Source organism: Ambystoma mexicanum, chromosome 4q (assembly GCF_040938575.1).
Source record: "Ambystoma mexicanum isolate Mex_15411 chromosome 4q, UKY_AmexF1_1, whole genome shotgun sequence".
Classification (NCBI taxonomy): Eukaryota; Metazoa; Chordata; class Amphibia; order Caudata; family Ambystomatidae; genus Ambystoma; species Ambystoma mexicanum.
Genome location: NC_090928.1, coordinates 771,725,465 through 771,797,553, shown reverse-complemented (window position 1 = coordinate 771,797,553; position 72,089 = coordinate 771,725,465).

Sequence of the window (72,089 nt, the reverse complement as noted above, 5' to 3'; positions counted from 1 at the left end):
CTGAGCAATCTGGCGGAGGGATTCCAACTCCGAACTATATGTGGCAACCAATGGCACTCAATGTTGTGCCCCTTTTGCTCTCTATTCCAGGCGGTTGCTGTGGGGGATCACTGTTGCCCTGTGGATCTGGCTGTCCACAATTCTGTAGTTGCATCCCGGGTTTAGGAAGTCTGGTCTCAATGATTGTATGTTTTTATCCCAGTCCTTTGTGTTTGTCATGCACATTGTATATGAATGCCTGGCTGAATATGATGGCATGCTTTGTGTGCACTGGGTGGAAGCTGTCACTTTTCAAGTAGCTGGTATAGCCTGTTGGTTTGCAGTATACTGTGGTCTGTAGCAGGCCGTCTTTATTGTACTGGTGTTTCAACATTCGAGTCTGGTTTGGGGATCTGAGTGAGGCTCCTTGAATGCAGGAGTTTTCAGTGACTTTGTTGGGACCACTGCTGTCTTTCTTCCGTTCGCTGCGGTCTCTGGTGGTGGCTGGGCATGCTGGTATTAAAAGGAGACAAAAAGAACTTGCGCCAGCATCAGAACGGCAAGGTATTGAGTGAGTGGCAGCTACACCATATTCCTTCAACATGCACGGAGGTGGAGCAGGGACGGTGCTCTACCCAAATTCCTCAACCCACCACTGGGGCAGGACTGGTTCTGGTTAGAAACCTGGTAGGCCTTCTAACACAGGCGTTGAGGGGCCCCTGTTCCCCCAGACAGGGTCATGTCTTGGACCCTGTCACACTACCCATTGATTGTTTTTCCTTGGGAGGGGACACACAAAACAGTCAAACCACTGACCAAATCAGAAGAAGTAGCAAATGAAGCTGCAAACCCATAGGAGGAAGTTAATTGCCTCAACAAAATAATTTTCATCAAGATGATTCTGCCATTGTTCCCACAGCATCCTTGTCTGTTTCCAATTCCTGCTAGACACTTCCTAGAGCCACATAATTCCTGCTAGGGACTTCCTAGAGCCACATAATTCCTGCTAGGCACTTCCTAGAGCCACATCATTCCTGCTAGGCACTTCCTAGAGCCACATCATTCCTGCTAGGGACTTCCTAGAGCCACATAATTCCTGCAAGGGACTTCCTAGAGCCACATAATTCCTGCTAGGCACTTCCTAGAGCCACATAATTCCTGCTAGACACTTCCTAGAGCCACATAATTCCTGCTAGGCACTTCCTAGAGCCAAAGAAGCACATATTTAGGTTTTCCTAGCAAGTATTTGCTCTCTTTAAGAACGAATGCATAGCAATTTCTCATGGATTCTGGGGTCCATATATTTGGTCCATTGTATCTCTGAACTATTCTGTGATTGGAATGTCAGATTGAACAATGTGAGCCCCTCAAGTGCAGTATGTGCCTACAGTGAGGGAACTTAGTTACACAATACTATCTCTTTTTCATTCATCATCATCAGACGTGGATCATGGAAGTGTAGCGACGTTGGAAAGCAAAACATGTAATCTCGTGCCCAGAGAGGTAGCGAGGTTTAGGCCTTAGGCAGAGGGCAAGAGTATCCATTGATCTCTCGAAGGTCATTCTCACCCACTCTGGAATGTGCACGGTCAGCTAGGCTCCTGAGATCGCTGCGTTCCCTCTGCATTCCAGTGCTCGCACCTTCAGACATCTTTTTGACTTGTTGAGCCACATTAATTACCTGTTGCTTAATTCCCTATATACGTGAGCTAGGGTTCCACATCTGGGTCTACCCACCCCAAAGCATGTCTGTGGTTGATCGCTCACTGTATCTGACCTCGGATTGCTTGTCCTAATGTACAGAAGGGAGGCGCAATGGCACTTTTCCTGGGGTGCCTTTTATTGGGGGGTTTGACTGATTTGCATATGGTTGGTTCCTTTCTCTGTTGGCACAAAACACAATCAAATGTTGCCACGTGAAATTCCTATTAAGATTTCCATCCATTTTGGTGTTACATAACACATGCCTCAATAGGTATAAGATAGCCTAGTCATTCGAGGCATCTGCTGAAGAATTCTGTAGCCAGGGGGTCACATATTCCAATACAAGTGAGGTAGCTTAATATGCCAACAGGGATCTTTGTATAACCTACAGGTCACAGATCAGTATCCTACCAGGGCTTTCTTAAACTATGATCCCAAAATATTTAACCCTTGGAAAAATAGTCTTTCGGCTTCTCCACTTGACCCAACAGTGTGATACGGGGACATTATTCCATCTCAAAACCTCAGATGTCTTACCTCCTAAAATTGTAGGGACCCTTCATAAAGCAGGCATTAGGTTGGCAGTAAGGGCTATGAAAGAACACTGAACATGATCCTGAGCACGATGGACATTACCCGAGGCAGATAAGTCCAGAGTCTTCTGTCAACACCTTTCCCAGATATGATCCAGTGGTTACATTGCCAGCTTGCACACTTGGCCAAATTGTGTGATTTTGGTCAAAACACTACCTTCCATCTTTCTGATCTATCCAGATGTTATTTTCCTAGTACAATCACTTTGAATTGCAGGTACTTAGACTCAAGATATTTGCTGGTAAACAAAGTGAAACCGGAGACACTTAAGTGCCCAACCAGTCATCAACAAACATATGTCACGTAAGTAACTAGTGCATTACCTTTCAGCATACACACGCTTCTCAGTATGTAAAAGTCAGGGCTATTGCATGCTACTGGTATCGTCCTTCTCTTTATCAACTGCAGTTAGAATGCATGCAGCGATCATTTAGGTTTACCTCCAGGTTCGGAAAGAAAGTTGTAAATTCAGTATCTGTACACACTAGGGCATGCATTTGGGAATAACCCGGATGATGGAAAATGAGTGCGGCTGACAGTATCTGATGTTAACCTATTGCCAGATGAAACGTCCTAAGAAGAGGACTATGATGAAGTAGGAGAAGAGAACATTGCAAGAAGTACCATTGTCTTTAAAACTAAGAATCTCATGATTTACTGTGATTTTTAACATGTAATAAAATATTGCCAATTTATGTTCACAAATTGCTAGTTTACTTGCCATCAATTTCTGTCATATTATTGAAGCCTGGTCGCCATTCTATAGTTAAGGTGACATCTATGAACCATTGAATTTTTACAAACAATGCATTACTAATCCATTTGTACTTGGATTTATCTCGCATAAAAGTTCCAAATAAGTGCCTGGCATGTGCCCCCAAATTGGAAAATCTGGGGCAATATCATCCAACAGTTCCAAAGTTATTAAGTGTTTAACAAGCTGTTTTTGGACCGAATTCCTTCATTTTGTCATAGGAGAAAAGGTTCATCCTCTAAACGCGTGCACAGCGAAATACCGCTGGTCAGCTTTGCGCCAAATAAGAAACAAGTTGGGCACAAAAGAGTACAGATGTGTATTTTGGTGGTTTCGAGAAAAGCGTGCGCCTGTCCAAAAGATTTTTATACATCTCCAATTGTGTGCTGCAGTAACAGAGAGGCTTTTCAGAAATGAAAAGCAGACATCTTTTTTTGTCATCGATGCAAGCCGTTCCTGTGAAAATCTTGCAGGAATTTTGCAGTAAATGTGCAGTGAATTCATGCAAAAACAAAGGGAGGGTCCCAAAAAAACGTTTTGTTTTCTAAATGTATGCTAAAACATCTAAGAGGCCCTTTAAAAAAAAAAGGATACTTGAATGAAGAGGACCACCTGCTTTTAGGTCCCCTGCTTACAATTTTAAACATCTACGAAAAAGGGTTTAAAAGTGAAGAGTAAAACCAAGCGAAATTGCCTTTACTCTTTAGTTTTACTCTCTGCTTTGTAAAGAGTATACATTCCATCTGCAAACTATGCGCAGCAGACCGAACTGGTTTATATGGAATGTGTATGGTTTGCGTGCTTTTATCACGTGCTAAAAACAGGCATGAAAATCTCATGCGTGCATTAAACCATATGCTCTTTTAAGTTGGAGAAGAAAAGCATGACAAACTGTCTCCTCTTCTTGCTCCAAATGGCATTAAATTGCCCTGAAGTGTAAAAGTATGTGCTACATGGATAACACATTGCTTTTACGCTGGACTTTTGCACTGTACAGCTTGTAAAATGACCCCACAAACATCGCACCCCTTCCCTTCCCGATTCGTTTTTATCGCAAAGTGGCCACTGGACATGGCGACAGACATGTAATGGAGAAAATGTCTACGGTGCATACCGTAGAAAAATACTAATAATATTAAATATGACATCTCCGATGATTTGAAAAGAAAAGCTTTTGTACTACAGATAGTGTGAGGAAGTTAAGCTGAAACAGTTCAAAGCAACAAAACTCTTCAAATTCAGTAAAAAAAAAACTTTAGCTAACGTGATGTTTAGGTGGCGGTTTAACGCAACAAAAACCTTGACATTCTGCAAGTGTTGAAAGCTACGCAACCTTAACTATGATCTCCCCTTTGCGCTTCCCATGAGCACACTGATGACATCACTTATGGCATCATGTTTTACATCATTGATGACATCATTGGAAAATGGCATGGATTGAGGAGGGCCAATGGCGAGCATTTCCCTAGATTCTCAGAAGACATTGGCCTCTGTGGTAATGATTAAAACAACTTCCCAGTTCTCCACTAGGGGCCGTTTTGTATCTGATGTACAATGAGATCAGTTAATATGTAGTAGCCCAGAAGTCAGGCCAAACCAAATCCAAATCTTTAATACTATCCTGTGATTTAAGTCGTCATAACGCTCAAGTTCTAACAGGCACTATCGTGAACCCTTCTCCGAGTGGTTCAACAGAGATGAATAGTTGTTTACTGCTTTATTAGTGGGATTGAAGCAGACAGTTCATGTGCTCTATAAGCCATATCAGGCAACATGACAAAGCCACATGTGCGTCAACATCAAATCCTTGGCAGCACAATATTGCTCTCTCTTTGTCTACTGCTAATCAGTGCTTAGTAAAGGCCTACAAGAACCTTCTGGGAGTAAACATACACTACGACGAGTCACAGACTTTCCTAATACCTTTCCGCAGTCTGAGAACCACCTTAGCAGGCATCGCTTTCACAGCCCACCAAATGCCTATTGAAGAGAACCTTACCCCAGAACACCCCAGAAACATACAGCAGCAAAAGACAGCCAAAGGGCAATTGGTTAACAAATGCAAGGGATCAAGACGCTCCATTGTCTTAAGAGGTTAAGGTAGCAGAAAAGGAGGCTTTGGATTGTGATGTTTTAGAAGCGCACATGCCCGCCCACAGATACTCTCAAGAAAATCAAAATGGTATAGTCTGAATGCCAACCGGTGTGCAGAGACGTTTGAGGAAGGAAAGAACCAGAAGACAGGCCTTTTCTGTCTACGCTCCAAGACTCTAGAACCTCCTCCCTGTCGACATCAGACTTGCCCATCACTTCTACAATTCATGAAAGAGCTCAAGACCTTCCTCTTTAAGGAATGGCTCCTCCTTAACGCCTAGGTCCACACACAATGCACGGTCCACCTTACGTCTTCCCCCTGGTTGCTTGTAGATCCCTTGCTGCTAATTGCCCACTCTCGAACTCCCCTGTTAACTCCCTGCTTCATTTTGTCTCTGCTTCCCTCACTGTGTTCTTCCCCCTATGACTTTAAATTGCTCTGTTGCTTCCCGAAGCTTAATAATAATAATAATAATATGGAGAATAAAGCTTCCTCATGTACAGGGATTGCATTATGTGGGATGTTTTTACCCATGCATACAAGCCCTACCATAAAACTGTGCAGTACTGGCATGGAAAACATCATGATGGCCAGAACTCCCCAGAGAGTAACAGGGAAAACATGAAGAATAGGCTGCCACCCATTTTTGCCTATGTTGTGAGCACAGGAGGGCACTGCCTAAAACCACCATTGGGCTACACACACAGTAGCCTGAAACCATTGGGAATGGCAATGCTGATTGCAAAAAAAGCAACTCAGAACTGTGGGGAATTCATTTTCTTAATCCCAAAAATGGTTGCATTTCCAGTACTCACCACTATCAGAAAGCCGGCGTTTTAAAACCACCAGACTTTTGTGTAAAACTGCACAAATTAAACAAAACCAGACCAAGGAAAGACTTGCTAAGAGGTGGAAGAATGTAAAACCATATTCTGAAATGACTTGAAGGAAGTAATTATTTAATGTATAGGTACAAATTGTCAGTTTGATTTGAATGTAGAAAACTGGGAACAAAAAGTGACATTTAGCTGAAACCTGGCTTAGTGAAACTGGATTCTGCCTGACAACTACCCCCGACAGGAGAAACCTGTTCAGCCACTCTTCTCAGGCCTAGCTGCACCCTGCTGCCCCTTGCCAAAAGGAGTTGTCACCTCTCTGATTAGATATGGGGTGGAGCACCTGGAAACTGGAAGGAACAGAACAATGCAACTCCCTTGACTCAGGCAAATGTTATATTGGGGGCGTCGTAAAGTGGCTTCCTCTTAGGGGAAACTGGGAGGGGCAGTGCCTCTGCTAGCAGCTGAGCTTGGGGGAAGTGGATAAACCAGTTATTCCACCCTGTGATGTGGGAAGCCACACCCCTTTTTGACCAGGGCATAATTTTAAAAAGATAGATAACTCATATTGCGGACTTGTCAGAATTATATAAGTAATATCATTATTTTTGTGATTTTTCTGTGAACATTTTGAGAGGCGTTAGGACCCTGTGGTGTATTCTGGGGGGTTGCTAGCGGAAAATAGGGTCTCACTCCAAATGTCTGCATGTTAAAAATCTGACACTTCATCAATTAATGTCCATACTCCTTGCGCACATGTGTGTAATTTTGGGTAAATGTCCGATATTGCAAAACCAGTTAAAAAGCGCAAAATGTTGTCATTTTTGAATGCAAGCCCCTAGGAAGATCAGAGGCGGACAAGCATGGACCATAAGGAATATATAATGTGCACATGTAATTTCAACAAATTGTATATCTGGGAAAGATGTATTTGAATCAAATATAGATTTGTGGGCAAACTGACCAGGGTAGGATCCTCTGACCCATAAACAGACCTCATCATGATGACAATCCATTTCCTTCCCCCAATCATGGGAGAGGGGAGAATTGGGCCAATGACAAGTAGAGAGGGGCAAGCTTAGCTAGGCCCAGGCACAAACCCATTTTCAAAACACATAAAAAGAGACTGCTGGGACAGGTAGAGACATTCAATTCCATTTGCTGCGGAGCATGCTGACCGACGACTTCACATCTAGAGATCCAACACTTAGACTTCCAAGCTAAACAGAGACTACAGAACTTTGAACCAAGAAGGCCCACTGCAAGCAAAAGTATTTGTCAGCAGGCCTCAAAATCATTTGCAAACTATTCCACAGCCGGGCGAGCTGTCTGAATTCTTTTGCCAAGAACTCTAGCCTCTCTGGATTCAGCGGCCTCTGGTTCTGGATACTGCTCTGCTTTCCATTTTATTCCTCATTGCTTTTCCCTTGAAATCATAAAAGTATTTTTGTATTTTTGCTACTTTATCCATCCTATACTAACTCCTCATTGATTGTAAAGAAGTGTGCTAGTGCCAGATTACCCATTGTTGATCAACATCATATGTCTAAGTGTACTATCAGATATTAATTTATTATAAAAGTGTGATATATATATTGTTTAATTTTTCAAATAAACCTTTTAATTTGCAAAACAAACCTACTTCTTGGCTCAGTGGGGTCAGGGGGATTCTAAGAGGGGGGTGTTATACAAGGGTTGTCATCCAGAGTACTGAACTGAATATAAAAATACATCAATAAGGGTTTTCCTCAGCATCCCAGACTAGGCATTGACTTAGCTGTCGTGTTGATTGAATATCGCTTACAATTAACAGTGCTTGTGAAATCATGACTGGTTGTGCTTGTACTGCACTGTGAAGTACTGATTTTCAGTACCTCATGATGTAGCTACTTTGCAATAAGAATAAAGAGTAGGCAAGGTTTGGTGGCTACAAAATGGACACTAGTTTAGTAAAAGCTTGTGCAATTGAGTATAGGTCAGGCCGAAATATAGCCTGAGCCATGGATAACTCCAGACCACATTCTCGAAAACCAGTTGCTGTTTAATTCTGCACTTTTGTCTCAACACTATGAAATGAGAGATATCAGCACTTGACCACACCAAGTTCCTTGGGCTTATCAGGTCCTTCTTGTCCTGACAGAACCCTGCTGGATTATACATCAATACTAACAAATTGATGAAGAGAGAGTTACAGGTACTTGATCCGATTTGCAACCATAAGGTTTCATAGATGTATTTGTATTAGTTTATTTGTAGCGCGCTCCCTCCGGCCCGGAAGCATCAGGGCGCATCTTAGACAGGTTACATAGCAAGCATACATATATTCAAACTATAGGTACAGTGCAAAGTATTCAGATGCAAGGCAATTCCACGGCTCCTCCCTTGTGGAATTTTGAATGTTGGCTCTATGGTGGTATTGTTGTAGGTAGATCTGGTTAGTTGTTTCAGGAGTGTCATTTAAGTGCCATGGGAGTATCTGGGCCACTAAACAATATGGAAATATTCTTCCAACCAGTGTGTCAAACAATGTGGAAGAGGACTGTGACTAGCCAGGCAAACCTGGTAGATAAATGAAACGTTTTAGGAGAAACTACACATACCTGGCGCATTTGCAAGATGGGCAGCAGACCACCAATTACCAACTCAAACAACACAGAGCCTTTACGACATTCATACCTCAGATCATTACAAATATTCCAGCACACCAGGCCCAAAGACCACAACACATCTACCCCTTATAATACAAAACTATGCCCCCTCTTACAATAACACCAAAGAAATCCCCAAACTCTTTACAAATGTTGCATGGCATATCCACCCTCACGGTCAACTAAATCCCAGACCACTCAAAACATAGTGCCAGAAATAGCATGGACCTGTATTGTGATGAATTGAACTATCCGCAGGATGGGATTTCACTCGTCTGGCCTTTTTGAGCATTTTAATTAAATAGAATGATGGTAGAGCAACCTCAGGAAAACGTGTCGGGCTAATCCACGAACATTGTCCTATGCTCACACCACGACAAACGCATAGACCAGTGTACTTTGGGTGGACACAGCCTACAGGCACAGTCCACCCGGACATACTTAGAATGGAATATGACAGCCAGGAATGCACCATGTCATCTCCAGGAAATGTGAGGACCAAGCTTCCCTGCCATACCCAGCCTGATTAACTAACAGAGACTCCATGGATCTGCCCTGCAGCTGGTGACATACTAAAAGAGGGTACTTCAAACAAGCTGGTGACATACTAATAGAGGGTACATCAAACAGGCCCACACAGGGCCTGGCTGCAGAGGTTAAAGGAGAAAGGATACCCAAAAACCTTTCATGTGTAACTGTGTCAACCTGAAGCCAGCACCCGCCCTCAGTATCAATGACAGTGGCATGTCATGTCTGGGACTGCTGTTTACAGTAAGCCACCCCTCTAGGGGGACCCCATTTATAAGGTACAAGAATGTGGTTTGTAGGAGCCAGTGAGGCTGGTCTCGCTGCAGCTTCATGGAAGACCTGCTGCTTTAACATGGACCACATAGAGAGGAATAGTAACCAGAGAGACTCTTTGGTCAACATCAGACAGGAGGATGGTTAGGACTTAGAATCACAAGGGAGTATGGCCAGAGATCTTTCTGTTGAGAGAAGGTTCTGCCATTTTAGTTCTGGGGCACATCTTCTTCCTGTTTTCACCCCTTTTACCTTTCCTGTTGCAAAGCATTCTGGTTATGACCTCACAGTGCATACTGGAGATTGTTGGTAGGGACACCAGGATTGGTTCATTTAGGAAGGTTTAGCCCACACCAATCATTGTGGTCCACTGGGCTTTAAAAGAGGTACAAGCACCTCTTTTGGCAGATCATCGGAAGACTTCACTTAAACCAACAAAGACAAATTCAACCTTGGACCCTGGCTGAAGGTATAGTCTGTCTTACATCTTCAGCCAGTGAAGGAAGGCCAGTATATCCAAAGAGGGAAGCAATATCCCTCCTCTAAACTTCTCCCAGGGAATAGAGGGAGAAACAGAACTTAGCAGACCCTCCAGCCACTCCAGAACCGGTACCCAGCCAGCACACAGCATGCCCTGCTAGGCTCTGCAGCAAGCTCCCTGGACCGGGAGTGCCATAGGTCTCTAAACCTAAAACCCAGGACAAGGCAGCTGCCTGCAACAAACTCCACAGCTGTGGATCGTCTGCTTTAAAGGATGACACAAGCCCAGTGAAGAATCTGGGAGAAGTGCATCGATGAGCATCTACGGACATCCGCCTTAAAGGACATTTTCGAGCCAGTCAAGTTTCTTGAGCTGCAAGCAACTGCAACGCTGCCTGTTATCAAGCTGCAGTCGCTCAAAGACATTCGAGACATCTCGACCAGTGCTTCACAACCACTAAATCAGCACTGAGACAACAATTCCTTGCATCTGTTCGTCCAGCTTTGCTTGCTGAACCATCTTGCCACCTGATACCCGTAGTTGACTCCGTCTTGAACTCTGTCACAGAAGCCTGCAAAGCGCCCTGGAGCCGACTGGATCCTGTCGAGTACCTAGGACACCTAAAGCGCAAGGTACATTGCGGTTCTGTCCCCCTGGTCCTTCCCGGAAGGCCCTTAGAGACATATTAAGACCCATTGCTCCCTTTGTGCTGAAGCCAAGTAACTTTAAACTGTTGTGGTTACCAAGGCATCCCAACTACCCTCTTGTCAGAATCCATAGTGCTTCCTTTTTCCTTCTTGGAAACTGTCTGTCCTTTGCATTCCTTTACAGGGTGGATTGTATGTATGATACAGCCTTGACTGGAAAGGCCTTTTTATCATTGGGCAATAGCTGTATTTTTGCTGTGTAGCAACTAACCAACGACCCACAACCTTTTGGGCATTAGCCTGCCGTTCTATCCACATTACCAAAATTGGACAGAGGTTTATAATTTGCTTGATATTCCATTCTGTTTGGATACCTTGTGGTGTATTAGAGGTGTGGGGCTGATTGATAGTTTAGAAACCCATATTCACCCCTGGACCGCTGGTACCCCAGAATTTGATTGGTCACATGTATCATGTCATCCAACATGTTCCTTGAGGATATCCCATTATCCACTGGTTCATCCACACCATTCTAGCCACTTCCATCAAAATTATTTCTGTGGCAGGCCGCCTGTCTGGAAACAGTACATGCGCTTACTGTGCATATGCTAGGAAGGGACCAGGGATTGGTGGAAGACATGAATGCAAGGTAAGGCGGGGATTGTGTGTGCGTGTGTGTTTGTGTTGAGGTTGAGGATGTAGGGTGTGGGAGGGGGGTAACTGACCAGGAAGAGGGGAGCAGAGTGCTGTCCACCACAGAACACAGGGTAGGGGGTGCGGGGGGCATTGGAGAGAATAGTGGCTGTGGGGGTGTCCCACGCACAGGAGAAGATTAGGGAGGGGTTGCACAGAGAAAAATATGTATCCCTATAGTGCCGAGACTGAGCTCGGGGAAGCAGGCTTTGGTGAAAACAGCCTGAGGGAAATATCATAGATCCATCCACACCACCATCGGTATCCTTCACTAGGTGCTCTTCTCACAAAAGCACCCTTTCAAATCTACCACCCCGCCAGCTATTAGCATGCAACACAATATGTACATATGAGAGCTCCACACATATCAGCAACCCCATAAAGACTCCTTAAGCAACGTACACTTTAACCCTTTGAGTGCTCCAGGAGAGAGTGAGTGACTGTGAGTGTGTGTGTGTAAACATGTATATATGTCCTGCTTGGGAATATGGTGGTAACCCTAGTGCCGTCCGATATAAAATTAATAGTTCTCTGAGCCTTTTGGCCACTGAGGTGGCACTCAAAAGGTTAACAAGGTGGCCATATGGAGATGTGCCTCCAACATGAAACACACACACACACACAAATCCACCACTGATAATGTGCACACATGGTTGCTGGAGAAGGTCTCTAAAATCAGAACGCTGCCAATGTGGAGCGATCCTGGGGTAATCCAGAACGTGCTGATTATAATCAGCCATATAGTAAGACATGCCGAGCTTAACTCGGACGGGTGTCTACTCCAAGAAGCCATGCGAATGGCAGGCCTAGTACTTTATGAGTACACATATTACAGGAAAACATAATGAGGTGTGCAGCAAGCTTTCTGATGTGCTTTTGACTGAATAGGGAACCCTCTGGAAAAATGTTAATGTCATTTCAGTTCAATTTAATAATCAGGCTTTTTTTCTAAACTATGAAACAAAGCCTCCATAGAAATTGTAAGTCTGGAAATCGTATGGAACAGCTGATGAATGAAAAACAGGTCCAAAACTTCATGCATTCTGCACGGGAATGTGGCATCAAAAAATGCGGCACACCCGAAACCCTCCAAAGTGCACTCGAAGCAATACACTTTAGTTCATATGCCCAAACATTGTAAATATGAGTGAATGGTGTACTAAAATGAAGAACTTTCCCAGTTAGGTGTCACCCCTTCCTCTCTTCATCACATGCTGGCGCCCGTGATGGGTCTCCACCAGACACCACATGTCATATGCACAGCGCTTGCATGAGATTCCCCTGTTATGCATGTGTGTGGGATGTATAAAGTGCAGACCTAGATGGGGATCAAGGGGAGCAGATGGGATGGGTAGGGGGGCAGGGCTGTATGTGGGGGAGGACTCCAGAGGGGTGGAAATAGGGTTGAGTGGAGAGATCAGAGAGGGGTTCTTTGAAGAGTATTCTAAAAACACTTAACCGTGGAAGTGGGCAGAGGCTAATATGGCGCCGCATGAACCTTCAGGGCGCACTTCTGCAGCGGCAGCGGCGGCGGCCGTTTTGTGGTAACAGCCAGAGCCCCCAGCTGTGCATGCTGCTGAGTAAAGGCTAGCTGCCTGGCACCAATAGAACATACGCTGAACGGAAGCACCCCACTCTCAGAAAAGCTGCAGAAGTAGCAGGGCCAACATCGCGCGCACCTTTCCGAAAACTCACCCTCGAGTGTCTGCATAGAGTCTACTGGCAACATTACCCATGTTACTGTGTGGCATTAATGATACCATACATCACCGTGAGAGCAGTACATATGCCAAGAGCTTGGCAGATGGTAATAAGTCTATTATCATCCATCAGCAGCGAGGAGCAGGAGCAGCTCAGGAGTGTCTACTACTGCACATAACATATTAGAAGAGTGAGGAGTGGGCGAAAGACACCGTTCCCGGAAGCCCTTTACCTACCAATAACAACATAACAACATACATATATTTATGATAACGGGCAGACTTGTAGCTACGAGGAATAATGTAGTAGCGCAAAAGACTTGATTTTACGACGCACTCCCAAACTGCAACAAACGAAGACTGAAATTATGATGGCTTTTTGAAAGCTCCATCAGAAAAGGGCATGTATCAAGAGCACTGTGTCAGGGAATAAGGGGAAAGGGCGCAAGCAGAGCCGTCCTTAGGGGCGGGCGAGCAGGGCGACAGACCGCACGGGGCGCCACGCCCCCCAGGGCGCCATTAGCCCCTGCCACACCAGCTCGGGGGAGTCTTTCTTTTTTTTTTTTAAACTCTTTATTGTTCAACGGTGGTCTCAACAGTTACAGCAACCTTCTCCCATCAATTCACACAAGTCGCCAACCAGATAAAGCATTTACATTTAACGTTACATGGATGTTTCATCATCTAAGAGAAAATGACACAGATAGATGCGGGAGGGGCCCTATATGTCTTTAGGTCGGCTTGCCCCCAGGAGAGTCAAGACATATTGTTCCTCACATTCATTGACATATGTCAGTTCGCGGAGGAAAGTGGTCATGCTTGGCGGCGTGGGCATTTTCCAGACTTGTAGGATACATTTCTTCGCTACTGCGCATGCCACATTGAATAGTCTCCTGGTTTTCTCCGAGCACTTGCCAATGTCTCCGAATAAGTATTTATGGGGAGTTAGCTTTGGGGGCATCTGCGTGATTTCAGCCAACAGTTCAGCCACCTCTCCCCAGAATTTCAGAAGAGCAGGACACTTCCAGTACATGTGAAAAGAGCCCACGGACTGGGCCCCACACTCGGGGCACTCCCCCCCCATGCTCCGCAGCAAATTTTGCCAATTTAGCTGGCGCGTAGTGCAATCTATTTAGGAGTTTAAATTGTATCAAGCGTAGTCCCGCATTTAATTAAACCTTGTTCGTGAGTGCACAGTATCTGCTCCATTTGTCTTCCGGGATGGGCATTTGCAGGTCTGTTTCCCATTTGTCTTTGACCCGGTTTATTGTGGGGGTATGGGTTTGTACTGCTACATATAGTTTAGAGATACCCAGCCCAGCATTCATGGTAATGAGTTGTGTGCAGGGGTGTTGGGGGGGGGGGGTTCGTCTGGGAACATTGGCCATCTCTTCTGAAATGCGGCCCTTACTCTATATTATTGTAATATTTTGAGTGGCCCACTCCCCATTGCTCTTGTGAAGTCTTCCTTAGTTGCAAATTTGCGATCTATAAACATATCGCCCACCTTCATTTCCATGCAGGGGTCCCAGACCTCCTGAATACCCGCATCGAACGTGGGGGGGATACCCAGAAATTTCCACAAGGGGACCTCTGGGTTATATGGTGTCTCCAGCTTCAGTGTCTTAAATAATGTGCCCCAGGCCCGGACCGTGCAGCTGACCGGTTCATAATCACAGGTATCTTTGTGTCTTGGATTAAATATGATTGACCTAATGTCTGCTGGGGATATAGTTTGTGCTTCCACCCAGGTATGTGGTGTTTTCTCAGATTCCTTGTACCAATACTTCGCAAACTGTGCCTGGGCGACCAGATAGTAAAGCTCAAAGTCTGGGGCCGCTATACCCCCGGTGTTATAGGGCTCTGTCATTTTCTCCCACCCAATTCTAGCCGTCTTCCCGTTCCATATAAAGGTTACTACCAACAACCGTAATCTAGTAAAGAAGTCTCTGCCCGGCCATATGGGTATGTTTACAAAAATATAATAGTTTCGGGAGGGCTATCATCTTGAGTAGAGCTATTCTACCGTATATGGATAAGGGGAGGTGTCCCCAGATCTGTAGCTTAGTGCTCAATGTCTGCAGTGCCTTCTTGTAGTTGTCCACATAAAGGGTTTGTCTGGTTCTAGATACTAACACCCCAAGGTATCTGATGTGTTGTTCTGACCATTTAAGGCTGCAGGTAGTCGCAGGGCATTTAGTGGAAGGTGTGAGCGGAAACATTTCCGATTTAGCTAAATTGATGACGTACCCTGAATAGTCTGCAAACTCATATATATCAGTCATAATGGGTGCTATGTTTTTCTCTGGTTCGCGGACGTATAGAAGCGTGTCATCCGAATAAAGCGAATTAGCTGGATTGACCTTTTCATGTTTATTCCCTTGCCCCCATGTCTTAGCCAAACAGCTGCTGCCATTGGCTCAATGGTTAAGGCGAACAAGATGGGTGAGAAGGGGCATCCCTGCCTTGTGCCCCTACCTAATCGGAACAGCTCGGAGATGGTTCTGTTGGTGCATACTCTGGCTCCTGGAGCGGTGTAGAGCAGCCGCACAAATCCAATGAAAGCAGGTCCCACCCCAAATGTTTCCAACACAGTAAAGAGTTATACCCATGACACGGAGTCAAGCGCCTTTTGGGCCTAAAGGACCAAAGCAACTGCGCTCCTCCCGGGGTCAATCTGGGCCATTATACCAAATAGTCTACGGAGGTTCAATGCGGTGGATTGCAGGGGAATAAACCCATTCTGATCCGGGTGGACAAATGTGGAGACCAAGGGTAACATTCGGTTCACCAGCACCTTAGCAAATATTTTAGCATCAACATTGATAAGCGATAAGGGCCTATATGATGACATGTCGCTAGGTGGGCGTCAGGGCTTGGATAACACAGTTATGATGGCTTCCCTCATTGTTGGGGGCAGTATGCCTCCCTCTAGGGCTTCCTCCCAGGTCGCCAGCATTACGGGAATTAGTTCCATGCGGAACTCCTTATAGAATTCAGCCCCTAGCCCATCTGAGCCCGGTGCTTTGGCCGACGCTAGCCCACTAATTACCTCACATACTTCCTCCGCAGTGATCGGTTGATCTAGGGCCATTTTATTTTCGAGTGGGAGCCCCAACGACGCTAAGTATGTCTTAATCTCAGTGGTCGTTTTGCTATCTCTATTTGAATACAGTGTTTGATAAAATTTGGCAAATTCCCCATTTATACCCTCTTTGCTTGTCTTCACCTCGCCAGTCGCATCTTGTATGCTAGTAATTGAATATGGCTGTCTCTCATGCTTAATCAGGTTGGCCATTGGTCTACCCGCCTTATTGCCCTCGCCGTATCTGCGTGCTCTGGCAGGGGCTGCCATATATTGTGTTTCTCTGGTGGCCAGATCATTGAAGTTTCGAATACATTTATGAATCTCGGCCAGAATGGCCCTGTCATGTGTGAGGCTATAGGTTTCCTCAAGGTTGTTTAAGGCATTTTCTACCTCTTCCAACTCCCTTCTCACTCCCCTCAGGAGGCCAGTAGATTTCGAGATAAGTGCCCCCCTAGCCCAGACCTTGAAGGTTTCCCACACTGTTGAGACCCGTGCCACCGTCCCAATGTTGTTAGTAAAAAACTCCTGGGTCGCCAAGCATTCCACCCGGCATTCTCCATCTACTAGCAGGCCTGGGAACATCTCTCAGCCAAAGCTCCAGTACAACAGGGGAGCGGTCAGACAGTGTACGGGGCAGGATTTCGCAGCTGTGCAGCATCTCTGATAGGCCCTGGGATACAAAGAAATAGTCTATTCGTCACTCACTGTCATGGACGGATGAGTAGTAGGTGTAACGTCTAGCATCTGGGTGTAATGTGCGCCATGCATCTATCAGTGCCATTTGTGGAAGTAGTTGCCCCAGTGTCAGCGCAATTCTGGTTGGTGTCCTCATTTTGGCACTGGATCCATCTGTCGCCGGGTCTAGGGCCATGTTGAAGTCCCCACCCCATATTATAGAAGAAGCGTAGAGTTTATTAAGGGTTTCATATATATATTTAAGTAGAAGTCTGGATCATCGATGTAAGGGCCATATGTATTCACCAATGTAATTTGCTTTCCAGCTATTTACCCCCATACCAAAAGATATCTGCCCAGCGTGTCCACTTTGTGCCCCGCTGCCCGGAACCACAGCGAGGGATGTATGAGGATGATTACCCCCCTGGACTGGGACGAGTAGTTCGTATAATATCGTGTCTTCCCCCATTTGGGCACTATATTTACATTCACTGCACCCATTGCATGAGTTTCTTGTAGCATCACAATTTGAGGGCAATGTCTAGAAACATAATTGCTAACCTTCCTGGCTTTCATTGGGTTGTTCAATCCCCTTACATTCCAGGACAGAAATGGTATTCTCAGCCCCCCTGTACCGCCACTTCCATGTGTATTTGTGCCTGCCATACCATCAGCCGATCCCAGTATTTGCATGGCAGGAGCAGCAACCACGACTGCGAGACCACTTAACCTTCAAACCAACCTCAAAAACAAAGCAACTGTCCCCCCTCCTCCATTTCACCCGTAGCTCAACATAGCTAACTGTTACCTTGTATCCTGGCCCCCCACCCACATCATCTCCCCAAACTTGACGATGCTGCCCATTAACACTCAAAACTCGCCGGTGGGCTTTTCTACTGAGCTAGTGGACCTTTCCAGAGGGACAGCTAATGTCGCCATCTGGCCGCCCATGTTGGAGGCTCCACGGCTCGGTAAACAACAGATCTTGGTCCAGTTCAATTGTGTTGACTTTTAGAAGACATAGTACTATTCTTCGCCAGGGTTAGGTCTCGCATTTTGATCCCTCATTTGATCTCTGGGGGGCAGCGGAATGGAGGACTCCACATATGCCACGGCTTCGGCAGAAGTGGGCTCTTCCTCCGTGCTGAATTCTCATTTTCAGAGGGAAAATTAGAGCATAGGGAACATTACGGAGCTGTAGTTGTTTCTTGACCATCTCATAGGACCTACGTTGTGTTTGTATGTTCGCAGAGAAATCTGGATATATATGAATTTAGTTTTCTTCGTAGTGCAGCGTTCCTTTTTCTCTGGACAGTCGGAGTATTGTGTCACTATCTCTATAGTTTAGAAGGCGTGCACTGATGGTGCGGGCTGGAGCACACGGCTTTGGAGGTGGTGCAAGAGTACGATGAGCTCTTTCGACAAGGAAGTGGTTCGAAAGGGATACTGCCCCCAATCCAGACTTCAGCAGATCTTCCACCTGCCTTTCCATGGAGCATTTGCCAAACTTCTCTGAAACCCTGACAATGCGAATGTTATTTCTGCGGACCTAGATTCAAGATCCTCGCACTTGCTCTGGGTTTTGCGCAGTCTGGTCTGGAGTAGGGTTATGTCCCAGCCATGCTGCGTAATCACATCTTCGTTTGAGCTTATCCTGTTTTCTGCTTCCGAAATGCGTGCGCTTTCCTTTTACACTCGTGCTTTCAGGGATCCAATTGTCACCACTATGTCAGCCAACTTGACGTTGACAGCCAGGAACCCATTCTGCACAATTGCTGCCAGGCGATCTAAAGGGTCTGTGTCTCGGCTTTCGGATGTTTGTGCCGTCCCTCCTGTTGCCGCCTGCGGCTGGGAGCTGGCAAAGGAGTCCTTTGGGCCGGTCTTTTTTCCCCCTGCAGCCTTTTTCTCAGTACGGCCCATTAGACAAAACTACCACTTTTGGGGTGGATTGTGCTCTCCCACGTATATATTACTGCTGCCCTGGTGACCAGTGTCGAATTACAGCGGTTATAATGGAGGGTGGTGTTGCAGCCTTTGCCACGTTTCCCAGCTCGGGGTGTGTTGCAATGCAGGTGGGGGACTGGGTTCTGTCTCGTGCAGGTGTACACTCCTTTCCCCCCCGGGTTGTTATTATTGAACTCGCACAGTTCTCGCGTGAACACTGATTGAGGCCAAGGAGTATGCTGTTATATGTTTCCTGTGCGATTCCCTTCAACCCTTTAATGTTGTGGTGACCAGTTGTCCCTGCACCCGGGCCACTTCGGCCCGTTGTCTCGCTTCTCCCCACTCTCCCTGGGGTCCTGGAACCCTGCTCTCACACAGTTGCCAGCCTGCCCGCTATGTCCCTTTTCCAAATTGTGCCTCAGGGCTTCCGACACCTATATGCCGGACATTCTGGTGTCCAGTAAAGGAGTTCAATGGGTATGAAGGAAAGTGTTTTAGCAGCTTTTGTCTAGTCTCACAGTTAAGGGCGCGCCGCAGTACATATGAGGGGTTGGGTCCTGTCTCGCCTCGGGCGTATTCCCCTGTCGTGCGGGTTGTTGTATTTCAATTCTCCCTACCCTCAAGTGGGCATTGGGTGAGCCCAGAGGGTACACACTTCCTCTGACCTGCAGCGCACCCCTCTCCTCTTCGAAGCTGTGGCGACAAGCTGCCTTTATTTCTGGGAAGCACTGGCCGTGTTGTTATGTTTATCCCCACATACACGGGGGGCCCAGGTGTACCGTTTTCAAATGTTCGTCGGCCCCCGGCCGTGTCCTTTCCCGCAGCGTACCCCTCGCCTTTATAATGCTGTGGCGGCGAGCTGCCTTTATCTCGGGGCAGCACCAGCCATGCTGCTGCGTTTGTCCCCACTCTCACGAGGGCCCAGGTTCACCGTGTTCAAATGTGTGTCGGCCCCCCAGCCATGTTCTTCCCCAAGTGTAAGTCGGCCAGTATTTCAGGGCCTCAGGCGCACCCCTCCCCCCCAGCGGTCCACTTACTTCACCAGCGTTACCTCAGCTGGACTTCAGCCGCGGGGGGGGAATCGGGCCCCAAGGGGGTATGTGTTGTCGTCATGGGCATATAGGATTTTCCTCTAGGAACCTGGCATGGGGAGGTCTGCGTTCGTGTCTTCTCTCGGGCGGAGGGAAGAAAAGCGGAGTGTTGCCGCCTTCAGCAGCGCCTGTGTGTTGATGGGCTACCCCTCCCCCACCTGGCCGGCCCGCAGTTGCGAGCTCCGGGCTCGCGTAGAAGTTGCGTGGAGCCCTCGGGCGGCCGCGTCGCAGCTCTTCAGATGCTGCAGCTTCCCCCGCAGATATCTCCGTTGTCCCGGACACGACGTGTTCCGTTTTTTCAGGATCTCTTCCCCAGACCTTTCGTCGCAATATTCTGTAGATATTCGTCAAACAACTTGGAACTGGAAGGATATACTTGATACAAGGATTTTGAACCAGCCAGAGCTCTCCACCTAGGCGGCCATTTTAGACATGCGCAACAGCGCCCCCATCGGGGGAGTCTTTCAAGGGCTCCCCCAAGCTGGTGTAGTGGGAGAAGGTGTGGCAGGTGGGCTTTTGCTATTGAATGCGCCCGCGGCGGCAGGCGCATTTAACAACAATACAGTGCTGTTGTCAGCACACGATTGTTATTAAATGCAGCCCTCTGCCACAGGCACTTTTAATGACAAAAGGGCACCATTAGCCACCCACCACGCCAGCTGGGGGGAGTCTTTCAAGGGCTCTCCCAAGCTGGTGTAGTGGGAGAAGGTGTGGCGGGTGGGCTTTTGCTATTGAAGGCGCCCGTGGCGGCGGGCGCATTTAATAACAATACAGTGCTGTTGTCAGCACACTATTGTTATTAAATGCGCCCCTTCACCACCGGCGCTTTTAATGACAAAAGGGTGCCATTAGCCCCCCACTACACCAGCTGGGGGGAGTCTTTCGAGGGCTCCCCCAAGCTGGCATAGTGGCAGAAGGCGTGGCAGGCACCACATTGTTATTAAATGCACCTGTGGCGGCGTAGCGCATATAATAACAATAGGATGCGGATGCACCTTACTCATATCATTACCTCCTAACCTGAGTGAGGAGAAAAAAAAAAAAAAGAAATGGCACATCCTGGCCCCTCCCCCTGTTGACCAGGGGCGGAGCGGGGGTGCCAATTCGCCCAGGGTACTGCTGCCCCTATGGCCGGCCCTGGGTGCAAGGGAATATTATGAGTTGTGTAAGAGCAATTTTCACTAATCTGTGATCAAGTACTTATGTGCTGCGTGCATACAGCAGGTTTGGGCAAGAAATCGTACACCTCGATGCGGTAAAACAAGACTATGTGCTACTCTGGGCGCCACATGTCCACAACTGTAATGCAGGGTTTATGTATTTATTTATTCATTTTGACACTTATATGGCGCACCAAGCCCAGAGGCATCTAGGCGCTTGAGGTTCCAAATGAAGATTCGGTGAGCAGGAGATAAAAGGAGCTCCTGGGTCTCCCGTCATGGGTTTTGACCCATGTTGAATCCTTAGACTGGGTAGATGTGGGGATGAGCTGTCGCCGCCCATTATTCTATCCCAGAACAAACTAAATCAATAGACTGGGTGGATGTGGAGATGAGCTATCGCCACCCACATTCACGCCAGAATCCAGGAGAACTGCGCAGTTGGCACAAGACCACTCCAAAGATACAACCTTCTTGTGGGGGGTTCCACATCACCACTCTACTGTAAGGATGCCATCAAAACAATGTTAAGCAAGGGTCCTATACTATCAAGCAAAAGACCACTCTATTGAAATGCAGTAATTCAAGACAGATCCCAAAAATGGATGCAATACCGGTACTCACCACTATCAGAAAGCCGGCGTTTTAAAACCACCAGACTTTTGTGTAAAACTGAACAGAGGAACCCAAACCAGGCCAAGGAAAGACTTGCTAAGAGGTGGACACAATGAAAAACTATATTCTGAAATGACTTGAAGGAAGTAATTATTTAATGTATATGTAAAAATTGTAAGTTTGATTTAAACTGGGAACTAAAGTGACATTTAGGTGAATTCTGCCTGACAACTACCCCCGACAGGAGAAATCTGCTCAGCCACTCTTCCCAGGCCTAGCTGCATCCTGCTTCCCCACCAAAAGGAATTGACACCTCTCTGATTAGATTAGGGGAGGGGCACCTGCAGGAGGTTGCACAAAGCCTTGTCCTGGACTCAGACAAATGTTATATTGGGGGGCCCGTAAAGTGGCTTCCACTTGGGAAAAGTGGGAGGAGAAGTGCCTCTGGGAGCCACCCGAGCTGGAGGCGGGGACAGGCAGAAGCTTCCCCAATGTGCTTTGGAACCTAAACCACACCCATCTGGGCCAGAGCATAATTTTAAAAAGATAGATAATTCATAGTACGGACTTGTCAGAATTATATAAGTAATATCATTATTCTTGTGATTTTTCTGTGCACGTTTTAAGAGGTGTTAGGACCCTGTGGTGTATTCTGGGGGGTTGCTAGCGGAAAATAGGGTCTTACTCCAAATGTCTGCATGTTAAAAATCTGACACTTCCTCAATTAATGTCCATACTCCTTGCGCACACTTGTGTAATTTTTGGTAAATGTCCGATATTGGTAAATCAGTCAAAAAGCGCAAAATGTTGTCATTTTTGAATGCAAGCCCCCAGGAAGATCAGAGGCGGACAAGCATGGACCATAAGGAATATATAATGTGTACATGTAATTTCAACAAATTGTGTATCTGGGAAATATGTATTTTAATCAAATATAGATTTGTGGGCAAATTGACCAGGGGAGGATCCTCTGACCCATAAACAGACCTCATCATGATGACAATCCATTTCCTTCCCCCAATCATGGGAGAGGGGAGAATTGGGCCAATGACAAGTAGAGAGGGGCAGGCTTAGCTAGGCCCAGGCACACCCCCATTTTCAAAACACATAAAAGGAACATTGAAACCCAGGTAGAGACATTAAATTCCATTTGCTGCGGAGCCTGCTGACCGACGACTTCACATCCAGAGATCCAACACTTAGACTTCTAAGCTAAACAGAGGCTACAGAACTTTGAGCCAAGAAGGCCCACTGCAAGCAAAAGTATTTGTCAGCAGGCCTTCAGAATCCAGCAAACCTAACCAAACTATTCAACAGCTGGGCGAGCTGTTTTAATTCTTTGCAAAGAACTTTTGCCGGAACCGCAGACCAGACCCAGACCGCTGTGAGCAGAACCAGAGATCCGGATCGCTGTGAGCAGAACCGGTGCCTGATTGACCCGCCGAGCAGAGAGAACCGCCGCTGGACGTGTTGACCAGATCCGTGACGAGGCCCATTCATTTGAAAATTAAGAGTGAGTATCCGCCAGAACTGTGCAGAACCCAATCTCTTAGTTAAAATAATCTAATCCAAACTATTTTAACCTAATTAGAATAGCCTCCTTGAAATCGTGTCATCTGTCATTTTTAAAGCTGCACAACTGTCACCTGTCGATTCTGCAGCTGCAAGCTGTCACCTGTCATTTTGAGTTTTACTTTAAATCCGAAAATCTACCTTTATTAAATCGTCCGTATCTCTGGAACCGTTTGTCCTAGGAACGAGATTTAACTTTCCTCTGAAAGCTTAGAAGCTTTCCAACAAGCCTTGAACCGACTTCCTACTCCTTATAATTTTTCTGCAATCACGATTTACGCACTCGCGAAATTTACCACGGTTTGCGATTTTGGCTCATTTTCTCCACTTGTCAAAATAGCAGCTCCATTCTTTTCTTTGTTAAAATCCGTTTGCAACCTGGTAATAACTCATAGAGCATTGCTAACGTGAGCCTGAACTAATACCAACAAGCATCTCTCACTCACCCTGAATCTCTAGAGGGAATTAAAATCAGTTAGCACATCTTCCCATCCATTGCCATCACATTTAAAAGCATTTTGGGCCTGTGTTTCAAACTTCTACCTGTTTCCTCTAAGCTTGCTGGGGGGGAACTGAATTCAGTATTGTGTTTGATTGTATTCCTGAAGACTGTGTGTGTTACTTCCATCTCCTTGCATTGCATATAGGGGGGGTGAATTGCCACCAGGGGAAAAGTGAACATATTATCTCTTGTGTAACCATATCAGTTTATTTTCTCTACTGCATTTATTCCACCTTGCATTTCCTTGAATCCATCAAGCATTTTCAGCTACCTCATCCTCTGTACTACTTCTAAGTAACCCAAATCAGTTTACCAGTAGAGCGTTATCCATTGTTGATCACTGTCATATTTTAAGTGTGATATCCAATATTAATTTATTATAAAAGTGTGATAGATATATATTGTTATATTTCTCAAATAAACCTTTTAAATTTGTAAAACAGACCTACTTCTTGGCTCAGTGGGGGTCAGGGGGATCCTAAGAGAGGGGTGTTATATAAGGGTTGTCATCCAGAGTACATGAACTGGATCTAAAAATATATCAATAAGGGTTTCCCTCAGCATCCCAGACTAGGCATTGACTTAGCTGGAGTGTTGAAGTGAAGCCGCTTAACACTCCAGCACTAACCAGTAACCAGGAGCTAGCACTGAGGTACGGGTAGCAAGTACACAGAGTTCTGTAAATCTAACTTCCACATAAGATGCAAACGTAGCATTTTGTCCATAATCTATGACCTTATGCTTCTAATGTCACATAGGTTGGCTCTATTGTTTATTTATAGATTGCCCCTAATGCACAGAGTTACATTCACATAGGTTTTTGTTAGTCATCAATTGGTCTGGGAAGCCAAAAGTAGCTCCTGGTAGCTGTTGGTGTCAAGTTAACCAGGCTTTTCAAGGCTACAAGCAGGAAGCCTCCCCTCTAATTAGCTCCAAGCTCCCATCAATTAACACCAGTAATGGTACACAACAGTGGTGCGTTCCACAGATGCCAATGTATTTTACAAGCTACTATCCAGAACCACAACTGCATCCAGCCATAAGCCAAAGTACAGGCATTTGGTAACCGCCGCGCTGCACAACTCATTTCCCAAGGCCATCTACAAGTGCTCTACGATCTGACAGCACAAGCTGCCTTCCATGTTCTTTGCCCACAAGATGCAGCTCTTTTAAATAATTCTGCACAATTGCAGACCTACCTGGCGATCACTCTGGCAATGTGCAGACATTTCATTACAAAAATTGATCATGCAGCCACTGTGTCAGCATTCTATTTCATGGAGGATACTACTGTCTAACTGTAAAGATAATGTTACACCAAGCAATCAGGTTGCAAACTGACTAATTGCCTTGTTCTGTGCAGCGATCATGTTGCCAACATGCATTTTTTTTTAATTGAGCAATCATGCGGCCAACATCCAATCATTCTGTTCCATCGAGCAACCAGCCAGTAAATGTGCAAGCATTCTTTTGCAGGAGCAATCATGCAACCAACATGCAAGCATTTAGTTCCACCGAGTGAATCTTCTGCCAGTGTGCGCTTATCCTTTTTTTCCACCAAGCAATCGTGCAGAAAACGTCATGCAATCATGCAGCTAATACCCAAGCAAGCAATCGTGCAGCTAACATTCAAGCAATCATGAAACTAATGTGCAAACATTCTGTTTCATTAAGTGATCCTGCTGCTCGTGCAGAAGCATTCTATCGAATCAAGCCCTTGTGCATACAATGTGCAAGCATTTGTTCTGCCAATGATGAGCAAGCGTTCTATTTGACCAAGCAATCATGCAGCTAATTCCCAAGCGTTCTTGATATTGATATTTTATCTGTATCGCGCTCATACACAAGCGTTTCAGAGTGGGACGAGGCAAGTGAGGGGAACAAGAGATAACAAAACAGCGATCTTACTAGGCCCAGTGACATTGAGAATGCGCAAGTGCATGGGAGAGAGAAAGGGAAAAGTGCATGGAAGGTGGGGAGAAAGTGCTGAGCAAAGAAATAAAAAGAAATAATTGATAAATAAATAATAAAAAGCAACTAACAGTGGTAGTGCAGCCAGCAAGTGGCACGTGCTAGGGTTAAGGCAACAGACAGGGGGTGTCTAATAAGTGCAGGAAAAAGGGGGGGACTGCAGGGTTACAGATACAGACCCCAGTGCGAGGGATTTCCAGGAGGCAGTGTGGGTGGGTGGCAGGGTGAGCAGGTACGTGGGCCCGAAAGTCAGAGGGTAACCAGGTACATGAGGCCGAGACACAACAGATCAGCAGAGGAGAGGACCAAAGGCAGAAGCAAAGAGGAAGGTCTTGGGGAGCTTCCGCAACCGGAGATGGTTCTCCTCAAGTTCTGATCCATTTAACCAGGCAGCCAATGTGCACGCATTTTGTTTCACAAATCAATCATGCAGGCAATGCACACACACGGTAGAGTGACCATATACTTGTGCTCTACAGGTAAGGGTAGATAAAAGGAGTGCTACCACTTTAAAAGTGCATCTCAGTAAAAGCCATCATACCCATAAAGTTCTGAAAAAGATATTAAACGTTGCCAAAATGTAAAGAACAAGAAATAATATATGCTGACTAGATATAAGGTGAAGCCAAATTGCAGGAATATTCAAGCATTTGCTTTATTCTACTGTAAATAGCACAATATTTTCCACCAGCATGGAAAAGCTAAACACTTAACGATTAGGTAATAGATTTAACATAAATTCAGAGTGGCACAGAAAGAGCGGTTTGGTTAAATACAACACAGACTGTAATAGCACAATAAACAGGCATTACAGTATGAAAAGGTGCAGTACACGGAAAGACCGGAAATACAATTTGGAACACAAGCTAAAAGCAATGGAAAGGCAGTATCTGCTTTTATCTGAACTTACTGTGCCCACTGCCTTGATTTGAACAGACCTTTAGTGCATACTGTATTGCTCCAAGTAGCCTATTGTGCCTACTATACCTCACACTGAATCCCTGATTCCGCTTACGATCACGTCCACTGATCACGTTGCACTAGCCTGCTTTTCTACCTACCCTCACCAGCTACAACTATGTGCCTGAGAAAAACCCAGGCTACCTTTCTGATGTGCCTCACCCTACCATTAATTTTAGTCATGTCCCTCTCTAAACATGTACCATGCCCACCTCGGATAGAAATACCAGACTTCGAGCTAGATTACCTTGCCTTTATGAGCCTGTAGTTCATTGCAATAAGATTTCTAATGCCCAATACAAACCTACCTCTGCTCATTCTGAGACACTCCCCAGTCCGAAACTCATTCCCATAAAAACGCAGAATATGTCTAATCAAACTAAAGTATCTGGAGCCCTAATCAACGCTAGATCTTTAGTGGCCCATTCCACAGAAATAGATGACATCTTAGCATCTGACAACTCCCAACTAATTAGAATGGATAGACCCAACAGTAAAGGAAGCTGTCTTGCCATTATAGCAAAAACTAACCTTGCTTTAACACAATTTACTCAACGTCCCATTAAGTCATGTGAACTTCTCGCAGCAAAATTGCCCATCTCCCATTGTTGTACCGTAACCATGTATTTGATATATAGGCCACCTGCCCCCACTGGCACTTTCGAGGAGGACCTATCCAGCCTCATAGCCAATAACACTGAGGATTCATCTCAACTCCTATTTCTAGGAGAACTTAACTTAGGATTCAAGCCCAATCCATAGCTACCATGTTAGCTGAACACAGCCTTACCCAAAAAAGTCCTAACCTCAACGCATAACAAAGGAAGGACCCTCGACTGGGTTGTTACTTTGAACTGCAATACTACAATCAATGAGATCACCCCTCCACAATGGAAAGACCACTACCTAATCAACTTCTTCTTAATGCTACATAAACAGACTACCAAAGATAAAGCTATAGCTCCTCCCCTACCCACTAGTTCTACAAAAAAACATTAAACCAGACAACCTCCTGCCACTCTTAATCCCTACCATCAATGCTCTCCCTAATAACTTGGATCCCAAACTCCTTGTGGAGAGTTATAATAACGCCATGATTAAAGCCTTAGATACTATTGCACCGTTGAAGTTACCCAAAGGCAAACAACAAGCTCACCTCAATGCCTGGTTCACACCTCACCTAAAAGGATTAAGAATGGAAAAAAGGAAATTAGAATCTCAATGGCGACACACCCCATCAGAAGAAAACAAATTGCAACTTAAACACTTCGCTAACAACGATAAAAAAGAAATCCTCCTCACAAAAAAACCTCTTTAACGAAAGGATCTCTAATGCAAGCTCCAACGCTAAGGAACTATTTGCTATCCTAAGGGAACTGGAATCCCCAGTGACCCCACCTGATAATACTCCTAAAGATAAACAATGGTGCACCAGCATCCAACATGCTCTGGCTAACAAAATGATATCACTTCAAACTAAAATCTAAAAAAAAAGCCTCCCTTTCTCCTAATGAGACACCACTCCCCAGCCCTACCACTAACACCGCCAGCCTAGCTCCTTTCAAATTCACCAAAGTTTCCATCCAGGAAACTGAAAAGATCATTGCATCCCTCAAACCCTCCCACTGTAAGGTTGATAACTGCCAGCCCAACTAATTAAGGATGTGGCAAGGGACTTAGCCCCATTTATAACTAATCTGATTAATGCCTCCTTCTCTACCAACACTATACCAAGCAACTTAAAAGAGTCATGGGTTTTAGCTCTCCTTAAGAAACAAACCCTAGACCCCTCCATACCCACTAACTACAGGCCCATTACTATGGTACCTTTCCTCCTTAAGATAATAGACATAGGGCCTCATTAGAAGGTTGGAGGTAACCATGCCGCTTTTAGCGGCATGGTTACCTCCATACCGCAATCCGGGTCCGGGTTCATCGAATGAGGAATTATCGGGCCATCGCAACCTTGGCGGACCCGGTAATTCCCCGTCTGAGGAACCCGGACCCGGTCCATCCCCATTCCCATTCGAGCCCCCATATGGCTCAATGGGAATGGGGATGGAGCTAACAACGGGCCCGTTAATGACGGGCCCGTTGTTAGCTCCCTGGTCCCCTCGCGGGACCCGGTAAGGACGCCTGGTTTTTCCAGGCGCCTATTGCGGGTCCCGCGAGGAGACCTCGTAATAGGGCGGAACAGGTTTACCGGTGCAGGTAAACCCATTCCGCCAACCTCATAGTGAGGGCCATGGTAGCGTATTTACAAATTCAGCGTTGTCTTGAATCTAACCAACTCCTTGGTGTCCGCCAATCTGGGTTCAGACCACAACATGGTACAGAGACAGCCTTAATTGATCTCAAGACCCAAATTGACGAGCTCAATGCCAGGGGAAGTACTGCCATGCTACTCCTTCTTGACCTGTCAGCGGCCTTCGACTTGGTGGACCACACAGTCTTGTGTGAACACTTGGCATCGGCGGCTCACTTCTCAAGGGAGGCTATAGCCTGGGTCCAATCATTTTTGGACAACCGAACTAGGAGAGTTTCCTCCACATCGGCATCAGCAGACCTCATCAAAATAGCCTGAGGTGTACTCCAAGGGTCTTGCATCTCACCGACCATGTATAATATATTTACCAAGCCCCTATTTGACAAATTGGACAGACTAGGTGTCACCTACACTAACTATGCAGATGACACCCAGATCCTCATACCCCTTTCGGGCAACTTTGTACCTGATACGTGCTTGGTAAATGAAATATATCTCATCATTCAGGCATGGATGGCCAATCACGGTCTCAGTCTGAATGATGACAAAACTGAAGTCCTGCTCCTCGGTTCAGATGCCAACCTACAAAAGTTTATCTCCAACTACTCTACATTCAACATTGATGGCACCATAATTACAGTTGCCAAAGTAGTGAAAACCCTAGGCTTTCACCTTGACTCATCCCTGATGAAGAAACAGGTAAACTCCCTAGCATCCTCCACCTTAGATACTTGCAAGCTCATCAGGGCATGCCGAGCCTTCTTGACACAAGCAAGCTGCATCATCCTTGCCAATGGCTTAACACTCTCCAAACATGACTATTGCAATGCCTTGTATGTGGGAGCTAACAAATACGTCATTGACAAACTGCAAACCTTGCAAATTAATGTCCTTCAAACTGCCCTCAACTTACCTATTAGACAGCACATCTCTAACATAAGAAGAGCACAACAGTGGCTAAAAATTAGCGATAGGATTTCACTCAAAACAGCCTCACTAACCTACAAAATGCCTCAATAATGCAGCTCCCCCCTATTAGGCAGAGAGAATAGTGAGAAGAACATCCACCCACCCAACTAGAGTAGCCAACCCTTACTGTCTACAGATACCGAGATTCAGACTAAAAAAAACAGGCAGCAGTAGCTTCCCGGTCAAGGCTGCCCAGTGTTGGAACAACCTCTCACTCGACGTTAGAATAGATCAGACTTATAACAGTTTCAGACGTAATATTCTCAAATGGCTACACTCCAATGACCCCTAAAACCAACCGCGAACAATTCAGCCCGGATTTCTGTCCCGTTCTAACTCCCCGCCTGACAATTTGTATATTCTCTGACTTGTTTTGTTCAGTGACTTATTTGCAATATTGTTCCTTCATCATGTACCTTCATGCCTTATTCTGTAACTAAGTTTTTAAGTATCCATGTATGTGGTTCTCTGTTACGCACAGTTACCTCCAGGTTTGGTGTGCCATACAAATTAATAAACTAACAAACAAACAAACAATATCCGAACATATCAAGCAGCTTGGAATGATATGATATGTGATCTGGCATTTATATCGCGCCTGTGCACAAGTGTTTCTAGTAGCTGATTACCTATCGCAATTGCTCCTGCATTCTTCAAACCAGAGTTGCAAACTGTGATTCCAAATCTACGAGAAATACCAACAGAGCTATTATGGAGCATTTACAATAGCACAGAAAAAGGCAACTGCCCATCCCTAGTTTATTTTAACATAACCGAACTTTCATAACACTGCAAGCAGTACATTTTGGAGGACTCTGATAAAGGACTTGTTAGGCCAAAGACCAGTTGGTTGAGGTCTCCAGCGAGAAGTACTCATCAGCCGTCCTGCCATTATTGGCAGCATTCAGTACCTTATCAGAACTCGATATGCATTTTAAAGAGATGGAGATGGTTTAACTCACTAGTCCTTCGTTAACAATGACCAGTCACTTCCTCGACATGTGGATAGCATTTGCATAGAGCACACCATTACAAAGCTTTCTTCTAAGCACTGGGCCGTGTCTCATATTTAGAGGATACGCATGAACATTTTCACTTCTTGTAAGCACCCACTCCCCCTTTTAGAATGAAACCAAAACTTGGGGAAGTTTTGGGGGGCCCTGCTTGGAGACATTTGTGGCTCGATAAACTAGCAATTTCAATTGGATATACTCATTCTGAAATATGTACGGTATGGATTTGAATTCAAGATGAACAAGTTTGCATTTGATTCCCTGTATCATTATAACTCCACAAAAACATATATGTCCTCATTAAGAGATTGGCGGTAAGTCCGCTGTGGCGGAATTAGCATTACCGCTTTGTGGTTGAGCGGAATTTCCACCGAATTACAACCTGGCACGTGTACCCACACACCAATGTTGGTAACAGTGATTCCGCCCAGTGGAGTTACTGCCGAACAACCCTTGGTACGATAAAATTCCACCAAAATTCGGCAGAATTACTGTTCCCGCCATGGCGGTCGGCAGAGGTTCTGCTGGTGGAAATTCCGCAAGCAGAAATTCATCATTGCTATATAAAGAAGCACAGCAGTAGCTATTTTGGAAATCACAATCCATTGAATATCTTGAGATAGGAGTGCCATCCAGACACCCAGCTAAGGCCAAACATGTCTTCCGGAAAGGGCAAAGGCAGGGTGCCCGATATGAGGCCATGGAAGCCTGAATTCACAGAGCAGGAGCTCACAGTGTTGGCAGAGCAAGTGATCACCCACTCTGAGGAGCTGTATGGGGCATTGCACAGGAAGACCAGCCAACAGCACAAGAACAGCATATGAGCGGACATCAGGAAGAAGGTGGTAGCCGTAGGGCACCTCCAACATGAGGTGGAGGACATGAAAAAGAGATGGAGTTACCTCAAAATCAGGGTCCGCAGCCTCATCTCCATCCACTGCTGGGAGACAACTGCCACTGGAAGCGGGTCAGTGGAACCCTTGCAACCGACACCGTGGGAGGACATGGTCAGTGGCATCCTGCACATGGTCGGGATCGAGGGCGTGGGCACGGCCGAGCTAGGAGCCAGCAGCCAAACTGAATCTGGTGAGTACCACAGCGGCATATGCTCCCAGAAATTGACAACCCTGCAGGTATCCACAAACATCCACACTGCCATGCAAACAAGCAACGTGGACCCCAGCAAACAATCAGCATCTATGTGAGGCATCAGGACACAATGACATTAATCAGTAGCTACAGGACCCCCCCCTGACATGACAGCCATGCACAGTCAACACAGCCACCATGCAACCATACAACATGTCCATGCCTATGGTTGCACAACTATGGATAGTTAAGCCATGGCCAGTAGCCCCTCGACTACAATACCCCATGTACATACACACTGAGGAGTACATATCTGACAACATGGCAACCTGAACCAACAACAAAATGCACTGCACCCACCTGACTGCACCACCTGTCACCAAGAGGCCTGATGCACCACTGGACAGAACAGTCTGTAGCCCAAAACATCCATGGGATGCACCACCTAATTAAGCTGGCCACCCCACACCTGGCTGTCCGGGCACAATGCATTCCATGTACACAGTGGCCGACACATGATGCCAGCCCCCCCAAGAGCCCCAACACACAGTGACAACATAGTACAATTGACAGTGTATGTTGATTTGCCAACCACCTAATCGCCAATGTGGTAACGCAAATATCAATTAGTCCCAACAGGAACGCAAGTCACCCAGAAAAGGGCTAAGGAGGCTGGCTCCTCCACGACACCAGCACCAGCCACTGCTAGCAAGCTGCCAGGCCAAGGCAGTTCATGGAGGGGGAATGGGAGTGTGCCATCCCAAGAAGAGGAACCCGGTGATCAGGCAACTGACAGACACTCTGGTCGTCCAGATGGACACACCCACAGGGCCACCACAGACCCCAATTGTGCAATCTGTGCCACCCGATACAAGACAGCACACAACCACAGTGTGCAGAATCTGGATGACATCCTGCAATCAGAGCAAGCTACTGCAGGCATGGTAGACAAGAAGTATGAGGGTGCCTCCCATGCATCCAGCCAGCTACATTCCCCCATCCACCATTTTGTGCATGAATCCTCGCACCTGTACAGCCTCTCCCCACTGCACACATCACCATCCCATCGTGATTCCCACTGTGACCTACGCGTATGCGAAGGACTCACTTGACGAGCAGGCGGGGAAGGCTCGCTGTCAAGGGCAGCATAAGGAACATGACAGAGGACATTAACCAAGGCCACTGCCTGTCCCCACACCCCAGGCCATCTGGCACCATCTGAACTAGATGGTACAGAGACAGACGGAAAAGTGCGCCATCACACAGGAACACTTGGGACATCATCATCTTCTGTTAGAATTGGGACTGGCTAACACAGAAGCAAGGTGGGACTAAGCCTTTATATGCCAGATACCCCAGACAGTTGCAAGGAGTTCTACTCTGTTCTGTGGCAACAAGAGCCCGAAGGACTTCTGGCCCACATGATCTTGACCTCGTTGGGAAAGGAAGCAAACAGAAACATGCAAATCCAGGCCAAGACTGTAATTCTAGTGTTTGGGCCTACAAAACAGCACTCTGACAAATTTACCAAATTTGGATTTGTAATGTTTGCTTCAATAAATAGAGCTATACTTTACAATGCTGCTTGTTTCCCAGGCAGTTCAGCTAACAGTTTGCAGATGCTTTCACCCTGATACCATACAGTAAACTACTATGTTGGCAAAAGAGTCACTTTGCCAATTTTTCACAAATTATAATGTTTTGACTGTTTCAATTTTTGGGGGCTGAAATAAGCTTTTTCTTCCAATTATTTCAACATATAATGTTCTTTTCCATGGAAGAACCACTAAGAGACACCATGGTGTATGTTTGTTAGATTAGCCTTTCAACTTTCCCTGTGCTGGTGAAAAACTGCTTTTATCACGGTATGAGTTTTGCTACTGCATCCTGTAAAGGCATCATGAAGCAAGATACAGACAACAGATTCAAAGTTCAAACAAACGTGTTTAATTAACTTAAAATCAGGATGGTTGGAGGCCTAACTTGCCCTAAAAGAAAGTAAGCAAAGTCTGAGTTAAATGGACAAGGATATTGGTCAGGTCGGTGAAAGCTTTCTCTATATAGAAATCAGCTATGTTAAATAGTAAGCATTTCTCTTAGACACATTTCTTAATTTGTTGCAGGGTATTCAGTGGTAACAGCTACGTCTGAAGAAGGGGCGGACAGTCCGGAAACTTGTAGTGAGGGGTCACTTACAAACAGCACAATCACTTGTAGTGCGACAACAAGCTGTAACCAATTCAGAATTGTGGATATTCATTAATAATGTTTATTTTTGTTGCAAGAACTCTTTTGTGGAGCATGTAAAACAGAGACAATTGGTGTTGATCTTTCATTTGTTTCCAGATGATGTTTTTTTAAATAGAGGAATGAGAAAATTGTCTGTGAAGAAATACGCATGATTTATGTTGGTTTATTACAAAAATGATATCTTTAATTAATAAAACAGAAAGGAAGAGGTTTCTCCCTCGTATGGAGTGAACAGGTCATTTATCAATAGTACTGATGAATTCAATTTGCCAGTATTTAATCTCCTGTGTGGACAGGAGTGACCCGCAACACGTGAAATGTATTAGTAAAGTCATTGCTGCTGCGATCTGAGCGTGATCTGCAGGTCGCAGGTTCGAATCCCAGCAAGGCCAACTCAGCCTTTCATCCTTCCATGGTCGATAAATGAGTACCCATTTCGTTCGGGTGATATTGTATGTAAATATGTGCTCTGTAAAGCGCTTTGGATTAAGGTGCTATATAAATAACACATCATTATCATTTGCTATATGATTCAAAAGAAGCTAGAGTATTTAATCTTGTGCGCCGTGATTCTATGACAAAATCTATATTTGCCCACATAACTAAAGCTAAACAATGTGTAGGGGTGTCAGCAACAAAAGAAATAGTGTTTCAAATACATTTCTGAGCTTCTTCCAGCTCCTCGCTTACTTTCCAGCTGGACAGTTCCACAAAGTCTCGGGGGGTTCCCTTCCCTAAGAAGACAACACAGTTCCACAAAGGTCCTTGAGGCTCCCTTCCTCAAAACAACAACAAAATTCACAAGGTCCCAGGGTTCCCTTCCCCAAGACTTGTACCTAGTCTTGATCTCTCAATATTCAAAAACCAGTTCCAAGTCAACTTTACACTCGTTCGGCTTTCTTGACAGTTCATACAAATTGCTTTCTTCTGCTTCACTTGAGCAATCTCTTTCATCCACTTGCATTTGCTCTTTGTATAGTTCTTTGGTGTTCACAAATAGGATATCCCCGGTCTAGGCGCAGTTGTCGGACCACATAGTCCACCCACTACAGGTCACGCAACTGATAACCCTAGGCTTTCTAGCCCTCACAGATTCTTCTGTATCTGTGCCTGTTCACACTCACTTTACTTTTCTTTGTCAGCCTCTTGACTTTGCTGCCACAATGTGTTCTCTTCTTTGCCAGTCTCTCGACTTTGCCACAATGTGTTTTCCCATAGTTCACTTTGTGATGCTCTTGTTCCTTCAAAACATTTACTTTCATACTTTTCAACAATATTTGATACTTACTCTGCACTGTATTTCATAAAATGTGTTATTTGCTTTCAATATACTGTATGTGTATTTCACACAAAACTTCATCTGTTCATAGCTGTGTCAAAAGCTTTCATTTAGCTTGGTAGTCAATGATTTGGATCTGTAACTCTGTTGCTCACGGTTCATCTTGTGCTTATTATTCCTCACAACCCTTTGCTGTGGGTTCACTGCATCATGCACATACACTTTCATTCATTCAGCATTTACTTTGGCTTTCTAACAGCTTGCAGGAACGCAGTGGTATGAAGGCTCTTTCTTTTTCACTCACCGGCCCCTGGCATCTCCTCTCGGTGGCTGCTTTATCTGTTTCTACTCCGCCTACACGGTTTCTATGGATTGCAAGCCCCGCTCGCACTTTGTCTTCTCTCTGTGGGTTGTCGGCAGCTCTGCTCGCTTCCCAAGGACGCTGCCGGAAAGTGCAGCTTTCAGATCTCTTCTGTGCTCGCAGCTCCTGCTGCTGACACCCGACCAGTGAGGCTATCATTTCTGTGGTCCTCTCGCAGCCCGCCCTGGCCTCGGCCCCACAGCTTCTTTGTGGTACTTGCCGGCGTCCTGGCTCTCCTTGAGGACCCAACTTGGCCACCTCCTTCTGCACAGGATTCTTCACTCATACTCACAATGCTTGGCCCGACTTCTTTCCTGCTGGTCTTCCCACAAACTTGTCTGCCTGACCAGTTAGTGGAGCAATCTGGACATGCCTGACCCTTACAGCAGTCTGCAGGTCTCTTCTTCGTCTCAGTACTAGAGTAGTGACATGACATGCTAGTGTGCACTATTCTTATCCGCCTCTTCCTTGTCCCAGTACTCTAATAGTCTGAATGAGGGGAAATGAAGGGGGATGGTTTTCAACAGCCTATAAAGGCAGGAGTAGGGTAAAGTTGGTTCTCACAAGAAAAAGGGGGATATCATGTCTCGCCTGCGGATATCCTCTCTCCATTCTCCAATGACCCTCCCCCCCAGGTGATCCTCCCTCGCATCTCCACCCCCAGGGTCAGGATCCAAAAGCGAGGGCCTTTTCCTGGCCACCTGAGAAGAGGATCCAAGGGGAATAGGTGTGAGGATACCCTCAGGTTTCTCACAATCCACATATAACCTGTTCTGCCCCTCATACTTCTTTGGCCAGGATAAAGGAAACCATCAAATCACAGAGAAGGAGCAAGACTACTCTTGTCAGGTGGATTTTAAATGCTTTGCCTGCACTCTTCTTGATCCATGGGGCTAGATTGCTTTTAGATTGTAATTAATTAACTACCAATAGAAGCTACTGACTTTTCAACATTGTTTGTAGCCCTTTCCACACAATTGTGAATATGATTTACAGTTTTCCTGGATAAACAAATGCATAAACCCTGTTGATTGGTTGATGCAAGTTTTAACATTTTAGACACTAGAAGACTACATTGCAAGTGGAAACACTTATTGGTGTAGTGATAAAACTATGTAGGGAAGACATTGATAGCATCTAATGTTTGTCATACACATAAGGGTAATAAGCATTGATAAATGGATACACCCAGAAGGTAGACCTGTAGAGGAGGTCCCAGACATGGCCTGCTCCCCTCCCCCTCATTTCAAGGTATCGGGATGGTACTCGCCAAGGTATGTGACGTATGAAGAGCAAATGAACCTACAAAGAGCTCCACTGGGACTCTGCCCAGTATACATCAGAAGATCCATACCTGTTGAAGCACCCATAACCAGACAACCCTGGGCAACACGGTACCCTATCAGACAGCCATACCAGCCGCTGATACAAAACGAAGAGTACCTACAGACGGTCCATGAAGAGACCCAATGAGCCCTAATGGAAGGCCAGTGGAAATGACTCAAGGGCCTGAACAGACTCGTGAATGAACAAAAGCAGCTATCGAAGATAACACGCCAGTGCGAGTAACTACGAAAATAAATATAATGGACACAGAGAAGAGACAATGTTAAAACGGGGAAACAGAGCTATGAGACAAGATGGAAGCAAATGACCTGTTAAACATGTGTTAATAGGCTTGAAACGCAAGATGCTAAGAAATCGATACAGCTTGCAATGCTTCGTAGATGATAGAGCGGGAAGCGCCAACCATTTATCTACCTCAATAAGGCACATTATACAAGTGCGACTCCATTTTGTAAAAGCAGAAATGTACCCAGGCTGCCAGAGGCCTGACAGGCCAAGTTTCGTAACCCAGCCAAAGGCAAGAGAAGGAGCGGAATCGAAACTCAAAGAGCGGCTCATGCCTAGGAAATCGAGGTCAACCAGAGAAAGGGAGGAGAGCATCAGCTAACAAGACTCCCATGCAGGTGGCGAGTCTGAAACAGAATTAAATGCACTCAAAGACTGGAAACTGAAGCAGATTCATCGTGAACTAACACATGACCAGCCAGGCGTGAAGAAGCACCACCGCCTGATGTCATCCAGGACACGAGGATGCCATAACTTTTCCCGATAAAAGACTACAGTTTCGAGGCCATCCTTACCCAACTAATTGACACATCGCCCTAAAACAATGATTGATGGAAGGGAGGCAGGGTGAAACTTGGGACACCAGGCACATGGGTGTCCATTCTGCATGCTGCTAATTAAAAGTGGAGATTTATGTCCAGGGGTGTAACCTGCCCAATCACAATGGACCAAGTTATCTGGAGTCCTATAGATAGTAGAACCAATAAGATGTTGTAGTGACGTCCATCACGCGTGATGTAGAGGGATGGGCATAGACGCCCACCTGCGAAGAGTTATCCAAACCGCATGCCCTATTATCATATACAGATATAACACCTATACTTAAGTTACCTTTCCTAACCAATTACATTGCATGATGATTTTTTATAGAATTAGACGTCAGTGATGACGAGTTTTGCCTATAACAATGACTGTTCGACTGAAGTTCGACGAAGTCGGAGCGAGACAGGTGATCACAATGCTGCTGATTTCCATTTGTTTCTCTGTTTGATGTACTTGTCATTAAACAGACTTCCCTTTGCCAACTTACTGAGTCCTCATTATTGAGTCGTGTTGGAGTAAGTGAATCCTGCCCCCCCTGTCCTCACATGGTGCAGCTATCTTGTCTTACAAGTTCTACAGGGTGAGCGCTGACCTACGGGCCCGTCAGTGAATTTCTCTCCTCCTGAACAGACCCACACAATATTGCTGTCCAGGGGTAGTGGTTTTGATGGCACTAACGCACAGAGACCCAACTTTCTCCAGAACTTTGTTTCAGGTACACCACTATTCTCTGCCATGGCCCCTGGTGGGCAGACCACTTTTGAGCTGGAAATTGGGCTCTGGAATGCAGGGTATGGTGTAAGTCATGACAAGCCTAGTTAAAAGGCATTAAAAGGGACCGCCTGCATCCTAGCAATGCTGTTTCTGTACCATGGGCGACGCAGAAACCTAGTTGATTGGTCAAGGGTGGTGCGGTTGGCAAATCATAAGCTGTCAGTGTTGCTGTTTTATTCTGAAGGGAAGACTCTTTTTGAGAAACAACAGTAGGACTGATAAGAAAAGGGGAAGCCTGAGGGCATGTGGGTGGGGACTTTGTTATTTGAACACTCCCAAGACTAAACAGAGGTAGGAAGTGAGTTTAACAGAAAGACTGATATAAGTGATTACAAATCAGTTAAAAAAATCTCCAGAATGTTAATGCACCCAGAGCAAAGGAGATAGAATGAGTTGGGAAGAAGGGGGGAAAAGAGGGGCTGTCTGAAAGGGGCAAAAGCTGAATGTGGTGGGAAACAGAACTGGACATACCAAGGTGGAAGAAAAAGAAAAATAGAAATTGCAAACATAAAACATCTTTCTGAAAGTGATAGTTATAAGAATGTATTAAGTGCATTTATAAAAAAAAAAAATCATTTCATTTTGATGAGCAAAAAGAAAGGGTAAGATTATTCTGGTCATTTGCTATGTACATCAATTTCTTTTAAAATCAGGTTACTCGCCTAATATGAATGTCCTCTTAAGGAGACAGTGGAAAGGCAACTATTCTGAAGGTAAAAAAAGCTAGAGACCCAAACTTCAGGAACATATGTGTCAGATCCCTTGCCAGGCAGGAGCATGTTGAAATATAATAATAATTCGTTATTTCTATAACGCTTTTATTCAAAGAGCTTTACATAGTACATATTTACATACATTATTCTGATTATTATTATTATTACCCAATCGAAATTGGTACTCACTTTATCGACCTCGGAAGGATGAAAGGCTGAGTCGACCATGCTGGGATTTGTACCGCCGATGCGCAGATCAAATACAGATCACAGAAACGCGCACTTCACCCGCTGAGCTATCTTACCAGCTATATAAAGGCTTACAAAATGTAATGAACACCAATACTTGCACTGTCAGCGTTGTGCAGCGATGTGAGTAGCTTCTAGGAAGAATGACACTAAATACCTGCAGCTAAACCAGTGTGACCCGAGGTATTGTCTCAGAATGGATGTACAGCAGGGAGTCAGTAGTCTACCATGGCAGAGTTTTAAACGAGTAACCACAATCCAAGAAATGGACATGCCAAATAACAGAATAAGTGTGCAGCGACACAGACAAAAATATGTGCATCAACACCAGTCAAACCTGTGTTGTTATTAAGTCCCTGGGGTTAACGTTATAGGAACTACTTGTGGGCACTGTCGTCTGGTTTGGTAGCTTTCTAACTGTCTTCATGTTGGCAAACATTGCGGTGGTGGCCGTACTGCCTCATACTCGTGCTACTACTGGACACAAGTTCATGTTCTTTTTTGCCATGGATGTCTTCCCCATCATCACAGAGATTTGTTTCACCGGGAATGTTGGACTACATCTCCAATCATCCCCAGCCAGCATAGTCAATAGTCAGGGATCATGTGAGATGTAGTCCAAAATAGCTGATGTGCCAGAGAGTTCAGAACCCCTGACTTAAGTCATTGGTCGTCTGGCATTTTCCCTCGGGTAAAGCATATTTTCTTTGTTTCTTATAAAAACCTGCAACTTTCTCCACCGTCTGTAGCGATGTAGCTTTTCCCTACTCGAGTGACGGTCTTTGCTGCACTGAACCGTGATTGAGTTACTTTCTCATTACTCAGCATTTTTATTCTTTTCAATGTCGCCTTGGTCCATTCATAAAGCTCTCACGTCTGGTTTATTGTCATAGCTTGAATAGTCTTCTTTTACATTAGGAAGCCATGAACGTGTGATGGATACATGAGTTCTACCTCTTCTCATCAGCTGATATGGTCTCAGACCTGTTATAGAGTTTGGTGTGAATCTATGTATTGCTGCAGTGTGTAGCAGCATCTCGCATCCATCATATTGTGGAGCAGCTGCAGGTTGTAAGACTCCATTTATAAATCTCTTAGCGCGTTCCACTTGGCCATTTGTCTGTGGGTAGTGTAACACAGCCCTGCTATGTTTGAGTTTGCACTTATGGAGTTAGTTGCACCTCATTAGCCGTGATGAATTCACAGTGACACTCTTCTCTCCCGAAAATATCTTATGGTATCACAATAGTGGTCCTGGAAGAAATGTCTTGTACACAATGTAATTTGATACATCTGGACACATAATCAATACACACTGTGCAGTATGTGTACTCATTTTGCATGTGATCTAGAGGACCTATAATATTGAGTCCAAACTTGTCTCAGACTCTTCCTGTGGTCTCAACACTCTGTAAATGTGTGGGTCTAGTGCTACATCTTTTATCACTATTCAGGCAGGTTAGCATGAAGTGTAATACACTAAATTACCAAAATATGATAGAATTAAGAACTAAGTCCCAAGCAGGGGTGCATTACTGCTTCAGGTAATGCCCTGGGGCCCATAGTTACAGGCCTGAGCGAAGGAGCTGTGTGAGGGGCTTATTGCTATTAGTACTCCAGTCTTTAATGCCGGAGTACTAAAAGTATTTTTTTCAAAACAAAGAAAATGGCCGCCATGGAAAGGAGAGAATGGACGGCACATAGTTCCTTCTCTCTTTCCATGGCGGCCACTCGCGGAAGGAACCCAAGAGCCGGGGCGCTGATCTGAGCCTTTCCTGGCAGGTAAGGACCCGGCGAGGGCTAATCATATCATTTGAAACAATCAGATTGTCGTTCGCCGGGTACTAATATATTTTACAATGTATTGTGCTTTTTAATGGAGCTTCTAGCATTTTCTTAACTCAAGATATAGCAGAAAATGAACAAATGAGCCAAAGTTTCATGGCTGGCTAGGAAGCCATTTTGGAGTACAGCCACCATTTTAGATAGTGGCCCATGCAACCTTGTAGAAGCTCATTAAATGTTCTGCTGACCAAAACATAACAGTACTACCTGTCAGGGCCCCTAGACAGACAAAAAACAACCAATGAGCAGTATGTTAAAATATAGGTGGCCCAACCAAGGCCATTGGTTGAGAGCCCAGAAAATCCAGAATAATGGAACATTTCAGCTATGTACAGCCAGGCATTAGGAGGAGGGAAATGTGGTATTTGTCCATATCAATTTTTCAGTACTCAGTGTTATAAAAAAACATATTTGTATTATTAAGGAAAATATGCGCTCCTCCCTGCTTCATAGGAGAATGAGGACACAGACACACCCAATGCTTTGGCCCGATGTTGGACTTGTGAACTATGCTTTGACTGGCTACAGAAAAAACGGAACACACCTTGTGATTGGAGTGCTACATCAGAGACCAGGAAGAATGACAGCTCCCAGTTATCAGCGGTGATGATAGAACCTGTAGTCTTTGGTAGGGGTTAGAGATGTCACAAGCTGCTACTTTCGGCATGCCAAACGGACAAGGTACCACCACAATCCACATGAGTCTGGGCCGGAGGACAGTGTGAGGAGGATCCCATAGAAAAAGCACCCCCAAAAGGGGTAAAGGCTCACCACTTGATGCATTATGGTACTTGGTAGTGTATCATGGCACTACACCACCAAGAGAGCGGGAGCGGAACGCATAAACCTCTTTACACAGAAAATCGCTAGTTATACCATACTGATCAAGTTCAGTGGAAGCAGGAGAAGGTTACATGGCTATCTTCCAAGAGAGGGTTACGAGGCAGGCAAACCTCTTCCCAGTTGTGAACCCAATATGGTGGATGGCCTTCACCAAGACTAGGTCTGAGATACCGAGGGGGTGAGCCAAAGATGTGGCAGTTAGAGAAAGAACCAACCAGCCACAGAGAACCATCAATCCCCGATGTCAACCACAAATTACTTGCACCTGAAACCAATAGGGGCAAACCCTCCCTCCCTCTGTATGGGCAGGCACCCTCCTCTCTCCAACTCCTGGAAGTTCTCCTTCCCTCCTCTTCCTCTCTGGACCCCTCCCATTTAATCACCACACCTCTTAATTGTCCTTATGATAGCTATTACTTGACCTTTCTCTGTCTGAATGCTTTTGAAAACATGCCTGCTTTCATTCCATGTTTGCATATCTTCTCACATCAATATTGGCTTGGTGTTGCATGCTATTACAACAAAAATGTACTGCCGAACTTACATGGTTCTATCTCTGTGTTTTTTTGCATCCCTCCTGATTGTGTTCTTTGTTTCTCTAATTCATTTCATTTTGGTGCATGCTTTTTTTCAGCCCTGTTGAACTCCCCTCAGCCACACACTTGATAGTTAATGATTCTTGCACAGGATCTTTCATTTGAATTCTTTAACTGTTGCAATGTCACATTGGTTTGTGTGAAGTGTTTCTAAATTCAAACAGTATTGCCAGTTCTTGAAGTGCAACCACAAAGTTATCTGTGGGTTTGTGAGCTCTTTGCCGTCTTGCATAGAATTCCATTCTGTGGAGAACTAGATTGGCTTTGCAGTCAAGCATTTTCCTCAAGTCTTTTCTTGGCCTCCTTAAAGGTGTCTCTATCTGTAAAGACTGGAGGGGGGTGTCTGTACTTCCGCTCTCTATATGGTAGAGGAGAAGCACAGAGGACCCCAGCCAAGATTCTCTATTATTGGTAACGTAGTCGAACAATCAAAGCCTAGCTTCTCAGGAGTACAGTGTAGTCCCCGAACCCCCCACAAAGGAATGTCCACACACTGTATTACTGAAAACACAGTCTTTATATAATTAATATTCAAAGGTATGTACACGATCACATTAACGCACTTTGTACTCAGAAATCAACAATGATAAATATATACAATTCTAAAGTGGTACCACCAATGTTATTAAATCTCATTAAAGTGCATCAACTGTACGGTTAAAATGTCACACAGATCAATAACGAGGAAACCAGCAATAGAGATAGGAAGGAACGTAAGATGGTTGAAACAATAGGCTGAATGCTGGACTCTACCGATAGACACAGTTCTGTGTGGAGGTCCCCCCTCCTGGGCAACCTGTAAAATAAAGATATATAGCACAAGCCCAGTCCATATATTGTTCAATAGCCTTATTTCCTCCTATTAAGGTTTTACCCCCCCAATGTACCTGGTGGAGTAGAGTTCTTCAAAGACGCGTCGAAGGATCCTTCTTGAATGACTCCCTTTAAAGCAGGAGCCACGGATCGTCGAGAGGCGTTGAAGGTGGTGAACTTGTCGTCGACAGCGGCGATGAGAAGTTCAAGGGTGCCGAGACCCCGATGTCGATCCAGGCGGTGCTCGTCAGCGACGTCCTGCGAGGATGAGGTGTGCGGGGCACCTGGGCGACAGATTGTTCAGGACCGCAAAGAGTTTCAGAAGAACTGTGGCCCAACAAGGGCGTCGAGTCGTCGAAGCCTTTGGGGCCTTCAGGTGGCGGGAAACCCACCGGCGGATTCTCCTCGGTGCGTTGGTCGTCCTCGACTTTCTCCAGCGAGACAAAGCGGTCGACGTTGTGGGCAAGGGAGTCCTTGGATTCAAATGTTCTTAGGCAAAGGAGGGGGCGGCTCCGGTCGTCAGCGGCACGGCGTCAAGTGGTCCCCACGTCTGGGCAACACAACTATGACGGGCCTCCAGCGGCTACACAAACCTGCGAACCCTGGTCGACGGCAATAGACTTCAACAGTGGCGAAGTCCGGGTGCTTTGCTTCGTTCTCCTAAACGGTCCCGTCTTGGGTCGGTAGCCTTTCGAGGGTCTGACTTCCAGGGAGCTTGGCGAAGGTTAGTGGTGCTCGATGGTCCCTCGGAGCACGGGAAGAGGGCACCTTACCAGGTCCTCTCTTGGATCAGTCCTTGACGAGTTCGGCAGTTTTCAGATCAGGTCGAAGCAAATGCAACAGCAAGTCTTCGTCTTCCAGCTGGGCATCGAGGATCAGCAGTTCCAGTTACTCTTCAAGTGTAGACACAGCTTCTGAACAATTTCCAGTGGTGAGAGGTCCCCAGATATACTATCTTGTCTCTCATCCACACTGCTGGGTCACTCTCAGCAGCCAATCATACAGAAGGGCATTCATGCAGTCAGTCAGCCAATCAGGCACACAGTGCATTCAGGCCATCCTCCTCCCTCTCAGACACTCACAACAAGGAATGTGGATTGGGACGAGTACCCAGCCATTCAACACTACACACTGCATTCAGGCCAGTTTCGGGCAGGGCTGTCTCGTCTTTGTCTCTCATACCAGAAACCAGACAGCCACAACAAGAAGTGCATATTGGTCACACACTCCATTCACCCAGGTCCCATACAGTCACTGGGAAGGCTACAGTCAGTCTGGACTGGACTTCACAACAACACCATATATGGAACTTCCACCCAACAGCCAGTCAGGGGGAAGGGACAGAGTCAGGGCTTCCCAGGACTTTGCAAAAACAAGGTAATAGGTAATAGAAAGCAAGAGGCCACAGGGGCCATCTTGTTTTCTATCAGGAATCAACTGATTCCAATGGCAGGGCCTGGGGATCGCAAAATGGAGGATACTCAGCGCACCTGTCAAAGTCAGCATGGAGCTGCCACCAGCCCATACCCTGCTCTGCGGGCCACCCACAGGTGCCCAAAAACATACACTAGGGGCACAGGGTTGTACCCCCACCCATGGGTGCCATAAGGGTATCCCACGGGTCTGTTCACCAAACCAAAAGAGAGAGAGCTGCACCGCCAGGAGTCCCACATGAACTCCTGTGCGGAAAACACGACAGAACACACGATAAAAAGGCAGTAAAGGACAGGGATACAGAGGCCCTGTCCCTCCGATGCATTCCCAGCATCACACTATCCTCGTCTGGAAGTTTCAATATGGGGAGACCTACAAACACCCTCTGGCATTTTACGTCTCAAGAATTAACCAGCATCGCTCTTTTCCTTGCTGAATAAATTCCAGTGCGTCTGTTGCGTTTACATACTTGTTGAACGTGTGTTCCTATTAGCACCAAGGAATTGGAGGATTACCTGGGTTTTGTAAAATCAGCAGAGGTGGTGTAGGTTCTTGCTTGATCTGGTACTTTGCTCATCTGATTTTAGACTAGGTTGATTGCCAATGGGCAGACCGAGTGATGCCCATCGTTGCCACTGTGAAGTTGTATTCAGATTCAATTATGGATGCCAAAGCCAAGAGGAGATTTTAAAGTGCAGATTTTTATGTCATCAATCGTGTAGCTGTAGAATTCACTGAGTACATTGGAAAGGGGAGGAACGAAGGTAACATTTCTTCTTGATCTGGCTCCCGCTCTTCCTTGTATCTTGGTACTCTTTCCTGCAATTAAGAGTCATCACTCTTCGTTCCTGTTCCCATGCGTGCTGTGCGCATGAAAGACTAATACCACAGAAAGGCGTCCCGATAGGACAGCCACACCTTGCAGCCTCCTCCACTGAGTCTCAGGAGACACGGTCAAAGCCTTGGAATCGTATGGGAGCACTGGGGAGCTGAGGATCAGTGTATTGGTGTATGCCGTTGTTTGATCTAATCCATGCTTAATTCCATTTGTATGATCTTTGATCCCTGTTTTCAGGCTCTGTGTTCTCTTGCTGACACGTTGAAGGCCACAAAGGCAAGAAAATAGATAAATGACAAATCAGTGTAGCCTGTGATTGCTTGATCAAAAACCTTTTGGTAAGCGATGGATCACCAACCTTCAAGTATCTATATGATTGAAGTTTGTTGGTGCTCAAGAAAAGTACATGCTATGCTTTTCAAAGTTCCCTCATTGAGATTGAAACCTTGGACAAGTGGGAATGTGAGCAATTCTACTTAATCAGGTATCATTTTGTGAAATGGGCCAACGCATGGTGATATTGTTAGATATGCATGGGGCTGTATTAAATGACAATATACCAGTTTCACTGGGTGTAGACTGACTCATGGAGGCTTCAGGAGATGCACCTTTTTATTTGGTTGGTTATTTAATTGTTCAATGGATCCCCGGGTCAACAACTGATTTTGCTTGTCTGCCAAATCAACGGTTAGTTACTCCGGGGTGTTAGATGTGCCGGTTATCTGCCGGGCAAACCTCGTTTGGAGGTGGATGGATGGTGATGGAGGCATGTAGGAGGGCACTGCCACCTTTACAGTTTATACTGGCATTAAAGCCTCCATGAAAAGTGATCTGGGCATCCAGGAATAAAGAGCGCACACAGAGAAGCGCAAAAACCTGGGGGCAAAATCACTGTTATGCCCAGAGAAAAAAGGATGATGTTGTCTAACCAGAGAGCTCAACAGAAGCACTTCCACAAATCTCAAACTATTTGGGTAGACTTTTCGGCAGAAGGGCAATTGCTTCAGTTCTGAGTGGGCATGGCTGGGTCAAACAAGAGCTTCTCGAGCAGCGGGGTTAGGATAGATTGTAGAAATGTCCAGCAATAGAGGCCGCAGCAGAAAAAGGAGTGTGTCCCTCGTGTATCTACCACTGTGAAGGATGGGAGGCTTATTTTGTCTTGTCTGCTTCATAATTCCCATGAAACAGTACACATAATGCACCCTGGTGTGCCCTGAAAGAGGACTCAAGGTGCTTTGTGTCTGCTAGATGCTGTGGGTGAACGGGCCATGCTGCTGTGCATGAAGTCACAAGCAAGCAACGCAAACACCCACTACCATAGTAAAAGGACAGGAAAGACCCCACTTACTGCAGTTGCGTGCCTGTCATTGTTACCCAAATCTTGCTCTTTATAGATCCTCATAGATTGCCTTAAAAATGTCTCTGAAGGAAAGGTACCACGGGACTCACCTTGGAGAAGCAGAGGACGACCAAATGACTTGTCTTTTTAGACTTGTATCCATTGTGCGCCAACTTTCATTTTGTGTCTGTGTTTTTTCAAAAACATATATTATGTTGCTTTACATGTATTACAATACATTTTCAAGGCTTTAACTTCAATTTAAAAAAGGTCTTGCTTTTGGTCAGTGGATTCCTAATCTATCTTCATTGTTTTAATTGACTCGTGGAAAAGGTTGGATGGTTCTCTCGGCATTTGGTAGTCATTTTATTGTCATTAATGCAAGATTTGGAGCAGCTTGGTTTGCCCCTTCCTCTCCCTGACGCTCGTCTTTCAAATCTGTTGGTCTCTCCGGCTATCTAAATATACCCCTACTTGGTAATCGTCGGTAATCAACATAACTATGGTGTGTATCGGTTCTTATCAATGCTGTTTTAATTCAGTTTGCATATTCCGTATGCAACCCTGGGCTTGTGTTGGCATGGCGTGGTGAGGTCCGACTATTCTTAGGATTGTTTTTAACCTGAACAGATTTCATTTCCCCAGGATCTTTGTCTAACGCCTCTACACCACGTTTGCTATTTAATCAATGTAAAAGCATTAGGTTTGGCGTGAGGGACCATGAGTTGCGCAGTGTATGCGAGTCTATTTAACGTTGTCGAGAGATCCTTGCGCCTCGACAAGCATAGATACTTACTTGGCATCCACCTAAGATCAAAATGAAACATCAGGAAATAGATACAGTCCTTTTTATGGCAGAGACCAGCACATCTTCCAAGACAGCTGTTTACGGATGGAACTACGAGAACATGCACAAGGAAACCGATAGACAATTCGCATGATATAGTAACATTTCAGATTTAGAGCCGCTAATACAAATTTAACCAAGCCATCTGCTGCACGTCCTGCTGGTAGCATCCAAATTTCCACACCTTTGGCGGATCCATGAGAACCAGCTGTTCAGATCCCTGCAGATTTATTTTTAGACCAGCTGATTTGCCAAAAACACGCTATATGTGGGTGTGTCCCAGTGGCTACTTATTCCCCGCATTTTTCTGTTGCATGGTGCAAGACCAAAATAACAAAATCTGGTGTCCTCCAGTCTGGATTCATCAAACTTTATCAACCCTTCTTTAGAGGATTCGACATGCATTTTACAATCACCTTCACTAAAAATAAATATTCGGCTTGTTTGAGACTCCAAACAATTAATCCAGCCTGATGGAAAGTTCAAATACGACCAGTATTTCTACATCAAAGGACTCATTTACATTTTTTAATAGATTTTATTGTGTAGGACTTCTCTTGAAACCTTAAAATCGCTTTGCTCCTCCTTAGTCTCTCTCTAACAAAAATGCATTGCAAGGTGGACAGCATCAACATGTCTCTGTCTGTCTGTCACACACATCAAGGCATTCCCATGTACAATAGCACAGAGATTATAACAAGTGGAGAGCCATTTTATGAGGGTATAAAAAAGTAAGACATATACCAGGGACAAAACAAACAGAAAAATATGCATATATGAAAACAGGTGACTTACAAAAGTAACATTAACCTAAGGGGGAAAATACTTCAAACTATAGAGGAGTACTATTTAAATATACATAAATACATTAGTAAGCATCAATGGATGAGGTGCTGTAGAGTAGGGATGAGGCGTGCATTCAACTTAATGTTCAGGAGATATCCATGTGGACACAAAAAAACTTGTAATAGGAAAACGCTTAACACATTCTTAGGCAATCTACTTATGGACACTTTCAATTACTGACAACTATGTTTTTCAAATGCCACAGTTCTTAAATGACACTGATGGAATCCTTAATGAAACAATTGAACAGAGAATGTTTACCCTCAAACCACACCTGCTTGTGAGGGAAGAGGACGGTATGGTTTGACCAAAGTATTAAGTAATGTGTATAGAAATTGACTTAGCTTCCTGATGCGTCAAGAACCTACTAATGGCAGGGTTGGATTTCCCCATGGGCTTTAGTGGATTTCGTCAATAACACATTGGTAATTATCAAGGAACAGGAATTTATGGGACAAAAGATGACATGTTGAACACAAGACACTCCCCGCTGTGACCAAGTCACCTTAAAATGCCCATACTGTGAGGGAAGCGAGAACACCAGCCCTAGGAAGCATGTGTTATGTGTTCATTGCACCAGGAAAAACTGATGGCAGCATAGGGACCCATATGCAGATCTATGCAAGGAGTGGCATTTTGAGAGTCCCCAGCAAGGTTTGTGGATTGGACCCTGACACAACTAACATGGAAGTTGAGCCAGAAAAAAAAAAAGACACAGCAACAGGAAAAAGCAAGCAGAATAAGCATTCTAGCTGCGCGCACACAGGATATACTCCAGCGAGTGAATCATTTCTGCAGCATTTCCAGTGCAGACACAGGAGTGCTGCACCACCGTAAAACTGCTGCCTGATCCAAAATTGCAAAGACGTTTTTTGGGATTGCTGGCCATTGCGGCTGGCGAGGCGAGGGCCAAAGTCGCTACTTAATTCAAGAGTCATATCTGATACTAACAGGAACAAAGGGGGAGGCGGATGGGAAAGCGGGCAAACAATTACAAATGTACCATAAATGGCAAAATTGAGCCGGCAGCCATAAAATCATTGAGACGATCACAGCCAAGACTATACAGAGACAGAAGCCTCCGGAATTTGACGGTTTAAGGGTGCTGTTCTCGAGTATCACTGGTGTAGCAGGAGAGAGCTAGAGAGAAAGAACCTGAAGTGGCCTATAGGGACCATAGAGAAAGCTGCAGAAAAGGAGGTTGCTAGGCCAATTGAGATACATTGGACAACAGGCAATACCTAGAGAGAAAGCTTTGATGGAGAGCCTTCTGGGAGCATTGTCCTGAAGGCAGACACGAAAGATCTGTGAAGAAGTTTCCAAGTAGCCACTGGTGGCTCTAGCCCAGATACTGGTGGTTACTAGACAGCCATCGGCACCAACTAAAAAGGTTTGTATCCTTGGAGAAGGCTTTGAGTGGGTGGGGGGTGGGGGGAAAAATTCATACCAACTGCAGCCTGGAAAAGCCCTAGGTAGGGAGGAAGACATACTAACCCCAAGACCCGCTATGTCAAGAGGGGGAACTAATGGTCGTGCCCCAGTAAAGCATTAAGGCGCTACACAAAGGAAAGTGGTGTAAGGCACTATGTCTTTCGCTGGTAGGAGTACATCAAGATTACAAAATCCTTTAGGACTTTTAGGACCTGTCAATGTGGGGTTCGCCAGCCACAGACAAAATAAAGAAGTGTGTTGGGGCACTTAAAACAGCCCTGAGATTGTGAGGGCTTCCCTCTCCTGAGTGTGGATGGCACAGAAGCTTGTGACCAGAGTGTGGACCCATTAGAACTGCGCTGAATCTTATGTTCCTTTCTTCCCACCACTGTTAACTTTGAATATTCCATTCTGAACTAGTTCCCCATTCAATGGGCTTTCACCTAACCCTCCCCCACTGAGAATCAGTAAGATTTGTGGAATCATAGGTACATGGTGTGAACTCCGTGTTATCCACACAGTGGTACCACACACTGGATCCCCCTATAGGCGTTCTCATTATTTTATTTAGAAATCTTTCAATAAAAAGGGCACCATGAATCCCATTTTTTCACAGCAAGCTGAGTCATCCAAGTAAATAATTGCTCTTGAATGTGTAACGCACATCTTGCTTATTGAGAGTGTTTAAAAAGCGTTTTGGAATCTGTCGTCACCCCTGTGTTCAGAGTCCACCAGATCCAGTGGACACACTGCCGCTGTTTCTCCACATCAATGCTGCCACGGCTGCCTCGTGCACAAAGTACCTCTGATGACAGAGTGTTCAGCAAGCAGTAGCCCGCAGGCGGGAGGCGGTACCGCGAGAGTTCTTGCAAGGTTATGGAAATAGTCACGAGCTTTAGTTCTGCTAAAGGTGCGCGCGAAGCCCAAGGCAGGCACTAACCACATCAGCCTGCCGAACGAGCTACAACTATGCTTTGGCGTTTTATCACATTCCCTTAAAAGCGACTTTTAAGATCCAAATTGATTAAATATTTATTCAACAGCTACGCATGTCCCTTGACAGAGCCAGGCTATCGTGCTCCTGTAAAATGATCAGACACATCCTCTATTGCCCACATATATGGGCTGTCGCCTGCCTTCACATTCACTTTATTTGACTGATCTATAACCCCAATCCCTTCCCAGACTGGTAGTGAAAAACGGCTCCCTAAATATTCTTATTAAAAGCTCTTTCTACTTCAGTTTCTGTTCTTTTGCAACACTGTAAATGCAGATATTACTCACATGTTCTTGCTGAAGGCTACCTCTGGAGAAAAAACCCAATAGCTTTTTCACGTTTCATGCCGTAGTCCAGCCTCTAAGCGCGGGACCGGGTATCAAACCCGTGCTGCTCTGAAATGTCATGTTTCCAAGACCAGTGTGTGCGTTGCTCCTGAGCTATCCCCCCAGCCCTGCAAGAAATGAATCCCACGTATCCCCACCATCAATGCATTCAAATCATCTTCCCCGAATGCCAGAAAAGAGGCCAGGTTTTGCTCCTCTCTCTGCCTTTTAAATGGCAACAACCTTGTCCTAAAACAAAGGCAAATAGGTGAATACATATGCATCAATAGCCATGCATCTATGAACATAGACTAAAATTAGGGCTTTCGACAAAGTGCAATTGGCTCCCCAGGAGAGAGCGTGCTCAAGTGGAAAAAAAGAAGATGAAGAATCAGAATTGGCAAGGCAATGAATGGGAAATGGGAACTGGAGAAAGGTTCTGAGCACACATTAAAATGGGAGAAACGAAATATACCAGAATGGCATCTATCATTTGGGTAGAAGGACATAGGTCAGGCTGAGAAGGATCAGGGAGTAGTTCCAACTTGATACTGATTTAGACCTATTCCCTCCGGTCGCAAAAATGAGGTGGGGGACAGGGGGGCATTTCAAGTCAAGGTCTTTATTCAACAAAAAGGAAAAGGACCTTTCTTTCTTTACAGCTAAAGGTATTGCACGTCCTAACTGAATTCTAAAACGGGTGCTTGTCGTCAGGGTGGTTGTCAAACTAAAGCATCCGTCTTCTGTCCAAAAACTATCGTACTCTGACCTTACCACTAACAAAAAGGTATTCAGCAAATACCCTGTATCTGGGTCATCTCCACCGGAGTGCCAGAGTTCTTCTTGTGTATCGATGAGGCATTCTTCATGATTCCTTGGGGTCACTCCTTGTCAGTACTGTCTAGACTTGGAAAAGAAGTAGTTCACATCACTCCTTCAATCGGTCTCTTCTCAGTACTTTTGGGAAATGACTTATTATGATCACTCAATATGTTGTTCCTCGTTTTGGTACTGCAAATGAGAGAGTATTACAATAACAGACAGTAGTCTTCTCAGGTTTGCTCTTGCAAGACTTTGAGGATTGTCTGGTCTCCAAAGTAAGGGAGTTAAGGGAGATCCAACACAGAACAGGAGTCCTTGCCCCCATTAGGCAAGTCTCTCCTTGTGAGGACCCACATTGCGCCACCACTAGGGGGATTGTTGCATAGCGGGCTCACCTCCCTAGCCTCACAGGGAAGGGCTCCCCTCTGGGAAGAAGTGACAAAATCCCACGAATTGTCATACACAGCATATGTAATTGAATTTTATGATCAAGACGAAATCACAAAAATCAGATCTAATGGTGCTCACACAACTCGTTCCAGACAGAAAAGAAAAGCAAACTATTGCCAGCTTTCTCCACAGAGCCACCAATATTCCAATTGTTGAAGCATCGGAAATCCAAATGGGACTGCCAGGAATACTGCGATCCCGGCAACATGCCAGAGAACATCCAGACAGACCACTCATAGGACATAGAACCCTGAGGGGTATACATCCAAAAACACTGAGGCAATCAACACAAGGGTACTGCTCAAGAACCACACATGGTGCAAAACTGAGTGTGAGATGAAGAACCCCAGTGGTCGAGCTGAAACATATCCCTATCAAAGATTTGGTGATACATGAACCATACTCACATAGGTCCACATAATACCATAGAAATATCAGGAGAACAATCCAAACTCTGAAGTGGTGTCTGTAAAAGAGTGTCATCTGTGAGGGTGGAATAGCCCAAGCTTTTTTGATTTTGAATATAAAAGAAGGCAAGTTAATATGCCTCTTTAAGTGAAGTATGCCAATCAGATCCCACATTCAAAATTCCCCAGCCTGAAAAGTATAGTGCAAACATGTAATAGACTGAGCCTGTCTACCGACACCTCTCAGCATCTGCCTTGAAGTTTGGAAGACTGGCAGCTAAAAAGTGGAATGCGCATTACTGTCATATCCCTGATAGAACCAAAATGTCTGGCAGCCAAGGTCTGCCTTTAACCTCAGGCAGCAGCTTTGATCCAAATTCCTATAATTGTGCACTCTCAGATCATGGTAGCAGATGAAACCCATGTCTAATTTGTACAAGGTGGTCTCTGGGAATCTACAATCCTACTGACAAACCTATTGGTGTCAAATTATTTTCAGCGTGGCTTTTAGTGACTCTTCTCACTCACAGGGCCGTATATATTTCAGCGTACAGGACTGGGTTTTGCACAAAACAATCATTTGGGCTACTAAGCCCAGGAAACCCTCTTTCAATTTCTCTGAGAAGCCATGCCACCTTCTCTAGAAGACACGAAATCTTCCATGGGGGTGCTCTGGTTACCACTGCTTCAAAGGCAAACCCTGTCATCACAATGGACCTCACATCTGAGTGGTAATTAACAGAGATTCTTTGAAGCAGTGCAGACAGGAGAGGGGGCAGTTAGAGTAGTCAGAAGAGAAGCACCAGTTCACCACAGATGGGTCCCACTACCTTGGATTCTCCCTGGGCTCTCACACATTCCATGGCCCCTCCCCACTCTGGGACTGACATCACTAGGCAAAAGACTCTGTACACAGCAGCTATGATTGGAGCCCTTACAGATTGCTACAAGAGGACCAATCCCTAGTAGCAAATGGCCTTTTTAACGGTGCAAGACCACCCCCTCTGTTGAATCATCTTTGAACTACTAAGAAGAAAGATCTCATCTGGAAATGTATTGGGGATGTACAGTCTGCTCCAAAGTCCTCTTCTATAGAGGTGAAGTTAAAGGATCCAAGAAGGAAGGTACAGCCTTCCCTCAAACATCTCAGGGGAACATATAGGGTGATCTGCTTACTGAACAAGGCCTACTGCACCACTGGTACCCAGGATCTGGCTCACTGGAGGTTAAAGCCCATGCAGGTGCGCTAAGAAAACTGGATAGAAGTGCAGAACAAGGATCTATCAACCAGAAGTCCACAACTAGCTCTGGGCACTGTTTGGCTACATCTGATCTTTTTTTGAGGCGTCTAGACCGCTTTGACACACTTCTTGAGCCAACGCAACACTAGGAGACCTCCTCCCATGTGGTCAGGGGACGGCAGCCGCTATCTGATCCTGACCCTGAGGGCGGTTATATTGTCAGTCTAGAAATACGGATACCTCTACTTTGAAACCGCAAACGCATTTTGGTGGCCGTGGGCCAACCGTCTCATGCACGATATGACAAAATATAGGTTTTCGAGTTTGCCAATGAACGGCCATGTTGATGTAACAAGAATCGCCATTTTGTTTTCTTACCATTGCTCATTGCTTTCTGTTACTATTGCTTTGCAGTATATTTTCCGCTTACACTGCTCGACTGTGAAACATTGTTGTCTGTATGTGAAAAGGACAAGGCAGCAGGGCTGTGAGGATAACAAGAGTTTGCTGAAACACAAACGTAGGCAGCGCCAGGAAGAATGCCCGGCTCCCTCCCGAATGTAGCCTTGAAGCAGAGCTGCAGGGCATTTAATCATTTCACAGCTGTCAGCCAGTCTCGTTATATGGTAGAATAGGTTAGAATAATACCGCTAAAGGCTTGAATTATGCTTTTCTTACGGCCCCCATTTGCTGAGCCCGCTAGAGCATGTCGGCTCCCAGGACGCGAATAGCACCTAATAGATAGCAAGGTCCGGAATGCAACTCCCCCCGTATGTAGTTTGTTTCCAATAACAGAAGCGCTGTGTTCTATTCAATAACTGAAAGATGCCTTTGCACTCACAAATTGCAAATTGTTACTAGAATAGATGTTTGAAAGTGTCATAGTGGTCGGAGATGTCCATCATCACACCAAGTTCAAAGAAACCCAATAAAGGGGGGTGTTAAACATGTCATAGCTGATTGTTTGATATGCATTTTGTATATATGTAACTGATGTACGTAATTCACGCTCTTGCGTCCCTCGAGGTCTAGAGATTCACGTCGTGGGGCGTGAGACCGAGTTGGCCAACTGAGACCTTTGCTTTGCAATAAAACCCTAGCTTTGGGAATACAACCTTGTGTCTGGCGTCTCTATCGTGTGTGGTGACTCACCTTGTTTCCATAGACGTCAGGGTCCCCTAGGGGCCCCTTTCAATATGAGGGAGGTCACAAAGGAGGAGGCAACTACTGGGGAGATGCTATGACTTTAATGGAGGAGTCACAGTATTTCCCCCTTTCATATGAGGAAAACCCTCTAATATCAGAGTTCTTATTGCCTATTGTCATTCTAGTCAGGCCCCCACTTTTCACCTAACCACCCACAACTCACACATAACACCTTTTGTTTCTGATGTGCCTTTGTGTGAGATTCATGAGAAAAGCTATCTAAGAGTTAAAAGTCCAAAGACAACCATGGACTCTAACTCCCATAACCACCCAGGTACTGAGACGAGGAGGGCGACAACAGAGTTTGTGCAAAGTGACACAAGCTCCAAGTACATCAGGCAGACTAGTTTTTTTTCCAATTCTTCCATGTGGGGGACATTTAAAGATGGCAACCGCATTACTGAAGAGGAGAGTGCAGACCATGGGAGCAAGTCAGGAGCAGTGCAGGGGGGAGATGTTACCATCAATACTGAGGCTGCCGGGACAGGAGGAGAAATGCTGTGTGTGAGCAAGAAAGGTCATGGAGACATTGGGAGCCATGCAGGAGCTCCTGGCGGTTGAACCGCTCAATGAGACAGTGTTTTGCAACCAGGCCAAAAGGAAAGCTGGTGTGTGACCGTGAAGCCGCACAGAACGCTGGAGGAATGACTGAGCACGCCAAACTGGAAAGCAGCTGAAGGAAATACACTGCAGAGTCGCAAGCAGCATCAGAGATGCTCGCTGGAACCGGTGAGTTTGCCCAAAGAAGCTGGGGTCCCAGGGCATTTCCGACAAGCGCACCAACAAGTGATTGAATGGTCCAAGATTGCTGATGCAGAAAATACGCAAAGAATGTTTGAATGCAGACAAGGCAAAGTAGAAAGGCAAACCCCAATCAAGTACAGATGCATGAGGTGCCAGTGGGGGGGAGACATTTGAGCAAATAATACTATTGTGGTTTAGCTTAAGAACTAACTGTAAGACACACAAGAAGTCCTGGCAGCCAAATACCCCAGGTAGCTGAAGTTGTATTAAAGAACTGTAAAAAACACATAAGAAGACTTGACAGGCGAGTACACCAGGAAGTTTGAAATTGGATTAAGCTTCCTAGCAGGGGAGTTTACCAGGTGATCTGAAAAACCCTAAAGAGAGGTTGTGGCAGGCAAGTCTACCATGGAGTATATCAGGGCTCCTGGTTATGACCCCATTCTGCCTCGGAGGGCTAAATAATAACAGAACAAATGAATGGGTCAGTCTTGCCTATACCTGTGCCCCAATAATTAGTTGTATGTAAAGTACAAGACACACCTTATTGAATTGGTACACAGGTGTATGTATTCAAAGGTAGAGACCAAATGGTCTAATACCACACATGAAAGTAGAGTTATCCATTGCGGGACATAAAACAAATGTGATGTTGTCAAACAAACAAATCGAGGTAAATTCAGACTCAAAATTCAATACAGTAAATTTAAGACAATACAAAGCCTACTGATGTGTTGTGTCACTACAGGGGTCAGAACAAATGGTACATAAATAAAACATGAAGAATGTCAATGAAAAACTGTTAACAATTTTGCACTGCACTTAAGATTAAAGACTTGTCTACACAAATGTCTTTCGGCCCTCAAAGACTGTTGTGCTAGCCAATCTTGAGCGGGCCTTCATCAGGATGAGAAAAAGCCGAATGGACTGCTCTATGTGTGTGCTGCCGTGTAGGGAAAGAGTGTTTCCGCACGGATTCAAGAAAAGAGGTGGTGCCCGTGGTAAGTAGGGTGACCTCTGAGTATAAACTTCTTAGTGGAGAAGAAACGACCTGTATAGAATACAGTTTAATTGAAAAAAAGGCAGTTGTCCAACCAGATCCTGGTGTGTCATCTAATGATCAAAGCAAAAGTGGGCAAACCGCTGATTAATAGTGGGTTGCTGTAGTGCTGGGAGACCTCAATGTCCTTCCAATTCCTGTATCTGGCTCTGTCAACGTGGATCGGGAGCGGCGCAGCAGCGCTGGTGCCGCTGTCAAAATGTCTCCTGTGGTATTCTCAATCATTTGGGTGTGTACCTCAGAATGGTGCCCAGGGTGCTAGTCTCGCGGTTATGGCTGTGTCCTAGAGTCAACCCAGCATCGCTATTAATCAGCAGTTTGCCTAATTTTGCGTCGAACATTAGATGACACACCAGAATCTGGAGTGGACGACCACCATTTTTCAATTAAACTGTATTCTATACAGGTTGTTTCTTCTCCACTAAGATGTTTATACTCGGTGGTTACCCTACTTACCACGGGCACCACCTCTTTTCTTGAATCTGTGCGGAATCACTCTTTCCCTACACGGCAGCACACACATAGAACAGTCCATCTGGCTTTTTCTCGTCCTGATGAAAGCCCGCTCAAGATTGGCTGGCACAACGGTCTTTGAGGGCCGAAACACATTTGTGTAGACAAGTCTTTAATGATATGATATGATATGGCATTTATAACGCGCCTATACAAAAGTGTTTCAAGGCGCAAAACATAATCATAAGTGTAGTGCAAAATTGTTAACACTGTTTTTCATTGACAATATTCATGTTGTTTGATTTATTTATGTAACATTTGTTCTGACCCCTGTTGTGACACAACATAGCAGTAGGATTTGTATTGTTTTAACTTTACTGTATTGAATTTTGAGTCTGAATTTACCTCAAATTGTTTGTTCAACAACATCATATTTGTTTTATGTCCAAAATGGATAACTACTTTCATGTGTGCTATTAGACCATTTGGTCTCTAACTTTGAATACATATACTTGTGTACCCATTCAATAAGGTGTGTCTTGTACTTTATATACAACTAATTATTGAGCCACAGGTATAGGCAAGACTGACCCATTAATTTGTTCTGTTATTAGGCAAGTATACCAGGCAGCTGAAATTGTTTAAAGATTCCTAGCAGGGGAGTATACCAGGTGATCTGCAAAGTTATAAGAACTTCTATAGAAAGACTATTACAAAACATTTTGCTTGAACAAGAACTTTGTGAGTCCAGTGAAGACACAAAGGAACTGTTAGCTAAAGAAACATTTTCGTTGGAGTCATTCTTATAGTTTTGGTTTTGAACACTTTTTCTGTCATCAAGTTAAAGACATTTCCCTGCACCCTTTGTTTGTTTAAAGTGCAAGGGTCAGGATAGGAGGTTTTGGACACAAGGACAGCTTTTAAGTTACTGGCATCCTTCTAGGTAGGTTAGATCCTCTTTAGAATAGGGCCAGAGAGGCGTTTTACCCACCCATTTTTATTTAATAAAAATATATTTACCAAGAAAACAACTTTGCGTCTGGCTTTCATTTCTGAACCCTCACACAACCTTCAAGCCGCGGACTCAACTCATCGCCTACCTGCGCTCCATCTATTTTCAAGTTGCAAGCCACAGAAGAATCACTTTGAATCATTGGACATCTTTGAACCGACTCAACAAATCCAAGACAACTCAACCACTGGCCACCTGTTTTCACATGATGTGCGTCGATCACAGCTACACACCGCATCGCTGGGCCATCTACAGCCAACTCGACTATCTTGATCACAGTGATCTATTGTGAAAAACAAACTGGAAAGGTTTTCATCCATTGTAACTTGCCTAGAAGGCGGGCCCCATGCTGTGGAGCCCCCCAAACAAGCCTACAGGATATTTTAAATGGTTCTGGCAACCTGCCTACCTTAAAGGGCCATGATGAATAGTAAGACCCCACTGTCAACCTTGTGAGAATATATCTTCAGTGAACATGACTTTACTTCTGAAATGATTGCCTGTGCACCCTTGCCTTCAGACCCAGAGTGCCCCCTTTCATTACAAAGACTGCAGATTCTGTATCTTCTCTTACAGGGGTGTACTATGGTGTTTTTGATTAGTGTGTTTGTAGTTACTTTTTGGTTAATTAAAGTCTCCTCTTTTATTAGGACCTTGGTGGGACATTCTTTTATTTTGGTATCACAGTACTATTGTTTGGACTGCTTCTGTGCTAGCTAATATACCCTGTGAAGCATATAGCCTGTCTTTGGCCCACATTAACACAAGAGTTGAAGGAGGTATATCTGTCAGGCTGAGCCTGTTTCACCTTTATGATTGGGATCACTGCTCGTTTAGTAGTAAGTAGCCTGGGTCTGAGTAGGAGTTGAATCCATTACTCATCCAAGTACTCATGCAGAGTAGTCATTTCATCACAGAACATTTGTAAATATTATTATTATTATTATTATTATTATTATTATTATTATTATTGCTAGGGTATTTATTGAGCACAGACCTAGTAGCTTCTGGAAGCAACAGAACACTTTACAATTATAAGAGAAGGACAAGGTTAGGAGCAGAGAAACTGAGTGAGGATCTATCAACAGGGAAGGGAGGGTAATTGTCAAATATGTATCTACAAGTAACCAGAAGAGGAAACAGTGGGGCTCAGATCACCTTATCTCAGGTGTGGTGGTGAGTGGACATGAACAGTTGATATGTAAATATAAACACGAAATAAAACAATTGCTGTCCACCCACCCCCATTGGAAGCATGGAGTTGAAATGGTAGCCAGATGAATCATAAATGTGTTGAAATGCTGAGCTTTCCTGCTGGGATTCAAACCGGTGACTAGCACGTTGCAGACAAATCTGTGCAAAATGTTAATTAACAGTGGTGTATGCCGCACATCGATTGTGAGGCGTGCCCCAAAGGACATTAGAAACTTCCCCCATACTGTTAGACATATTGCAGCGAACACCATTAGCCAGCTGAAATGATAAATAGGATAGAGCCGGTGCATGCACATTTTGGCTCTCCAGATGTTTTAGATGGCATTTTCTATCAGCCTTATCCAGCATAGTCAATGGTGAGGGGTCATGGGGGTGATAGTCTAAAACATTGAGACATACCTGTTACATACCCCTTAGGGTGGAGAAAGAAAGATAGAGATAAAGAAGAGAAATAGATGGTGGAGAAAAGTGAATGCAAGGGAGGGGAAGCAAGACAGATAGAAAGACAATGTACACGTGTTTCTGTGCAATTGTTACTGAGAAGGGACAATCCTTTCTTAAAACAAATAGAGCAATTCAGCTGAGAATTGCTGAAATTGTCCTATTAAAAGCATATTGTGGCAGTTGTGCTGAAAGTCCTGGTAGTCCTCCATTGAATACCTTTCTGAGAATGAGCAGAATATACCAATACATGTATATGTGGTCTGCGGAGTACCCAGTGAAGATATGGTAGCTCTGGTATGTGCTGGAATAAATACATCAAAAGTATAATAGGCATACTGAGAAGATCTGGTGCTGCCTCGCCCTTAAGGATATAGAAATGCTGGTTCCCAGAGACCGACAATGCTTTCAAATGTATGCATTTACTTGTATTTATTAATTTGTACATTTAATAAATTGCTCCCTAGCCCAAGAGTGTGTGGGAGGTATGTAAATTCCCAGTATATGAAAAAGATCATAAGCAAATATAAATAAAAGGATAAGGGGTCAAAAGGAATAAAGTTATAATAAAAATAGAAAAAACCTAGCAAATTAGGTAGCTATAAAAGTCAAAAGGGAGTGAATTAATACATAATCTGCCTGGAAAGAGCACGAGGAGAAAGCATTCCTGAAAAATGTTTGTGCACGCCAAAAATGCAGGAGATCAGGAATAAGCATTAGGTGGGGAGAGGGGCATTCCCGGCTCAAAGAGCAGATTAATTTCTGCTTAAAGAAGGACAGACTTCGAACATTTGGTATCGCCATCCTTGATTTACACGCAGTGCACTTGACCCTAGGCAATATCGGGATGCCCTTGGAAAAAGATCGTGAATACATTGCATCATAACCGAAACACAATGAGAAAACAGATGGCAGCTAGAGATGGTTAATCAGAACCAGGTGAGGTGAAACCTACAGGAACTACTGATCAAACGAGCCAAAATATTCAAGACAGATTTGAGTGGGTAAAAGAAGAGGCAGGGAAGCCAGTAATACCACCAATGCCAACATCCCGTCTCAGCAAGAGCAGAGCCTGGACAGCACTCCTAAAATCAGAGAAAGGGAGTAATTATTGTATTTATTTTAGAAGACGATAAAGGTAGGGTTGAGAAATCTGGTCCAGATGGGAATTGAGTTTCAGATGTGTCAAGGGTGTAGGCCAGTGACTGAACTGTAGGGACGACTGCAGGTGAGATGCCCAGGGTGAGGAAGGGAAATGCAGTGAGCCAATTCTGTACTGAGGAGAGAGAGGTAGAACGTGACGAGAGGACATTTTGTTTCTGAAGCATTTTTATTTTAGAAGCTTTAGGGCACGGTTGTCCAACTCCTGGCCGGATACTGGATGGGTTTTCAGGATATCCCTCATTAATATTCATGATGAAAAATGTCCATACATTTAGAATCAATGTATGCAAATTTATCTCATGAATATTAATGAGGGGTGTCGTGAAAGCCTGGCATGGATTTGGCTCGCGAGGCTTGGAGTTGGACAACCTTCCTTTAGGGACATCCACACCTAAAAGGCACTGACATAATCGTTGAAGTGTGGGCCATTAGTATTCAATGAAACCTGAATATAGAGCAGTTTATCATTATCACTGATGTATGCCAGTAATGGTTCTGCCTTTACACCGCCAAACAACCTTTGCTTCTCACGTTTGGATCCTTTTCTTTATGAACTAACTCCTAACACACCACTGTAATCGCTATTCTGTACATCTTACTTCCTGCTTAACATTTTAGAGCACCCTTAACTCACTGACCCTCTCTCTCTTGCTCTCTATCCCTATGTCTACACCTGGCCACTGTGTTGATTAGCCAATCCCTCTTTATTACATGCCACTCAGACTCTCTCTTGCATTATTCCCCCTCATGCTTTAACTCTGCCCCAAGCAATTACTTGTATGCCCCACTGGCCTAGTGTCTCCCGCACACTGCACCCTCTCAATATTCTCCTTACCCTGCCCCTTTACTACACAATACCTCTCAATTGTATCCAACTCTTATCCAAACCATGCATGGAAAATACAGTTGCTAAGAAGGCAGGACTGGATCAATGTTCTCCCAATGACATGAAACCAGTGACAACTTTTCATAGAATTAAAGAAACCAGTCCTGTGTGTCTGTGATGCACTACGATAATCAAATTGCTTTACCATATACTTCCAGCAATCGGTGTGCATGTATCTCATCAGGCATGATTAAAAGTAATATGCTAAAATTAAAGAAATGTAATCTGATTTCCTTCTTCTAAATTTGTATCCTCCAATGGCATAGATGATGTAAATAGTTATTTTAATCTGCAACAAGTCAAGGTCAAATGCAACTATTGTACTTTCTTGGAGTCAACAATCAATGTTTTGTTGTCAGAAAACATTCAGGAGAAGTTGAGGTTAACGACTAACCACCATTTTGTTTGCTTATGTCAACATCCTTGTTTTGGGGGAAACGAAGTTTTGGGGCTGTGTGTATTCCTTATCATAAAGAGGCTCTGAATAATAATATCTGGACAGGAGACAAGTAGTCTGTATGCATCTTTTTTGTAAAGCTACCTAAATAAATATCTGTTTTGCAACCGTTGCGCTGGACAAGTTTCAAAATACAGATGGACATTTCCCATGCCTTTATACTAAATAAAACACTCCAAGGCAGAGTCTAACCAAACTGCATCCACACACCAACGCTCTCCCAACAATGCATTTACACATCCTATGAACATCACACAAACCCTGCATTTAAACATTGTACAGCTCACACAACAAAGTCGCAGCAATCTTCTTCAAGGGTTTTCCTCCCAGGGAGAATCCGAGAGGTCGAGTGTGGCTGGAGATGTCCTTTGAGCACAATACCCCCGCAGGACAGACAACAGAACACAGTGCATCTCATGAATTTTACATGCACTGGCAGGACATAACTCTAAGCTTGAAGAAAGGCGATCCTCCATGCATCATACAATGAACACGTGTCTTATACTTTAACCTCATCTAGCCTGCAACTGATCATTTTCCATGTGTGATTCTGGCAAGAGCCAACTGTGCCACTTCCTCGTGAGGTGTTAAGGAACAGTCTTTTGTGATACACCTGTGTTTCGCTTAAATGATGCATTTATATCCCAGTAATTCCATGTAGTGATGGTAGTGGCTGTTTCCGTAAAGCTTTACAAAAATAAACTTTAAAGTGAGAAAAGTCCAGTAAATACTCCAATGATTTCATAGGATCTTGCCATAATGTTCAAAGAAGCATTATTTACTGTAATTGGCAGAAACAAAGAACTGAATGCAGATTCTAAACTTTATACCACAGAAAGTCTACTTAAAATATGTTTTATTTAAATAGCCAATTGTGGATATGTTCAGAGTTATAAATACCTTCTTATATTCATGGAAATGTATGGTGTTTTGTATTGGTTTACATTTTGCTATTAAAATAAAAGTGAGTAGGCCTTTCAGTCATACAGAAAATAAGATGCTATGAATTGGCTTGGGGCAATGCTGAATTGTGTTCCAGTGAAATCACTGATGAACTTACTTCACTTCAGCCTCACATGCAGGTTCCTGTGTGGGGGGAGGTTAAGACTCCAATGGGACTAGCCTGGGCCTTTCAGGGTGGAAAGATGTATTGTGTACATTAACCATTAAGAACCCATGAAAATAGCAGTACATACGGCCTTGTGAAGAGGGCTTCTGAATAAGGCGCAGTCCCCACATTGTCCAGTCCATTTAAGGACAAGATCCTCTTACAAATAAACACAAAAAAACAGCACAAAAAAGAAATTAATCGTGTTCACAGAGCTTAAGATCTAAGTGAAAAGAGAGTCCAGGCACTGGTCGGACTTCAAAGAGTACAACATTGCGCTTAGAGGGTTCACCTTTTGACCAAGCCATCCGTTAGATAGACCACATGTTTGTTCAAGTGAAATGAGAACAAAGGGACCTGTCATAAGACCTGAATCAATGTTTGGCCAAGAGGCCTGCTAGCATCATAAGCTTCATTACTCTGCAAATAGAAACTAAGGCTTGGAACCCACAGGAATCCATGCAACATTTAAATTGGCATAACACTTGTAATCAAGTGCTACAAATGAAAATGATTTTGACTCATCCGTTTGGAAGCATTCCAGGTACAAACATTGGACTTGGCGCATTTCGAAGCAAAGAATCTCCTCTTCAATTTGCCACCAACACATTCGCTAAAATGTTCAATAATTAACAATGTGATTAACATTCATTCAACTGATAAAATGTACAGCAGAAATGTATGCTGCATACACAGACGTGTGTCTGGGAATGGAAGTACAGTTATCCATATATTATTAATTGCTACCAGAAATTATAGAACAATAAAATGTTCTGCAGTCAAGAATATAAAGAGAAGGTAAGGGCTACAACTATGGAAAGTACAATCATTACATGTATTCCATAGGACTGCCTGACTATGAGGCAGATCAATGGGACTATCAGGGCAAACACATAGTGTGACATAATCATAGTGTGACATAAGAATGGGGCTATCGGACACTTTATGGATACTTTAAATAGTGTGAGCGCAGAAGGGATGGGAAATAGGACATTGGATAAAGCTGCAGGAAAGAACGCCACATGGGATTATAATTATGGATGGATGAATCAGATAAAGACCAATTTAAGGGCTGCAGAAAGGAGGATTCCTGTTCCAGGGGATGAATGGTGTCCAAAGGGAACCTGCAAAGAGGGAATCCAAGGCAGTCCTAGCTTCATAGAAGCGAACGTGGTGGGGCCCTGCTGGCTGGGAGATTTTCAATTTAAAGGGGCCAAGATGCTCCTAAAACAGAAAGCATTTTATGCGAGGTGAGTATGAGATTTTCTCAAAAGAAGTTATATATGGTCTTGACAATTATTTTTCTGCTATGTCCGAGAAAAGGGGTGGTCTGGGAAGATGTCAATTCAATAAAACTTAAAACATTCCAGAGTTGTGTGTGCAATGATATAAATAGCACTGTAGAGGAGGTCCCAGACATGGCCTGCACCCCTACCCCTCATTTCGAGGTACCAGGAGAGTACTCACCAAGGTATGTGACGTATGAGGAACAGATGAACCAACAAAGAGCTGCACTGGGGCTCTGCACAGTGTACATCAGAAGGTCCATACCTGTTGAAGCGCCCATAACCAGACAACCCTGGGCAGCACGGTACCCTATCAGACAGCCGTACCAGCCGCTGATACGAAACAAAGAGTACCTACAGACAGTCCACGAAGAGACCCAAAGAGCCTTAATGGAAGGCCAGTGGAAATGACACAAGGGGCTTGACAGACTCGCGAATGAACGAAAACAGCCATCGAAGATAGCACGCCAGTGCGAGTAGCTATGAAAATAAATGTAATGGACACAGAGAAGAGACGAGGTTAAAATGTGAGGAAACGTTGCTACGAGACAAGATGGAAGCAACCGACCAGTTAAACGTGTGTAAATAGGCTTGGAACGCAAGAAGCTAAAGAAATCGATACTGCTTGCAATACTTAGTAGAAGATTAGAGCGGCAAGCGCCAACCATATATCTACCTCAGTAAGACACATTATACAAGTGTGACTCCATTTTGTAAAAGCATAAATGTACCCAGGCTGCCAGAGGCCTGACAGGCCAGGTTGTGTATTCCAGCCAGAGGCAAGAGAAGGAGCGGAATCGAAACTCAACAAAGAGCGGCTCATACCTAGGAAATCGAGGTCATCCAGAGAAAGGGAGGAGAGTGTCAGCTAACAAGACTCAGAATTCAGAGCGTACCAGCCTGCTCCATGAAGGTCAAGATAAGGGGGGCCCATGCAGGTGGCGAGGCCGAAACAGAATTAAATACACTAAAAGCTGGGAGCTGAAGCAGATTCATGGTGAACTAGCACATGATCAGCCAGGCGCGAAGAGGTACCACCGCCTGATGTCAGCCAGAACCTGAGGATGCCATAACTTTTCCTGATAAGAGGCTACAGTTTCGAGGCCATACCCAGCCAACTAATTGACACATAGCCCAAGATACTGATTGATGGAAGGGAGGCAGGGTGAAACTTGGGACACCAGGCACCTGGGTGTCCATTCTGCATGCTGCTAATTAAAAGTGGAAATTTATGTCTAGGGGTGTAACCTGCCCAATCACAATGGACCAAGTTATCTGGGGTCCTATATATCATACAACCAATGAGATGTCGTACTTGCAGTGACGTCTATCATGTGTGATGTAGAGGGAGGGGCATAGACGCCCACCCAATAAGAATTATCCAATCCGCATGCTCTATTATCATATACAGATATAGCACCTATACTTAAGTTACCTTTCCTAACCAATTATATTGCATTACAAGTTTTGTAGAATTAGACATCAATGATGACGAATATTGCCTATAAGAATTGCTGTTCAACTGAAGTTCGAGGAAGTTGAAGCGAGACAGGTGATCGTGCGATGCTGATTCCAATTTGTTTCCCTGTTTGATGTACTTGTCATTAAATAGACTTCACTTTGCCAAACTACTGAGTCCTCATTATTGAGTCGTGTTGGAGTAAGTGAATCCTGCACCCCTTGTCCTCACATGGTGCAGCTATCCTGTCTTACAAGTACTAGAGGGTGAGCACTGACCTATGGGCCCGTCGGTGAATTTCTCACCCTCTTGTACAGCACATCTGTGCATTCAGGGTGCCACTCTTTAAAAATCATAATCTCAAAGTGTACTCAGTGTTTTCACAGAAATAGTTAACATTGGACTGTTATATGAAGACATCCATAGCAGAGCGTAATGAATATTTTTCTTGATAATGTGTTTTCTGCAAAGGCCATAATTGTGTAATTTCTACTCCCAAATAAATGGTGCAAACATAAATCACATCCATCTCCTCATTCTGAAATTGCACAGTGAGAGTCATATGTGAAGTCAAAGCGAAGGGGTACTTATATCTGTTCAATACAATCGTAAATACATCCCCGCAGGTTGGGGTCGGTGAGTTGAAACTGGGTGCTTGAAAAATCAGTAGCAAAGCTTCCCTCGCCTGAAACCTGCAGGGGTTTGACACGATTCATTATGTGCTTAAATTAAATGCACACACATATTAGCAAACGTTAGCACCATATTCACAATGCAAAAGTTCCCTGATAACAGCATTTGTTGGTAGTATTTGGGTAAAAGAAAAATGCCTGTGTATTAAGTGCAAGTGTAAGTGCAGATTAAAGAGGCTAGCATATTAGAAAAACTCATATGTTTTAAGAATCATTTTACTGTTAAGACTCACCTGCCATCTTGATTGCTATGTGGCACATTTAAACCCAATGGTAAGCGGAAGTGTTACAATTAGATCGTTTAATTTATCCAGATCTCAATGTGAATACAGAATTGACTATGGAAATGAATGCTTGTGTGTGATAAATAGTGAATTAAATGCAGGTAGGTAATTTTAGTTTTTTTAGGCAAGCTGTCTGTGATTGTGGAACATTGTGGTGACATCCCCTGCATAACGCTGTTTACCACATTTGCCTTGATTTCACCTTTAATTCATTTATTTAAATAATGTCAAGTTTTGATCAAACCGCCTGTTTCTTGCCCATAATTGTGGGGTGGGACTGTACAAATAGGGGCCATTAGATCAAGGTGTCCTCTTGATGTAGTAGCCATAAATTAATCAAAATATATCTTACAGTATTGGTAGCTCCCACTCTCCTTGCCTTTTCTGGCCCCATAATACATACAACACATAAAATGATGACTGGTTGATGAGATAGTGCAAATGCATCTAGGTTGCATGGCCTAAGCTCCACCCACCTGTCAATCTCTGCAAATCGTTCGGTGCTTTGTTTTGCTGCTCTTTTTTCCCCTACTTAAGTAGCCTTCCAGACTCTTTCCTTTGCAGTTGGTGAATTTGTGCAAGGGGATCTAAGGCACGTTGTCTGAGGCCCACCCATCTGTCAATCACTGCTAATCTATGATGCCTTCTTGTTTTCCCACTCTTCTTCCTCTACTTAAGCAGACTTCCAGCCTATTTTATTTTGCAGTTGTTGAGCTGCTGCAAGTGGATCGATGTCACATGACCCAAGCCCTACGCACCTGCTTAGCCCTGCCCCTTGCTTTCCTTTCTTCATATTTAGATCAGGGTGTCTCGTGCCTGGGTGTCCAAGGTGAAGGGGAGGCTGTTAGGAAAGATTTCCATTCCATGTGTAATTTTCCCTGCAGTTGTGTATCCCCCAACTTTTTGTTTTGTTTAAACACCATAGTAGGAGCACAGCATTTTCGCTCACTTTTTATGGGGAAACTGACATGCCCTTAAAGACAGTCAGTACTGGGAGACTTTGTTTCCCTTAATCCTTGTCCATGTTGCAACTTTTCTGCAACATGTTGCAAGTGCACAAAGTACCTTACAGTACAGTGCACTTGGGTCTTCCTGTCATTTCTAAAAGGCCCTAGTTACTCTCAAAGGATTTTTTAGGATAAGTGCAGATGTGCCTTGGGCAGGGCTGGTGGCAGCTTATCTTTTCTTTTATTTTTACCCCTTTCTTGCCAGGTAAATCACGATTACCGCATTTGGCACGATTAGGTGACCTGGCTCCAAAATGGCCATGCCACGAGGTTCTTTGTCCTGTCCTTTGGCCATCTTGCCCCTTCACCTTCCCCAGGTCGAGCTAACCTGGGTCAGTCCTTTTTTGGGCATGCCTTTTCCCGCGAAGTGCCAAGCTTTCGTGGGCTTCTGCATGCCTTGTGTGCACACCCCCAGGATGTGGGCTGGACTGTCTTGTTCCAATACAAATCCTGTGTGCCAGAGAGTCTGGTGTGCTGTGAATGCCTGGGACCACCGTGGTCCATGATTGGTCCACGTATGGTATGCCTGTATGTGACCAGATCTCCCATTGGGTCCTCTTCGTTTTGGAGTAAAGGAGATTTTGGATAAGAAAAGGCCCCAAACATCCATACCATGTCGATCTCTGGAATTCGAGGAACCACTGGTGACCCGCTGGAAGGTTTGGCAACCTGAGCCCGCTGTTGTCCCATGGGACCCCTCTGCATCTGGTCGTCCTAGAAGGTCTGCGAAGATGCTTTGACCCATTGGAATAGTGGGACCAACTATTCTCAGCACCTTCAGCAAAACCTGCAAGTAATCATTTTCGGTAGTGTCCCTGGGCCAACCAGTGGGCTAACCAGCTTGCGCAGGAGTTTTGTCCTGATACCGCCGCCGTTTCGAAACTTTGTACATCGCACTCTCACACCGAATTTCATACACTTGGCATTCCCAGGTCTGGAGTAAAGTGAGGGCGCCCAGACCGGAGTATACGCGGTTACTGTGTCGCCCAACCGTGGTCACAAACTTTGCAAGTTCATTGCAGCTGTGGTCCTCTGTGCCCTGAAGCCTGCTACAGCGGAACTGGCCTGATCCATCCACCAGGAGTGGAGAAAACACCACTGTCCCATTTGGGAATCAACGCTGTATCTTTGTCGCTGATAGCCATAAAAGCTGCGAGACTGCTGCATTTGAACCTGCAACCAAAGTGGACTAGACTGCCAAAGTTTGGTCCAGAGTGCGCCGGCGGTCAGTGAGTAATTGCAACCCTAACCAGTGGCCCTTAGCGCATCCATCAATTTGTATGGACGAGTGGCCCCTGAGGGCCCCTCTCATTTCCACTGCTAGTCCGAACTAGAAAACTATTCCCAACTCTTGCAATCGACTCTTCACTCAAGTGGGGGCCCTTCTCGAATAGTGGGAGCCTATTCTGCATCACCTCACCTACCTTCCTGAACTGCTACAGCCCGACAAAAGACCCTGTTTGGTCCATTTGAACTACCGCGTGCGCCAATTTCACAAGTACATTTGAGCATTAGGCTCCCCTCATCGTGGGGATTGGACTGCCTGTCAGTTAGGGCTGTGTTTGATGCAGAAGGGCCTAAAGACTATTTGCACTGCCTGCTTCCTTCCCTGTTTAGGTTGTGGACCCATTTGGTGCATTTATCCTTTAGACCCCATTGGTCTTGTATATATGTGTTTAGATAGGATTGTATTGGTTTAATAATATTGCTGTGATTTTCTTACTGTGTGTTGAATTGCAAAGGCCTTGGAATAAATGTATTTGTATTTTTTATATATATACACCTGACTGGGAGGGAGTTGTAAGTGTCCTTTACTCTGTGTGCTCATTGAGGTCTTTCAGTCACCCTCACCCCTCCTGAGACCTAGTCTTGACCGCCATCAAGCTACCTTGATTGGTCTGGCTTGTCCAGAAGGTTACCCTGTTCCAAGAAACTAGGCTGGCCTTCTGAACCTCTACCCATAAGGTCAGAGTTCAGAAATCCGTCTTAACAGAGGCAAAGACAAGGGCAACTCCTGCTTGGTCCAGTTAGGACCGTTACAGTGTTAAAGGCCTGTGAACCTGCCCACACACCAGGTAGACATCATATGTCTTCTTTCACCACAATCCATTCCCATCGCCTCGAGCGATCGCACAGCCAAAGGCCTAAAGCTGCCTGGGACAGCTACCCTAGCCACCTCAATATCCCCTTTATACCAGTGCAGCACTATTCCCATCTGTCCGGTTGTGATGGTTAATGCCCACTCAGCAGTACCACAAACCACCGACCACATAACCAACAACAATCTGAATGCCCTTTTCATTACTGAAATATGGTTTGCATCATCATCCCCCTACATCTTGTATACCTTCCTACCTGACAGCTATAGTATCCAACATACTAACCGCCCAGTAAAATTGAAGGTGATATCGACTGGCCTTGCACAGTAATCTTTACCTCAGCACACATCACCTTCTAATCTTTAAATCCCTTTTATGGCCAAGCAACGACTCAAGCACATTCCACCATAATTATTTATTTGCAGGCTACCCAAGGGGAAGGATCTTTCCAAATGTATCACCTCAGCGAGAGTCTCCTACTCTAATAACATCCACCTTGGAGACATCAACTTCTCCGAGTCCCAACCAGAAAAACGACTAGGGCTCTATTACAAGAGGGCAGTATCCCAACAGTAAATCCCGGCCGGGTTACCGACCAATACAAATTGCATTACTGCAACTCAGTCCGGCTCTATTAGCGCCGAATCCCGAGTTGTGAGGTTGGGGGGCCATAAGTGCCCATCCTCATTGGGGCATTCTGGGTGCTATTAGCACTGTGGTAATAGCACTGAAAATGTGTGAAAAGTGGCAAGATTTACAGCCATCTCAAAGCTGGAGGTAAATCTCCAATTTT